Source organism: Rhinoraja longicauda, chromosome 3 (assembly GCF_053455715.1).
Source record: "Rhinoraja longicauda isolate Sanriku21f chromosome 3, sRhiLon1.1, whole genome shotgun sequence".
NCBI lineage: Eukaryota > Metazoa > Chordata > Chondrichthyes > Rajiformes > Arhynchobatidae > Rhinoraja > Rhinoraja longicauda.
Genome location: NC_135955.1, coordinates 21,079,893 through 21,151,497, shown reverse-complemented (window position 1 = coordinate 21,151,497; position 71,605 = coordinate 21,079,893). Strand labels below are relative to the sequence as shown.

The 71,605-nt window shown below is 41.7% G+C and overlaps 3 protein-coding genes across 3 annotated transcripts; all 3 read left to right on the top strand.

The window, feature by feature from the left end:
* Nucleotides 1–23,249: 23,249 nt before the first annotated feature.
* On the top strand, nt 23,250–30,472 carry LOC144590080 (neuronal acetylcholine receptor subunit alpha-3-like). Its single transcript, XM_078394949.1, has 6 exons — nt 23,250–23,534; nt 23,902–24,041; nt 24,148–24,192; nt 25,865–25,974; nt 26,094–27,069; nt 29,507–30,472. The coding sequence occupies exons 1-6, from the start codon at nt 23,474–23,476 to the stop codon at nt 29,627–29,629; spliced, it is 1,455 nt and encodes a 484-aa protein (XP_078251075.1). The 5' UTR covers nt 23,250–23,473; the 3' UTR covers nt 29,630–30,472.
* A 9,329-nt stretch (nt 30,473–39,801) lies between these two features.
* On the top strand, nt 39,802–47,034 carry LOC144590071 (neuronal acetylcholine receptor subunit alpha-3-like). The gene is made up of 6 exons (XM_078394940.1): nt 39,802–40,086; nt 40,474–40,613; nt 40,720–40,764; nt 42,437–42,546; nt 42,666–43,641; nt 46,079–47,034. The coding sequence occupies exons 1-6, from the start codon at nt 40,026–40,028 to the stop codon at nt 46,199–46,201; spliced, it is 1,455 nt and encodes a 484-aa protein (XP_078251066.1). The 5' UTR covers nt 39,802–40,025; the 3' UTR covers nt 46,202–47,034.
* A 9,795-nt stretch (nt 47,035–56,829) lies between these two features.
* Nucleotides 56,830–64,791, top strand: LOC144590063 (neuronal acetylcholine receptor subunit alpha-3-like). Its single transcript, XM_078394930.1, has 6 exons — nt 56,830–57,114; nt 57,449–57,588; nt 57,695–57,739; nt 60,027–60,136; nt 60,256–61,231; nt 63,668–64,791. The coding sequence occupies exons 1-6, from the start codon at nt 57,054–57,056 to the stop codon at nt 63,788–63,790; spliced, it is 1,455 nt and encodes a 484-aa protein (XP_078251056.1). The 5' UTR covers nt 56,830–57,053; the 3' UTR covers nt 63,791–64,791.
* The last annotated feature ends 6,814 nt before the right edge of the window (nt 64,792–71,605 follow it).

Below are 71,605 nucleotides of genomic sequence, written 5' to 3'. Positions count from 1 at the left end.
AGAGTGTTTAGCTCAAGTGACCTATGACCTGCGCATGCAGGTTCGATCCTGACTACGGGTGCTGCACTGTAAGGAGTTTGTACGTTCTCCCCGTGACCTGCGTGGGTTTTCTCCGAGATCTTCGGTTTCCTCCCACACTCCAAAGACGTACAGGTATGTAGGTTAATTGGCTGGGTAAATGTAAAAATTGTCCCTAGTGGGTGTAGGATAGTGTTAATGTACGGGGATCACTGGGCGGCACGGACTTGGAGGGCCGAAAAGGCCTGTTTCCGGCTGTAGATATATGATGATGATGATGATGCGCGGTCGAGATACCAAACTCACTTATTGTGAGGAGTCCTTGATTTGAATGAATGAATAAATGAAAGATACCTTATTGTCACATGGTACTGACAAAGTTACAAAGTGCCGAACAGACCTATCTACCACCTGCAGCCCACCCCCATTCCCCCTTTGTTCTTGATGCCCCAATCACCAGGCCCCCCTTTGTTCTCGGCGACCTCCCCCTCACTGCGAGTCCCCCTTTGTTGTGATATGTTAGTGCAGTGTCTGCATTAGAGCTGCTCTGAACCGCCTGCTACCTCCTACTGCCAACAAACCCTTCCAACCACGTTCCCAGCCCAGTCACAATACTCACCATTCAAACATCTAATTTGTCACAACGAGGCCATTAAGATCTACGGATTGCGCCCAAGCAGAACGAAGAATTCATAGTTGCTTGCAAAAAAACATGAAAACATGACATTTGAAGCTGAGAGCACATAACTGGTATAGAGTAAAGCACTGGAACAAGTTTAATGCTGGCATGGCCTGCTCCTAGGTGCAGCCTTTTATAATTTTGTCTGCACCATAAATTAATAATCTAATTGTGTGCACTTTTTACAGCTTAATGGTTTGGCAAATCCTCAGATAATGTCCTTTAGAGCTTGCTGGATGACAAAGAAATAAATCAGCTAAACTGTTTTCTGTCTTCCGGCAGCAGTATCATTTAAGCGCCATCAGAAGCCTAATTACAGAAACTGTCCTTTTATGCGATTCTGGCTGAGTTTGACAGTAAATCGCAGTACAGGTGCAGAGGTCAAAGCTGGTACCCAGGCAAAGGCCCCGTTTGTACTCAATCTCAGGTTGGGGAACATCCCAAAGTACATCACACACTGTCTACTCACAAAGACGTGCAGGTATGTAAGTTAATTGGCTTGGTGTATGTGTAAATTGTCCCCAGTGTGTGCAGGATAGTGTTAATGTGCGGGGATCGCTTGTCGGTGCGGATCTGATGGGCCGAAGGGCCTGTTTCCACACTATATCTCTAAACTAAATTAAACTAAACTCCCACGTACCAGGACGTTACGTGAGTAAGGCATTCCATCACCTTGCTCACTGCACTCAGGAACAAAGCAGCAGGAATTTCAGGAGCAATGAGGTGGATCTGATCGTGAAGCCTCATGAGGAATAGTTTTCATGATGCATCAATACATATGTAAAGGTTTGCATAGATGTAACCATGCAACCATTCTCTTGGTGGGAAACATTTGAGCATACACAATGCATTCAGAAAGTATTCAGACCCCTTCACTTTTTCCACATTTTGTTACGTTACAGCCTTATTATAAAATGGATTAAATTCTTTTTTTTAATCATCAATCTACACACACTACCCGATAATAAAAAAGTGAAAACAGGTGTTTAGAAATTTTTGCAAAGTAATTAAAAAAGAAGTAACTAAAATATCACATTTACATAAGTATTCAGACCCTTTGCTATGACACTCAAAATTGAGCTTAGGTTCATCCTGTTTCCATTGATTATCATTGAGATGTTTCTACAACTTGGAGTCCACCAGTGGTAAATTAAATTGATTGGACATGATTTGGAAAGGCACATACCTGTCTATATAAGGTCCCACATTTGACAGTGCATGTCAGAGTAAAAACCAAGCCATGAAGATGAAGAAATTGTCCATAGACCTCCGAGACAGGATTATGTCGAGACACAGATCTGGGGAAGGGTATAAAACAATTTCTGCAGCATTGCAGGTCCCGAAGAGCACAGTGGTCCCCATCATTTTTAAATAGAAGAACTTTGGAACCACCAGGACTCTTCATAGAGCTGGCCGCCTGGCCTAACTGAGCAATTGGGGGAGAAGAGCCTTGGTCAGGTAGGTGACCAAGAACCCGATGATCACTGACAGAGCTCCAGAGTTCCTCTGTGAAGATGGGAGCACTATCTGCAGCACTAACCGAATCAGGCCATTATAGACAATAGACAATAGACAATAGGTGCAGGAGTAGGCCATTCAGCCCTTCGAGCCAGCACCGCCATTCAATGCGATCATGGCTGATCACTCTCAATCAGTACCCCGTTCCTGCCTTCTCCCCATACCCCCTCACTCCGCTATCCTTAAGAGCTCTATCCAGCTCTCTCTTGAAAGCATCCAACGAACTGGCCTCCACTGCCTTCTGAGGCAGAGAATTCCACACCTTCACCACTCTCTGACTGAAAAAGTTCTTCCTCATCTCCGTTCTAAATGGCCTACCCCTTATTCTTAAACTGTGGCCCCTTGTTCTGGACTCCCCCAACATTGGGAACATGTTTCCTGCCTCTAATGTGTCCAATCCCCTAATTATCTTATATGTTTCAATAAGATCCCCCCTCATCCTTCTAAATTCCAGTGTATACAAGCCCAATCGCTCCAGCCTTTCAACATATGACAGTCCCGCCATTCCGGGAATTAACCTAGTGAACCTACGCTGCACGCCCTCCATAGCAAGAATATCCTTCCTCAAATTTGGAGACCAAAACTGCACACAGTACTCCAGGTGCGGTCTCACCAGGGCCCGGTACAACTGTAGAAGGACCTCTTTGCTCCTATACTCAACTCCTCTTGTTACGAAGGCCAACATTCCATTGGCTTTCTTCACTGCCTGCTGTACCTGCATGCTTCCTTTCATTGACTGATGCACTAGGACACCCAGATCTCGTTGAACTCCCCCTCCTCCTAACTTGACACCATTCAGATAATAATCTGCCTTTCTATTCTTACTTCCAAAGTGAATAACCTCACACTTATCTACATTAAACTGCATCTGCCATGTATCCGCCCACTCACACAACCTGTCCAAGTCACCCTGCAGCCTTATTGCATCTTCCTCACAATTCACACTACCCCCCAGCTTAGTATCATCTGCAAATTTGCTAATGGTACTTTTAATCCCTTCGTCTAAGTCATTAATGTATATCGTAAATAGCTGGGGTCCCAGCACCGAACCTTGCGGTACCCCACTGGTCACTGCCTCCCATTCCGAAAGGGACCCATTTATCCCCACTCTTTGCTTTCTGTCTGTCAACCAATTTTCTATCCATGTCAGTACCCTACCCCCTATGGTAGATGGAAGCCACTCCTCAGTAAAAGGCACATGACAGCCCGCTTGGAGTTTGCCAAAAGGCACCTAAAGGACTCTCAGACCATGAGAAACAAGATTCTCTGGTCTGATGAAACCAAGATTGACCTCTTTGGCCTGAATGCCAAGCGGCACCGCTCATCACCTGGCCAATACCATACCTACGATGAAGCATGGTGGTGGCAGCATCATGCTGTGGGGATGTTCTTCAGTGGCAGGAACTGGGAGACTAGTCAGGATTGAGGGAAAGATGAACGGAGCAAAGTACAGAGAGATCCTTGATGAAAACCTGCTCCAGAACATTCTGGACCTCAGACAGGGTGGAGGGTCACCTTCCAACAGGACAACAACCTTAAGCACACAGCCAAGACAGCAGGAGTGTCCTTGAGTGGCCCAGCCAGAGCCTGGACTTGAACCCGACCGAACATCTCTGGAGGGACCTGAAAATAGCTGTGCATCGACGCTCCCCATCCAACCTGACAGAGCTTGAGAGGATCTGCAGAGAAGAATGGGAGAAATTACCCAAATACAGGTGTGCCAAGCTTGCAGTGTCATACCCAAGAAGACTTGAGGCTGCAATCGCTGCCAAAGGTGCCTCAACAAAGTAAAGAGTAAAGGGTCTGAATACTTATCTAAATGTGATATTTCAGTTATTTCTTTTTAATTACTTTGCAAAAATTTCTAAACACCTGTTTTTGCTTTTTTATTATGGGGTATTATGTGTAGATTGATGATTTAAATTTTTTTTTAATCTATTTTAAAATAAGGCTGTAACATAGCAAAATGTGAAAAAAGTGAAGGGGTCTGAATACTTTCTGAATGCACTGCACTTCAGCTGCAATACAGATCACATACTGTCAACAAATGGGTTCCTTTATTACTTCCATTATCTCTGTTGTGTTAATTTTACAGCTAGACTTTTGTGGCTAGTGTTAAGCCAATTCTTTCTCAATGATAATGACAGCAAAAAATTCCTGTGTTAATTTCCTTGCTGAATGTTAATGGTAAATTTGGTATTTTTATGTTATTTCTCATATCTTCTTACCACATTGAAGGAAATCATTAGCCTCATCAGTTAATATACATTAATGACTTGGATGAAGGGATTAAAAGTACCATTAGCAAATTTGCAGATGATACAAAGCTGAGTGGTAGTATGAGCTGTGAGGAAGATGCTATGAGGTTGCAGGGTAACTTGGACAGGTTTTGTGAGTGGGCGGATGCATGGAAGATGCAGTTTAATGTGGATAAGTGTGAGGTTATCCACTTTGGTGGTAAGAATAGGAAGGCAGAGTATTATGTGAATGGTGTCAAGTTAGGAAAAGGGGAAGTACAACGAGATCTGGGTGTCCTAGTGCATCAGTCACTGAAAGGAAGCATGCAGGTACAGCAGGCAGTGAAGAAAGCCAATGGAATGTTGGCCTTCATAACAACAGGAGTTGAGTATAGGAGCAAAGAGGTCCTTCTGCTGTTGTATAGGGCCCTAGTGAGACCGCACCTGGAGTACTGCGTGCAGTTTTGGTCTCCAAATTTGAGGAAGGATATTCTTGCTATTGAGAGTGTGCAGCAGAGGTTTACTAGGTTAATTCCCGGAATGGCGGGACTGTCATATGTTGAAAGACTGGAGCGGCTAGGCTTGTATATACTGGAATTTAGAAGGATGAGGGGGGATCTTATTGAAACATATAAGATTATTAAGGGGTTGGACACGTTAGAGGCAGGAAACATGTTCCCAATGTTGGGGGAGTCCAGAACCAGGGGCCACAGTTTAAGAATAAGGGGTAGGCCATTTAGAACGGAGATGAGGAAAAACTTTTTCAGTCAGAGAGTTGTAAATCTGTTGAATTCACTGCCTCAGAAGGCAGTGCAGGCCAATTCTCTGAATGCATTCAAGAGAGAACTAGATAGAGTTCTTAAGGATAGTGGAGTCAGGGGGTATGGGGAGAAGGCAGGAACGGGGTAGTGATTGAGAATGACCAGCCATGATCACATTGAATGGTGGTGCTGGCTCGAAGGGCCGAATGGCCTCCTCCTGCACCTATTGTCTATTGTCTATTGTTCTATACTAGTTCATGGAGTAATCCCATCTGTCTAATTTCCCTGCAATCTATGTACTCGTAAATACCTGTCAATTCCTCCTGACTCTCCTGCTACCCACCAGCACATCTTTAGGCTGGGGCAGGAAACCGGAGCACCCAGAGAACATACAAATTTCATACAGATTGCATTGGAGATCAAGGTTGAAACCAGGTCACTGGAACTGTGAGGCAGAAGCACAGTCTGCTGCACTACAGTGCCCTGATCCAATGCAAGTTTGAAGTTTGAAGAAGTTTAACTAGTTATAATTTGATGACTTTTTAAAAATCTCTTTCCAGATTCCTGCATCAAACCTATTTCGAAAGAGCACCATGTGCTTCGTGTGTTGCATGCTGCTTAAATTTCAACAGCAGTGAACGTTGATTCGGTTTGCACATGGCTGACTATTTCTATAATCGAAAGTCAAGAATTGCAATCAGTCTGTTCCTTGGCCTGGAACAAATGTAGTCTGTTCATATGGAACAACCCATGGGAGATGTTTGGAAGAGTCCAAATGACATGATTTCATCTCGTCTTAAAACATACACTCTATTTCACAAGGATTTGCAGAGTCTAACACATCTGCAGAATTCAATTAAAGAAGCATATTAATGAAGTGCTGAGGAAATATCTGTTTCAACAAAATCTTTGTCTTGCCAGAAATTGATGATCCACGAGGCAAGAAGGAACACACCTGGAGCTTCGGAAATGAATTGAAAATTAGCCAAGCTCCATTGTGAATTAAGTTGCAGCCAAATAAAAAAAGTCTTTTTCGGAACAACATGGGCAGCTGAGCTGGGGAATTGGTGTGCTGGGGCATTGGCATTGCAGTGTTTAGCTTACTTTACAGATACAGCATAGAACAGGCCATTTGGCCCACTGAGTCCATCCCGACCATTGATCACTGTTTCACACTAGCTTGATATAATCTCACTTTCTCATCCACTCCTAATACTAGAAGAAGTTTACAGAAACCAAATAACCTACAAACCCGCACGTCTTTGAGATGTGGGAGGAAACTGGAGCATCCGGAGGAAACCCACATGGTCACAGGGAATTTGGAATAGAGGGTCTATTCCAGCAATTAGGTATGGGCCTAGATGTCAACTTCTTTACATCGGCGAAACCAAACGCAGGCTCGGCGATCGTTTCGCTCAACACCTTTGCTCAGTCCCCCTTAACCAACCTGATCTCCTGGTGGCTGAGCACTTCAACTCCCCCTCCCACTCCCAGTCTGACCTTTCTGTCATGGGCCTCTTCCAGTGCCATAGTGAGGCCCACCGGAAATTGGAAGAACAGCACCTCATATTTCATTTGGGCAGCTTGCAGCCCAGCGGTATGAACATTGACTTCTCCAACTTTAGATTGTTCCTCTGTCCCTCTCTTTCCCCCCCCTTCCCAGTTCTCCCTCTAACTTCCTGTCTCCACCTATATCCTTCCTTTGTCCCGCCCCCTGACATCAGTCTGAAGAAGGGTCTCGACCCGAAATGTCACCCATTCCTTCTCTCCTGAGATGCTGCCTTACCTGCTGACCAAGCATGACAATTTTTACACTTCCCCAATTTCTCCCACCACACAGGTAATGCAAGAACACATAACATGATGGGGTTCAGACAAATTCTACAAAGTGGAGATGTAAATCAGAGGTGGAGAGAGGACACAGATTATTTGAGGCCGGTTTCAGTGTGGCGCATTTTTTATTTATTTTCTACTTGCATCAATATGAAGCTTTCTATTGCAGTGGACAATAACCTAACAAATATTTGCATTAGGCCCATGGTTCCATTCCCTTCACAGAAGCTGCCTGACCCACTGAGTTCCTCCGGCGCTTTTTTTTGCTCAAGATTCCAGCAGCTGCTCTTCCTTGTGTCTCCATTTTATATATCCAGTAAGGATTTACGTGTCGACACCATCTCATGAAAAGCATTATCCTGCAGGAAGCTTATCCAGTGCTTAGCCTGATGATATCTCGATTGTTGGGTTGCTTTACAGTTATTTGCTCACATTATAGACAGGACGGATGTTGAGAAAACAAATACTTAGAAACTGAATAAACATTGTGCATTATCAGCAGCATTACTGCCCTCAGGGAAACAGTTCACAAAATGACCTCAGAATAAGGACAGTCAAGGGAAAATTCAGGAACAGTAGAGAATGAAAATAAAAGGAAACGCAATTCATATCATGGTTTGAATTGGATCCCTTGGAGAACTGCAGGTGATCGGCCAAGAAAAATATGCTGAAGTTGTTATGGTGCAACAGAACATTAGGACATGTCACCAAGCCTATTTTAGCAACACAAACAAACGATATGGTTTGGGAATGCTTGTTGGATTCATCCTGATCTTGTCTATTTTTACTTGGAACAGAGGTTATTGTCATAATCTTGCTTCATCCCATTTCAAAGAGATATGTTTCTCCTTGGCTCCAACTCCCACCCTCATGTAGCTTGGCTTAGAGATACAGTTCAGAAACAGGCCCTTTCGGCCCACCGGGTCCGTGCCGACCAGCGATCCCTGCACATTAGCACATTTACCAAGCCAATTAACCTACAAACCTGTTTTCCACTCTGATTGTGAATGTTCAATAAGATTTTTTTTTTTAAATTATTGTGCTCCACCTAATTTTGCTATATCTAGAGGGACCGAAGACCAGGTTTTAAATATTAGGATTGAAAGGTTACAGTAAATCACAACCATGAAGGAAGAAAGAGCAACTGACTGCAAATTAGGACACAAAGTTCTGGAGTAACTCAGTGGGTCAGGCAGCATCTCTAGAGAACATGAATAGATGGTGTTTCAGGTCAGAGCCCTTGTACTGACTGACAGTCTGAAGAAGAGTCTTGACCCAAAACGCTACCTATCTATTTTCTCCAGAGATGCTGGCTAACCCGCTGAATTACTCCAGCACGTTATGTTATTTTTTGTAAACCAGCATCTGTAGTTCCATTTTAACTGCAAATTAAGTGTGTTATAAGTATGGATAGTACAAATGATAAGGCAAGAGTATTTTATTGTCAAATATACCAAACAGAACAATGAGATTCTTACAGACTGTAGAAGAAGATGCATAACTTAAAATATTCTGGGTTACAATATAACACAAAAAATACTCAAAACATTCAGTAAGTGAGGAGAGAGAATGGAAATGTCAGGGACCTGAAACATTAACTAAGTTCTCATTAATTAAATATTGATCAGTACTGCTGTCATCTTCCTTAATCAATTCCTCAGGGCATTTGTTTTACTTATTAGGAAATTGTACGTATTTAATGACTATGTTCTACCACTAAAAATCATTGTCGGAATGATTACAACATTGAGCATTATAGGAAAATGAAGTACAATCTGAAAAAGATGGCATTAATCTTGGCATTGGAAACTGGGCTTTACATTCACCTCTATTCAATGGCATGTTCATGCCGAAGTGCCAAGATTGTTTCCATGCAAGCTGTTGCCCTGCTGCTGGGAGCTCAGGCATGGTAGAAGCTCGAGCTGGCATGTTGCTGCAGCAACATAAGGGACCTGATGTTATGACTTAAAGAGTAGTACTTGTTTCAAGGTAAGTAACCAAAACAGTGCAGCAAAACCATCTACCCTGAATTAATGACGGGATTCTGTTAGTCATAGATTCATACGATAAACGTAAAGGTCCTTCAATAGACAATAGACAATAGACAATAGGTGCAGGAGGAGGCCATTCAGCCCTTCGAGCCAGCACCGCCATTCAATGTGATCATGGCTGATCATTCTCAATCAGTACCCCGTTCCTGCTTTCTCCCCATACCCCCTGACTCCGCTATCCTTAAGAGCTCTATCTAGCTCTCTCTTGAATGTATTCAGAGAATCGGCCTCCACTGCCCTCTGAGGCAGAGAATTCCACAGATTTACAACTCTCTGACTAAAAAAGTTTTTCCTCATCTCTGTTCTAAATGGCCTACCCCTTATTCTTAAAATGTGGCCCCCGGTTCTGGACTCCCCCAACATTGGGAACATGTTTCCTGCCTCTAACATGTCCAACCCCTTAATAATCTTATACGTTTCGATAAGATCCCCTCTCATCCTTCTAAATTCCAGTGTATACAAACCTAGTCGCTCCATTCTTTCAACATATGACAGTCCCGCCATTCTGGGAATTAACCTAGTAAACCTACGCTGCACGCCCTCAATAGCAAGTGCATGAGTCCACATCAAGCATCCACTTACACTAATTCTATTTTATTCTACGCATTCCAATCTACTCCCCTCAGATTCTACCATGTCCCCACACACTAGAGGCAATTTAGAAAGGCCAATTAACCTACCACCCTGCACATTCTTGGGATGTAGGAGAAAACTGGAGCAGGGAGAAAATGCAAACTTCATACACAGCACAGGAGGTAAAGATGGAACACAGGTCACTGGAACTGTGAGGCAGCTCTCAGCTGCACCAATGTACCATCACTATTCTTTGAGTGAAAAGGGGGAATGGGCAGCTCAGATTAAAACCTACTACATTTCAAGTTGTGACTGGAGCTTTCCACTTGAGCTTTCTATTTGTTGATTGATCCATTTTGTATCTATTTACTTGTTTTTCTGGAAATGATATTTCAGAAAAACTAGTTGCAGGCATGAGGTATCTGAGACTGATATAGGCTAGATTGCAATTGTAATTGTAATTGTAATTAATTTATTATCCAAGTATGTAAAAAGATACAAGGAACTTGATTTGCCATAGTCATACCAAAGAGGCAACAAGACAAACAACTACATAAAAATTAACATAAACATACACCACAGTGCACTGTGATGGAAAGCAATAACTTATTATTTTCTTCCCTCCTTTTCTCCCACGGTCGGGGCAGTCGAACCATCCGCAGTCGAAGCTCTTGCTTTCGGCGATCGAAGCTCCAGCGATCAAAGCTCATGTGGTTGGAGCTCCCGAAGTCGATCCCTGACACCCCCCACATAATAAAAAAACCTAAAGATGCACTAAAACATACATTTAACAACAGACTAAAAACAACAAAAGAAGAAAAGAATGAGACAGACTGTACTAAAAGATGGTCTTTTAAACAACAATATGAAGTTGTGCTGCATCTAGCTCAAATTCACTGCTATTTTCATACATTAGTCTCAATGAAAGACAGAAACTCCGAATATCTAAAATTAAAGCAACATGTGCTTGAAGTACCTAGATGATCGGACAATAAATGTCCAGAGAAAATCAGAGTTAATGTAAAAACGTCGATGGCATTTCAATGGAAACGATGAAAACATGCAATCCTAATTTGCCCAGATTTTCTATTCAAACACATCTTGCCCTTTTTCTTTGCGAGATTTTTCTCAGAAATCTTTATGAAAATCCTTCCAATCCCCTTGCACTATTTTTCTCACTAATACTTGTGACATGAGATGCTGCTGAGCACCAGTAATGCAGATGTATTACTGATATTAAGTTTTATTGAAAAGAATCTTTATTGAAAATATCTGAAGACTTTGATATTATATCTAACAGGTTGAGAGCCTTATCGTTATTCTTTTTATGTGTAATAATGCAAACATTTAAATTGTTTTAGGAATTTCCAAAGAATAGAACTTCTAGAATTATGATGTGGCTATAAAAAAGAACATAAATACATTTAAAGAAGCAGGATCACATCTTATATACATTAAAAATGCATTCATTTGTGCAGAATGCATTCCTCTAGAGAAATGGTAATAACTAGGATAACCCATACTTCTGTTTTTACTTTTGCAATTTTCAATGCCATTCACCCAGTTTTTTTAAAACTATGATTCTCCTATTATCAATTTTATTTCGGAGTCACGTGAGTGACTACGTGAAGACCCCGTCCAGCACGTATGCGCGACATTAACGTTCATGCAGTGCACCCGCGACGAACGGGAGTTCAAGGTGCTCCCGCTACAAATTGAAAAGTCGGGCCGACAGGTAAGTTTTACCGTGGCCGTGAGTATTTTCTCTGTGGTCTGCTTTATGTTCCAGGAAAATGAGCAATACCAGAGGGAAGAAATTTGCAGCTCGCCCCCGTTCGTCTTCCGTTGAGGAACGTTCTTTGGAGGGGGGGCAAGAGGCGGCAGCAATAACTACCGAGCCGAGCCCAGCACCGCTAGTGCAGCCTGAGCAGCGAGCTGTAGGTACCTGCAGCCAGAACCGGGCGGTAGTATCCGACGATTCGGATGAAGATGCCACACCGCTCGAGAGCGGCACTGGCAGCCGCCTAAGCCGAATGGAACGGCTTATGGAGCAAATGCTCCAGCGAGATCTGCTGAGAGAGCAGCAGCAGACTCGCCAAGGGAGCCCAGGCACTCCCGCAGTGCCCTTTACGGCACTGGCCATTGCCTCACCTTCTTTTGAAGGCAGCATTGGCGACCAGGTCTGGGCTGGTCAACAAGAGGGGTTGTTGGCTGAAGATGTCCGGAGTACGCAGAGTGTACAGGATCAGGAAGAGCTGCTGGGTGTGGTCAACCGCTACGTGGTCATTCCACGAGGGGGTCGGCCTTTAGAGCCGAAACTTGCAGCCAGCATTGACCACCTGTCCTCAAAACCCCTACAAGAACGGGTGGTCAATGAGGCTCTTGAACTATATACAGCCCCAGAAAATTGTACATCATTGAATGTACCAGCTGTAAACAGCCAAATTTGGGGACATTTGGGGCAGAACATCAGGAACCTGGAGTTGAAGCTCCAGAAAATCCTTAAACTCCTGACTGCAGGGATGACATCATATGCTCGGTCCATTGATGGTGTGGACATCTCCACAAATCAGCAAGATACATTAGCTCTGCTGTGCACCACTCAATATCAGATAAACAATTTACGGAAGGAAATCATCAAGCCTGCCCTCAACCCTAAGTTTGCGGGACTTTGCAAAACACCGGGTTCAGAACCTCCAATTCTGCTTTTTGGAAAGGACCTTCCAAAAAAGGTGAAAGACCTAGAGGAAGAATCCAAGACCTTTGGTCTCGTGAGGGCAGGTTTGGGACCGAGCAGACCTAACAAACCCAGGCGGCAGTACCCCACGGCGTCCACCAGTCGTAGACCACCATATGGGACTGGTGAAAGCTCGGGGTCCGCAACCATTCCCCGTAAGCCTTTTTTAGGCCCGCGCCCAGAGCGGACCCCATGGAAAATGCGCCACCCCCAACAACATCAACGTCAACATCTACATCAACAGCAGCCCTCTACAGCCCAGCAGACACCTCATCGTCCAGCGAAGAGGCAGAAGTAGCACCAGTAACCATGGAGGTAGGTGGATCTGGTTCCTCTCAGCATATGAGCAGTAGGGGCTCTATACTATCAGGGGGGAGATTGCACTTGTTTTTGGATGCATGGGAAACCATCACTAATGACAAGTACATACTAAGCTGCATTCATGGCTATAAAATTGACTTTGTTCATGAAAACATTCCGCCAGTTCAGCATATACCCCAAAGGGTATTCACCCTCTCAGTCAAAGAGAAACAAGAGGGTCAAGCTGAACTTGTGAGGCTACTAGCAAAAGGTGTCATTGAAAGAACAAAACATGAACCTTTGGAATTTGTGTCTAATATTTTCACTAAAACTAAAAAAGATGGTGGATGTCGCATCATCATTGACTTAACTACGTTAAACGAGTCAGTTAAGTATACACATTTTAAGATGGAAACTTTTCAAACCGCCAGACTTTTGATTTCTAGAGGGTACTTTCTAGCAGGCATTGATTTAAAAGATGCCTACTACTCAGTACCCATACACAAGGAGCATCGTAAATACTTAAAGTTTATCTGGATGAAACAGCTATGGCAATTTAAAGCCTTACCAAATGGACTAACCTCCGCTCCAAGGTTGTTCACTAAAATCTTAAAACCCGCCTTGGCATTATTGAGGAAACAAAAGCATATAGTCATGGCGTACTTAGACGACATTTTAATAGTAGGGAAAACCTTGGAGACAGCTATTTTGGCAGTAGCAGCCACCAAACGTTTGTTTGAAACTTTGGGGTTTGTCATACATCCAGATAAATCCAATTTTACACCGTCCACTACCATGGACTATCTTGGATTTACGATTGATACTGTTCGCATGTTTGTAACTCTGCCGAAGGGAAAAGCATCAGAATTGGCACTATCATGCCACGAACTAATGCATAAACGTCAGCCAACCATACGGCAGGTAGCTAGAGTTATTGGTAAAATGGTAGCAGCTTTTCCAGCTGTACAATTTGGGCCTTTGCACTACCAAAAATTTACAAAGAGCAAAAGTGCACGCACTAAAGCAAAACTCAGGTCACTTTGACCGAGCTATGGATTTAACTGCTGAATCCATTCCAGAGTTACAATGGTGGACAAGGAACATTAGGCTCAGTTCCAGTCCCATAATAATCACCAACCCAGTATTAACCATTCAAACGGATGCCAGTGCTTTGGGCTGGGGAGCAACTAACATGCAATCCAGCACAGGGGGCAGATGGACTAATTCTGAATCATCTTGCCTACAGACACGGGGTATCAACTATTTAGAAATGTTGGGTGCGTTTTATGGTTTAAAAGCATATTCATCTAATACGCATCATGCACATGTCCGGTTGCAATTAGATAATACCACGGTGGTGGCTTATATCAACCACATGGGTGGTGTAAAGTCGATATCGTGTGACAAATTGGTCAACCTAATCTGGCAATGGTGTGTCGAAAGACATACTTGGTTATCAGCAACTTACCTACCAGGTAAGCAAAATACAGTGGCAGACACCAGGTCACGCAAATTTAACGATAACATCGAATGGATGTTAAATCCCAAAGTATTTGCCGAAATTACAAAGCAATATGGCACACCAGATATCGATCTATTTGCATCCAGGCTGAATCACCAGGTACCAACGTATGTCGCTTGGGAACCAGACCCTGAGGCAGCAGCAGTTGATGCATTCACGCTGTATTGGGGGAAAATGTTTGTTTATGCTTTTCCTCCCTTCTGCCTCATCAGTCGGGTATTACGCAAGATTCAATTGGATTCCGCTTCAGGAATCTTGATAACACCCGACTGGCCTACACAGCCATGGTTCCCAGTGGCCCTCGACATGGCTGTCGAAACACCGTTGGAATTCCCCAGCAGTCCGGGATTATTAATCCACCCAGTGTCAGGCATTAGTCACCCGTGCCATGACAGAGTCAATCTCCTCGCTTGCAGATTCTAAAAAGACCTCTACTGGGCCTGGGACTGTCTGAGGACGCCATCAACATGATGACCGCATCCCACCGGGAGTCCACCAGGAGACAATACCTGACCAACATAAGGAAATGGGAACGGTATTGCTCCAAAACAGGAACTACCTACACTACAGCGACACCCACCAGTGTTGTGGAGTTCCTGGTTGGATTACATCGGGAAGGACTCAGCTACAGCGCCATAAATACAGCCAGGAGTGCGTTGTCAGCTTATTTGGTTCCAGCAGCAGGACAACTGGCTTTCGGGTCCCATCCACTAGTAATCAAAATCATGAGGGGCATTTTTAATACTAACTCCCCCAGACCAAGGTACACTCAGATCTGGGATGTCAGCATTGTGCTGACGTACCTTAGGGGATGGCCACCGCCCACGGCACTCACGCTGGAACAACTTACACTGAAATCAGTCATGCTCATGGCACTAGTGTCAGCTCAAAGGGTACAGTCCCTCCACCTTCTGAGGCTGGACAGCATGACAGAGTCATTGGACTGTTTCACATTCCATATTCAGGGACTGGTCAAACAAACTAGACCAGGTACCACGCCTCCAGTCATGGAGTTCTGGGCATATTCATCTGACCCACGGCTGTGTGCCAAGACCCATCTCGCCAATTACATAGACACAACATACAACTTAAGAGGGAGAGAAAAAGCCTTATGGATAAGCCACAAGAAGCCTCATGGTCAGGTGACGAGCCAAACCATCTCAAGGTGGCTCAAGCAGGTGCTTAAGTCCGCGGGAGTCAATACTAATATTTACAAATCTCACTCCACCAGGGCTGCATCTACGTCGGCGGCTAGTCGAATGGACGTGCCTATGGACCATATTCTGGCCAGAGCAGGATGGTCCTCGGAAAGAACTTTCCAAAGGTTTTATAATAAGCCGCTGGCGCAACCTGCTACATTTGCAGACAGAATTTTAGAGTCTGCAGATAATATTTAATTTAAGCCCTGGGGAGCTCTCTGTTTTTTGTTGTCATTAATAAACCTTTTTTGTTCACAAACAGGTTCTTGATTGCGATAACATACTTCCTCCCTCTAAGGTCTTCAGACAGTGAGTGAAGCATGAGCTGGTACACGGTTCGGAATCACAGAGCTTTGAAGTCTTCACGTAGTCACTCACGTGACTCCGAAATAAAATAGTAAGATTAAACGAGAACTTACCAGTTCGAAGTTTGATCTGTATTTTATGAGGAGTTACGATGAGGGATTACGTGCCCTCCGCTCCCACCCTCTATTATACAGATCAACTGGTAATTAAGTTCTTATTTTTTCTTTACTATATTTATTTCAATCGTTGTGTTTTTTCTGTGAATCCACACCGCTGCTTTGAAGAATGTCGCGCATACGTGCTGGACGGGGTCTTCACGTAATCCCTCATCGTAACTCCTCATAAAATACAGATCAAACTTCGAACTGGTAAGTTCTCGTTTAATCTTACTATTCTTGATCACCATTCCCTCTGAAATTCTTTGGTTTGTTCATTATTTCCCAACTAACTCACCTCCTCCCCAGGTACTTCCACTTGTAATGCAGGTGATGTAATACATGTCCCTACATCTCCTCGCTAGATTTTCTGGAAGTCTTTTATTTTGAGTTTCACAGTTTGTTTTTTGCTCTTCTGGAACAGGATGTTTGGAAAATTATCTATTTCTAAGAGAGTAGTAAACCTCTGAAATACATTACCAGTATGTGTGTGGCTGCTCATTCTGAATCCTCTCGGGGACCTGCTGGCCCTGTTTTTGACTGGGCAGGGATGTAGCGTGCTGGAGAAGGTAAGTGGAGTTACACATAAAATATGATGGCACAGTGACACAGCAGTAGAATTGCAATCTTACTGCACCGGAGGCCCAGATTCAATCCTGACTATGGGAGCTGTCTGTGTGGAGTTTGTACATTCTCCCTGTGATCACATGGGTCTTCTCCGGGTGCTCCAGTTTCCTCCCACATTGCAAAAATGTGTACAGTGTACAGGTGATCGCTGGTTGTCGGTTCCAAAGGGCTCGGTTGTCCAAAGGGCCTGTTGCCATGGTGTATCTCTAAACTAAACTAAAATGACCCAAATGTTTTCCTGGACTGTGTTTGATCCCTGCTAGGACTAGCTACAGCCCAGCTGGATATTTCATGCGCACTTTTAAAATATAAAGAATAAAAACACATCACTGAATCTATAAGGTATGAATTTAGATAGATTAAAAATGAATGTTGAAAGGAAACAGGAATATTCACAGCTGATTTCACAAGATCACAGCAAAGAATACCCTGTTTTCTTGTATTTTAAATGGATCCTTCAAATAATCAAGAAGTATATATCAATGTCTGCATTAATTCTATTAAAGATGTTGATTTGTTTTCAAATGCCTTCTGTAGAGTCCTGGCCAGTATTCTTGTAACATCAAAAGATTCTAATTATAATCTGTTGTTGCTGCTCGAGTAAAGAAATCTAATAACAGGATAATGGATATACCGACTCATTGCTTTGATGCTCAAAAGGTGAAGTAATGGGAGGATATACAAGTAATAGAGATACCAGCATGAACAAATTTACATTCACTTTGTGCCATCATTCAAAAGTTCAAAAGGTGAAGTAATGGGAGGATATACAAGTAATAGAGATACAAGCATGTACAAATTTACATTCACTTTATGTCATCATTCAAAAGTTGAAAAGTGTTCCTAGCACTTTTCCACGTTATCCCAACTTTCACTTAATCGATCTTGGACTTATTCTCAATGAATGAAGGTCGTATTCTTTTTTTCTTCACAGTTAACAATCCATGCAAAGCTAACGGCATAACCTGGTTAGTCTGACAGACTGAACTGCTATATTTACAACTGAAAACAAAATGTTACTCAGGGAAAAGGTAACAGATTTTGGGAAGATTGGGACAGATACTGATTCCTAAATGATAAGCTCCATCTGCTATTCCCAGCCCAAAAACTATTTTTGACAACGGAAAGAATTTTACCATTTACGTCTAGCTAGACAACTCACGTGGATTAGCTGACTCACTCACCCTTTGGCACAAGAGACAAATAACGCGTATCCTAAACAGATGCAGACTTTCTCCAGCTAGAAATAATCAAATATAGTTGGACACAAGCTGGCCATCCACCAAGAACACCCAAATAATAAAACTACAGTATTTTGACATTTGAAACAAGACAGATTTCAGACCTGTGACAATATCTCTGTCCTCCAGTCAATGTGATCATCTTGTTAAAACCTGGAGTATGAGCTCAGAGCATGAATCTTTGTCGGAAATGCTCCAAAACAAGAGGCCAAAAGAATTGTGCAATCGTGACCAAATACCAAGGAAGAACTCTTTACATTTAAATTCAAATGAAATAGTATTTAGTAAGGGAACAGTTTCTTGTGCTGTATACTGGCAGAGGTGAGGCGACAATGTAATTGTACATTCCCATGCTTCGCATGATACACTTAAAACTATCATTTTAAGTAGTTGATTTGAAATTCACACAATAGGTTGCAAAATAGATTGAAGCAATTGCATTGAGTCAAATTGTGCAGGCCTATTTCCTCCGCATTCTGTAGATCACTTGTATATTTTGAACACTCAAAAATTGAGCACTTAAGCACCATGATGTTTAATTTTCAGTATATCGCTCTTCCAAGTAATGGAGGTGAAAATTCTTTTTTTTCCAGTTCAGAGCTGAATGTAATTAAACAGAGCAAAAACAGGAGTAAAATTGAATGAATAAATGGGTATCAACTAATTAGAATGCCTCTGTCCACAGGCTACAAGGCTGTATATGAATGTCTGTCGTTTAGAATACAGATATATTCACAATCTACACTTCAGTCAAAAAGCCATTTATTGTTGCTTTAGAGTGATCGTTGAAATGATTGTTAACAATTTGCTCATGGAAAATGGCACTATATTTTATAGTTATTGGAATGTATTTTTATGGCTAGTGGCATCACCAAACTGAACTCTTCACAATTATCTTTGCACAAAAAAAATGTCGTGCGTAATGAGTGAAGATCAAAGATTTATGTTTTTCTTAATGGAGGCCTGGAATTACTTCCCTGTATATATTTTAAAACAAACTGGCTGAGACAAGAGAGGAATTTTGGATCTTAGTGAGTTATTTGCTCATTAGTGAGAACAATAGGCTGAAGGTGTTTATTTCACAAAATGCTGGAGTAACTCAGCAGGTCAGGCAGCATCTCAGGAGAGAAGGAATGGGTGACGTTTCGGGTCGAGACCCTTCTTCAGATTGATGTCAGGGGGGCGGGACAAAGGAAGGATATAGGTGGAGACAGGAAGATAGAGGGAGAACTGGGAAGGGGGAGGGGAAGAGAGGGACAGAGGAACTATCTAAAGTTGGAGAAGCCTATCATACAATAGGCTGAAGCCTCCTCTTTTTCTTCATTGCCAATTGCTCATCCCTCTGTTCATGTCCCTGTTTCTGAGTTGCAGTTTCATGTGTAAAATGTTTGCAAAATATCAGGGTATAAATTTGAACACTTCCTTCACTGAAGTTCGCTTAGGACCCCAGCCTTCCACATATTATTTTTATCCCAGAAAGAGAATTAATTATACAGAAGACAGATACAGAAGATACAAAAAACTGGAGTAACTCAGCGGGACAGGCAGCATCTCTGGAGAGAAGGAATGGGTGATGTTTCGGGTCTGAAGAAGGGTCTTGACCCGAAACATCACCCATTCCTTCTCTCCAGAGATGCTGCCTGTCCCGCTGTGTTACTCCAGCTTTCTGTGACTATCTTTGGTTTAAACCAGCATCTTCAGTTCCTTCTTTCATAATTAATTACACAGAATGTCCAAGCATGAGGTTTCAAAGTACCTACATAAGAATAGAGGCCTATAAATTACACCTGTTCTTTATTAGCTGCTGTGCGTCTCATTTTCCATTTTGCCTGGAGTAGATGAGACTGGAGACTATTTCCAAATGAAAGCGCATCAGTTGTGAAGTGGAACCATACACTCCTCCATACGTTACGTGTCAATTTGCCTAAGTTTCTCCTGGTGGCAGTCATGCTTCTACCATGCTTGATTGATGGGCACTGTATGTTTCAGCCTGTTCCAACATTAACTAAAGACACGGCGATAGTCATTGAATATATGATAGACCCATAGTGAATGCTTGTTACTTTTTCAATCACTTAAAGAGACATGCTGACGAGTTCAGAAGACCTGAACCAGGCACCATCAGAAGTAACTTCAAACTACTCAGGCCCCTTGCAAATTCTGCAGAATATGCTTCAGCTGGCAGTGAGTGGTTTCCTCAGCATTTCTACTGCCAGCTTTCTCTTAATGCAATGTATTTAATTGGCCACTCAGTGTAGGATGGGCTAGAGGCAAGGAAACACGGAGCCTGCAGCATCTCACATCCTACCTGGACCTCTCAGATTGACAACGTATTCACCACCTCATAGTTTCCAAGGCTCTTGTCACTGAGATATGGAGCATTTGGCAGGAAGTCCTTTGACCTTGAACTCAAACGGGGACTGCTCTCTCCATGGAGGTCAAGGTCACTCTGATTTTTTATTTCCTCACCACAGGATCTTTCCAAGTAACTACAGCAAATTTCCACCATTTCACTGCTCCTCGCCACATCAGGCAGGTCAACTGTTCTATGTTGAGGACGAACTCACCACATATTTTGATTCAGGTGTGGAACTTGATTTGTTTTCCAGCTGGCTTTCCAAGACTTCAGGCATTCACTGAATAAGATGTCAATAAGCCCAGTCTTGTTCCTCAAATGGAAGTGTTTCCACTCAGTTGTTATCAGGCAACTGAATCATCCTACCACTTCCAGAGAGCAGTCCTGAACTATTATCTACCTCAGTGGTGACACTCGGACTATCCTTGTTCGGATCATGCTTGCTTTACCTTGCACTAAACGTTATTCCCATATCATGTATCCATACACTGTAAATGGCATGAATGTAATCATGTGCTGTCTTTCCGCTGACTGGATAGCACGCAACCAAAGCTTTTTACTGTACATGTTCAGGACATGTGACAACATACTAAACTAAATTAAATTAAATTAAACTAAACTAAACTCCTTCAATTTGCATTTTACTGTGGATTCCAAGAAGAACTTCCTCATGGTAAAGGTCATATTTCTGGGAAGTACTCATACCTCCTTTCTGAGGAGGTCTGCACTGGTGAATAGATACAATGGCCAGTACAGCCCAGAGGGGTGATCTTGGACATAAGGGTTGCCCTCCATTACTTAAATATATTTCTATTCATAAAACCATGCAAATGAGAGTTTCCAAGTGCTGCAAATGAAAATCAAATAAAGTGCAGATGCTGAAAACCTAAAATAAAAACAGAAAATGGTTGAAAAACTGAGCAGGTCAGGCAGCATCTGTGGAGAAAGACACATAATTAACGTTTCAGGTCAAATAGACATTTTCCAAAACTTCAAACCTTTTGTTTTTGATCTGGAATATTAGCACAGTCTGAGCTGTGAGAATCTTCTGTTTTATTTTAGGCACTCCAATGAAACTAGGCCACAGAGCCAACCTAACTAGTTCACTCCACCTAAAGTCATAGAGTCATAGAGTGATACAATGTGAAAACAGGCCCTTCGGCCCAACTTGCCCACACCGGCCAACATGTTAAAAATACATTGGCAAGATAAAAGGTACAGTTAGAAAATGTCTGGTAAAATATGAAAAAAGCTCTTCTATTATTCAATAAATTTGTGATGGGAAGTAAAATTGGAAAAAAGGGAGTTCAATTATAGATCACAGCAACACCCTGGGTTTGGAGAGTAAATCCGATTGAATCCCGATGCCTTCATCAGCACAAACAGGTCCTTCAACCCATCGTGTCCATGTCAACCATCAAGTGTCTTTTAGACCCCATTTATCAGCTAAAAACCTTTTTGCACAGAGAGTTGTGACTTTGTGGAATTCTCTGCCTCAGAGGGCAGTGGAGGCCGATTCACTGGATGCATTCAAAAGAGAGTTAGATAGAGCTCTTTGGGCTAGCTGAATCAAGGGGTATGGGGAGAAGGCAGGAACGGGGTACTGATTGTGGATGATCAGCCATGATCACATTGAATGGCGGTGCTCGCTTGAAGGGCCAAATGGCCTACTCCTGCACCTAATGTCTATATATCTATATATATCTATATGTCCCAGCTACACTAGTCCCATCTACCTGTGCTTGGTCCATATCCCTCCAAACCTGTCCTAACCATGTACCTGTCCTACTGTTTCTTAAACGATGGATAGTTCCAGCCTCAACTACCTCCTCTGGCAGCTTGTTTCATACACCCACCGCCCTTTGTGTGAAAAAGTTACGCCTCAGATTCCTATTAAATCTTTTCCCCTTCACCTTGAACCTATGTCCTCTGGTCCTCATTTCCCCTACACTGGGCAAGAGACTCTATGCATCTACCCAATCTATTCCTCTCATGATTTTGTCCTCTTTCAAGAATCACTAGGCTTCCCATTTCCTGGCCACCATATCACCATCTTCTCTTCATAGGGTCATGGTGTTATATCACAGGTCATAAAATGGGTCTTCAGCATTCTATGTCCATATTGACTATCATAATTCAATTAATATTAATTAATTTTGCAATACTTGGTCAGTATGCCTATGCCGTCCATTCATGTGCCTGATACATTTGTTCTGAGTCCCTACTTCCACCAACCCCTCGGGCAATAACTTTTAGATTCAAAACAGCCTCAGGATGAAAATCACCCTCTCGTCCCCTCTAAACTCGTTATATCTTCCTCAAAACCTAATGTACAGAAGCCAAATTACCCAACAAACATACGTCTGGAGCACCTGGAGGAAACTCACACAGGCAGAGGCAACTTCACACAAATCAACTCCTCCCGAGATCAGGATCGAACCTGGGAGCAATTGGGAGTAAATTCCATATTCTGTTGCTCTGCCCGTTCTGCTGACTGATCAATGCTATCCTGCAGCATCTGACTATCCTCGGTATCAACAACATCACCAATTTTATGTCACCTCCAAACTTATTATTGGTTGGGGAATAGAGCAAGCACAGTCTCGTGGTTATATGAGGAACAATTGAGAGTAGACTACTCTGCATTTCTCTGAAGGTTTTCTCTAAACAGTCCCTGATCACCTAATACCGTAGATACGTGAAGACAATGAGCATGGTGGATGGGGATGAAGGGCAGGTGGTCTTACCTTTCCTGTTCTAGTTCCCTCATTGAGTTTCAAGAGGCACAGCTCTCTTAGCCTCCCGGATAGGAAGGATGGGGGCCAACATGCATCTGCCTCCTCCATACACACACACACACCACACATCAAGAGATGGTTGAAGAATAATCTCTGCAGCATCCTTTATATGGCCATATTTCGGGTACAACTTTTGGATTCGAACAACGCGGCAGATGATTTCCACTTTCTAAGGAAATGTGCTTTAAACCATAAAAGGAAACTCCACACCACCTTGTCCAAACTTGAGAGTGGGAACCTGCTGGGCCGAAGGGCGGCGGTGTGTGTGAGAGAGAGGGAAGAGCCTATTCCCTTTAGGCGATTGCCCGCGTTGCTCTCAGCCCGCAGTCTGCATACGCTGGGGGAGGAGCGCAGGCGGAGTATCTTGAGCGGATCTGGCACAGGAGAAGAGGAATCGAGCAGCCAGCAGCCTGAGATCAGAAGGAGAGAGCAGAGCCTGGGGCTTGTTTGTCATCAGCCTTGTTTCGACTCCGCTGTCCGGGTGAAAGTCCTATCCAACTAGAACTGCCCTTGGTACCTCAACTCCGACCAAAAGCAGCGAGTCTGCCCTCAAAGCGAACAAATGACAACTCTGAAGAAGACGCATCTATTAATGCTCATAATTTTGCTTTTACTTATGAACGGTAAGGGGATCATTTTAACCTCAATTTTATATACATATTATATATAGATATATATATATATATATGTATATATAATATATATATGTATATATAATATATATATGTATATATACATAGTTTTTATATACAGTTATATATATATAATTGAGGTTAAACTGATATATATATATATATTTATTTATTTATTTATTTCGAGAATAAGGAGTCCATTACAAGTCAAAAGCCGGATTGTTGCAGAGAATGTGATTTCTGGTGTTTGTGGAATGTGATGTTACAATTAAAATTCTGTGCCCTTTATGTGTGACGTTCATATATATATATATATATATATGTGTGTGTGTGTGTGTGTGTGTGTGTGTGTGTACAGATTGCTTTGGCTCCAAATCAGAGGATCGTCTTTTCCGGAGGATATTCCGCCGATATAATCAATACATCAGACCGGTAGAGAATGTGTCTGACCCGGTGACAGTGCAGTTCGAAGTCTCCATGTCCCAGCTGGTCAAAGTGGTAAGTGCGTCTAAATGTGTAGCCAACTTATCTGTACGTGTGTATTTGAATGGACTGTTGCCATTTTAAAGTTTAATTCGTTTAATCTCAATCACCTCTTTGGCAGGATGAAGTTAACCAAATAATGGAGACAAATCTTTGGCTGCGACACGTAAGTTGTATCGGGTACATTGTACAGATGTACTTCCCAGTGCAACAATAACATCCCTCGTGTAACAGCTGTTGCGTTAGGCCGATACATGGTCCACGAATGTATGCGGGAAGCAGAACCGGGCGCAGTTTCTGTTCACTGATTACTTCCAGGCTCTGTGAGCCTGCTGGGCTTATTTTCATCACATTTCATTTCATTATCAATAGCAAGCGGATGCATTGTGAAATATTCGCAGCAGAGGTTCGGTGGAAAGATGTTCTGAACAAAAATGTTTGGGTTGTTCCACAGCAGTATTTATCACCAGAAAAGCAGACTCACGAGTTGTTTCAGTTCACTCTTCCCACATTAGAAGAAATCTAGAACTTCAGCAATGCAGATGTAGCCATTTACTTTTTCTGTTACTGTAACCAGCAAAGTAACCAGTAGGGAACCTAAATAAGTATAAGACTGTGCTACCTCCCAATCGATATGATCAGAAATGCAAGGCAGGAACTGCAGTGAAACTCGGATCATTTTGCTCAACAGCAACTAGTTCTGATTGGAGGTGTAGTTCAAGTGATGTGTTGGCATTGCAATTCTGAGACCCACCGCAATTGTAAAATATCAGGTGTTACATAAAAACCGAGGAAGTCAGTGAATTGTCAGTCCAAATATGACATACTTGAAAATGTTTTGCTTTGTCATTTGAGGAGTAAGTTCTCAATGATATATATCTAAGGGCATTGTTACCATTTTGTAAACTTAAGGAGACCTATACTTTTAATACTGTGTTTGTAGAATACAATACTTTCAGATAAAGATTTTAAAAATTAATAGATGTTCAAATAATAAGAATTTTCCTTAACTTTTAATTGGTTCATTTTCATTTCACTTTCCCGCTCAATCTTTTGTGCAATTTCCTACCATTATTTTATGTTTCACAACCATGTTTAAAACATTAGTCGTAAATTGTGCCATTCAAATGCAGTTTAGTGTTTTCAATATAATTGGCTGGTTAGCAAGCTTCAGGACATCACAGTAGCTGGGGCAACTGCCAGTGAGACTGTGGAACTGATATTTCACTGTGAGTGGCATTAGAAAAGAAGAAACCTATATCGCAGAACTCAAGAGGTTTTCTTGGGCAACTTCATTCTAGAAGAGCAGCAAAGTGACATTACTGAGTAACAGAATCATATATGTTTCCTTGCTCAGTGCTCAGGATCCTGCAGGCTAATATTGATGAATAAATACTTACCAATATCTTTGCAACTACGGCTGACTTCAATGTAATAGAAGACAGACACAAAATGATGGAGTAACTCAGCGGGACAGGCAGCAACTCTGGAGAGAAGGAATGGGTGATGTTTCAGGTCGAGACCCTGCTTAGGTTGTGGGTTGATGGCAGCAATAGGAATTCTGATTCCCTTCCTTATTTTACTAATTATTACCATCACCTCTTTATTAATGTTAAGTTAAAATTGAAATAATCTGCAATGCTAGGTTATGAATTTAATTTTCTTTGTAATATTGTGCCATTTTTGAAGAACAAGATTATTAGTCGAGTGAACAAGTCATAAAACCATATCAATCAACAAATAGTGCATTATAGCTCATAAATAATTACATTGTTGATAAAGCAATACAGATCCTTACACTGAATGCACTTTCGTTCTTTTCTGAGTACTTCTGACAGATTTGGAATGATTACAAATTCCGATGGAATCCAGTTGAGTATGATGGGATCAAGTACATCCGAGTTCCATCGGACAAGATTTGGAAACCGGACATTGTGCTGTATAACAAGTACGTTTCACAAGAACAATAAATGAAAATCAGTGCATCAGCTTGATGGGAGAAATTATAATTGTATCTGCACGTGTTGTAGGTTGAACTGATTACTTTTGGCTTCTTCTCCTTTGCAGCGCATTTGGAGATTTCCAAGTTGAAGATAAAAACAAGGCCCTTCTCAAGTATGATGGAACTGTTACCTGGATGCCTCCTGCTATTTTCAAAAGCTCCTGTCCAATGGACATCACCTATTTTCCTTTTGACTATCAGAATTGCTCCATGAAATTTGGTTCATGGACCTACGATAAAGCTAAGATTGACCTCGCTATCATAGGGTCCAAAGTAAATCTGAAAGACTTCTGGGAGAGTGGCGAATGGGAGATCATAGATGCCCCTGGATATAAACATGAACTTAAGTATAATTGTTGTGAAGAGATTTATCCAGACATTACTTATTCTTTCTACATTCGTAGACTTCCTTTGTTTTACACTATCAACCTGATAATTCCCTGCCTGTTACTCTCTTTCCTCACGATTCTAGTTTTCTATCTGCCCTCTGACTGTGGAGAAAAGATCACTCTCTGTATATCTGTCCTCCTCTCCTTGACAGTGTTTCTGCTGGTTATCACTGAAACCATCCCTTCCACCTCACTAGTAATTCCTCTGATTGGCGAGTACCTCTTATTCACAATGATCTTTGTGACTCTATCGATCATCATAACAGTCTTTGTCCTGAACATCCACTACCGGACGCCAACTACCCACGTCATGCCAGGGTGGGTGCAAAAAGTCTTTTTGGAAGTTCTACCTAAATTAATGTTGATGAAGAGGCCTTTAGAGGAAAAGAAACCCAAGAGTGTAGGAAGCTGCCAAAGGAAGGTTAAGTGCACTTGGAATGAATGCTCCAACCACCTGGAATATGATGACTTCAAGGCAGCCAAAGATCAGGCGAAATCCCACTGCCAATATTGCAAGGAGCCCATGGGCAATGTGACCTCTAACCTGCAAAGCCAGCCAGGTATCTCAGTTCCTTCTTTTGAGATCCAACAGGCAATAGAAAGCATCAAATATATTGCAGAAAACACAAGGAGTCAGAATGAAGCCAAAGAGGTGAGTAAATCTGTTGTGCATGTCTCCATTATTTGAGTAAGATTAAGGCAGTGCACACCAACCACCTCATTGTTTTAATGTTTTGATGTAAATTATATCCTAATTCACAATAAATCAGAATGTTCAGCCCAATTAACTCTACCATGGCTTTGCCATTACTTGTGCCTCCTGCCATTCTACTGCATCAGACCCTGTCACCATCACATTCCACTCCTTTCTCTCTCACATGCCATTCTTGCTTCGCATAAATATATCTATCGTATATGTCTTCATCACTGCATGAGGCAATGATTTCCACAGTCCAGGCACTTACTGGATAAGGCAGTAATCCTGAATTGCCTCTTGAAGTTATTAGTAATTGTCATATGGGCACTAATCATGTTCTTCCGCAAAAGAGGAAGCAGCATCTGTAGATAGATACAAAATGCTGGAGTAGGTGGCTTTTTGGGTCCAGACTCATTTTCACGATAAGAGTCAGGGGGGAGGGAAAATAGAGGTATGAAAAGCTACAGAACAAATCTGAGACGACCCCAATGACCCAGGAAAGGAGGAGCCCACAATGATCCATTGTTGGCTGTGGAAGAGCCACAAAGGGATACAAACAGCGAAACTAGCAGGATGACGAGGTTGGGAAAGGGGCAGAGTCAGAGGGAATGCATGGGTTACTTGAAATTAGAGAAAAATTAGAGTATGAATATTGATTTCTCCAATTTCAAGTAAACCTTGCATTCCCTCTAAAATACATTTTACAGCAAAACCAATACGTTTAAAGATAGTGCAGGAAACTGGGTCCAAGTGAGATTCAATGGAGTGCTGGTAACAAAATTACGTGAGGTTCAAGGGAACTAAGGGCCCTGTGTGTTTAGAGGGGGCATGGGCATTTTGGGCCACCAGAGTCTTAAAGTGAGGGCAGGAATCATCAGCCAGTGAGCCAAATGCTGGACAATTGCATCGTGGATTATCGGAGTTTTATTTACTGGTTTCAGCCTTCATGTGACCCAGATAGGGGTCATTTCCAGAATTACATTCTTCCATTTTTCTAAAGCTCAGAATCTCAGGAATCATGACCCAACCCAGCTGCTACGTTTAGACCACACCATTATCAAAAGATGCTTACAGACTTAAACATAAGATCTAGAAATATTCAGCTTTTGGTAGCATTGTTTGAGTTAAAAACATTCACTGACATTTGTGCTATGCTTGCAGAGATGCTAGTTTAGAGATGACTGATATAATACTTCAACTGCCAGGTAAAGGAGAGATCGCATGGAATTATTCAGGGAAGATCTGCATTGTTCTTGCAGCCATCTAGCCAATAATAATCTCTCAATAGACACAAAATGCTGGAGTAACTCAGCAAGACAGACAGCATCTCTGGAGAGGAATGGGTGACATTTTGGGTCGAGACCCATCCTCAGACTGAAGCTCGATTTGAAACGTCACCCATTTCTTCTCTCCAGAGATGCTGCCTGTCCAGCTGAGTTATTCCAGCATTTTGTGTCCATCTTTGGTTTAAACCAGCATCTGCAGTTCCTTCCTACACAATAATCTCTCAATCATTGTCAACAAAAAAGATCTTTTGTGTGCATTCATCTGATCGCTGCTTCTGACACCTTTGTCCACATCGCAATAATTACAAAATGCAGTATTGATGCTAAACACAAAGTGCTGGAGGAACTCAGCAGGTCAAGCAACATCTGTGAAGGGAATGGTCAAGTGATGTTTCAGTTCAGGACTCTTCTTTAGACTGATTCAGTTCATTCAAACTTATGCATTGCCTCCACAGATGCTGCCTGACCTACTGAGATCCACCAGCACTTTGCGTTTTGCTCAAGATTTCAGCATCTGCAGTTCCTTCGTCGGTAGTATTGATGTTGATTTCCTTGATTTGTTTATAACGTCCGTTTAATAAAGAATATGTGTATTGACAATAGACAATAGATAATAGGTGCAGGAGGAGGCCATTCGGCCCTTCGAGGCCATTCAATGTGATCATGGCTGATCATTCTCAATCAGTACCCTGTTCCTGCCTTCTCCCCATACCCCCTGACTCCGCTATCCTTAAGAGCTCTATCTAGCTCTCCCTTGAATGCATTCAGAGAATTGGCCTCCACTGCCTTCTGAGGCAGAGAATTCCACAGATTCACAACTCTCTGACTGAAAAAGTTTTTCCTCATCTCAGTTCTAAATGGCCTCCCCATTCTAAATGGCCTATCTCAGTTCTAAATGGCCTATTGAGATTACATCACATCTTGGAAAACGTTTTTAGATTACGTATGTGTCAGTTTAAGTGCATCGGACAAATGACATGAAATGTTTTTTTTAGTGTTTCAATTATTTTGCTTGTAATCAATTTTTCCTATCCCATGTTTTTGCTCTACAAATTATGTTTAAGAACTGGGTCGGTAATAGTTTATTCTATTTTTGTGCCTTGCAGGTGGAAGATGATTGGAAATATGTGGCTCTGGTAATCGACAGGATATTCCTATGGATTTTCACATTAGTTTGTGTTCTGGGAACTGCAGGGTTGTTTCTACAGCCATTGATGGCTACAGAATGATTGTGTAGCATTTGATACCTATAAAAGTCATTGGTATTAAAGTCCAGTGTGTGCAATACCAGTCTCATATGTCATACCAAAACCTATATTGCATGACAACATTACAAAAATTTAAAAATTACTTCACTGAAATCTCTATCCTTAATACCGTGGAGAGATTGACTGTTAACAAATCACTGTTCATGTGGCCATTTATGTATGAAACCACAAATCATCTATATTACTGTTCATATTACCATATCTAAAACTCGGAGAACATGTCCAGAATATATTGCGAGAGATGTGATGAATATTTCATGAAAATGCACCCTTTTAACATTGCAAGCTAAATTAACCATGAAATCATCCCATGGATTCTGTCTGTTTTTTTCTTAATATATATTAATGGATTGAACATGGATGTATAGCACATAATTTCCAAATTTGGAAATAACACAAAATGTACAGAAGTAGTGAGCTGTGAGGAGGTTAATAATAGGCTTCGAGATATAGACATGCCAGTGGAATGAAGGATAGGAAGCAGGTAAAATATAATGTTGGGAAATATAAAGTATGCAATAAAAAAAAGAGATAATACGAACTAGAGTGTACAATTATACAAGTGCCACAAGAATAGAGAGACCTGGGGGGCCATGTACATGGTTCATTAGAAACAGGTTGTTCATTGAAATCAGGTTGAGAAAGTGATTAAAAGGCATCTGGAGTCCAGGGATTTTCAATAGAGACATGGGGTATAAGAGCAAGGAAGTTACAATGAACCTTTATTAAAATACTGTTTGGGTCACAAAGAAGGTTGTGTCCATTCTGGGCATTACACTTTAGGAAAAATGTGAGAGAGGATGAAGAAGAGATTTACCACCATGATTTCAGGGATGAGGTGCTTCAGTTATGCAGGTAGACTTGAGAGGCTGGAGTAATTAGAGTCATAGAGCGACACAGGGTGGAAACAGGCCCTTCGGCCCAACTTCCCCACACCGGCCAACAATGTCCCAGCTACCCTAATCCCACTTGCCTGCGCTCGGTCCATAACCCTCCAAGCCTGTCCTATCCATGTACCTGTCCAATTCTTGGAACATTGGCAGTTGTGAGAAAATCTGATGAGCTATTAAAATATAGTAGGTGTAGGCAGAGGAGATAAAGATAAACTCTTTTTATTATTGGAGAGGTGAACAATGGTAATTTGCAAAAGAACGAAAAGTGAGTAGAAAATGAAAAGATTCCCATATAAAAAAGAAATATTATGTCTATTAAAATTTATTAATCTTTAAATTAGTAGGTAGCAATGCCGGTTTCAGTCTTTAAAATGTGCACACTGAACACATTATATATCTGAAATACATTGTGCATCTTATTTTTATAAACAATATTTTGCAATGCTTCCTCCTTTATAATATCACAAGGTCAATGTTGTAAGAGTACCTAAAGCTTTCCTGTTGATTTCCCAAGTAATCGTTCTTTTTCATGCACCTTTCAATCCATCCATGACATGTGGATATCACTGGCACGGCTGGTATTTATTGCCTATGCTTAACTGCCCTAATCAGAAGAAGTATTAGAATGATTTAATTCTTGTATTTACATTTCCCATTTGATTTAAATTTTGGGGTTTATTGATCAACCCCTTTGGATCATTAGTCTGACAGCTTAACCACTGCGCCATCACCAAACCTGGCAATCTGGCAAATACAAACTACTGGAGGAATCCAGCAAGGTCAGGCAGTATCTGCCATCCTTACCTGGTCTGACATATACATGACACCAGAGCTAGAGACATGCTTGACTCATGGTGCAGTAAACCACTCTGTTCAGGGGCTGTAGGTCTTGACTATTAATGCTGGTGTTACCTAAAATCCCCACATCCTGAAAAGTTATGCATTTTTTACACACTATTACAAAGAATAAGATTCTAAGATCATGACATAGGAGCAGAATTAGGCCATTTGGCCAATCAAGTCTGCTACTCCATTCAATCATGGCTGATCTATTTATTCCTCTCAACCCCATTCTCTTGCCTTCTTCCCGTAACCTTTGACGCCTTTACTAATCAAGAACCTATCAATCTCCATGTCAAAAATACTCAATGACCTAGTCTCCATAGCTGTCTGTGGCAATGAATTCCACCCTTTGCTTCAAGAAATTCCTCCTCATCTCCATTTTAAACGTACCTCCTTTTATTCTGATGCTGTGTCCTCTGACTCGCCCACTACTAGAAACATCTTCTCCACATCCACTCTATCCAGACCTTCCATTAAGTTTTAATGAGATCCTCCACTCATCCTTCTAAACCAGTAAATACTGGCATCAAACGCTCCTCATACAATAACCCAATCATCCCGGGGATCATTCTCATAAACCTCCTAAGGACCCTCTCCAACACCTACACATCTTCCTTCCTCAAATATGGAACCCAAAACTCTTCACAATACGCCAAAATGTGGTCTGACCAGCACCTGAAAAAAAAAGCCTCAACATTACATCCTTGCTTTTAAGTCTAGTCATCTCGAAATAAATGCGAACATTTCATTTGCATTCCTTACTACCAAGTCAACCTACAAATTAACATTTTGGGAATCCTATCCAGCACTCCCAAGTCCTCTTGCACCTCCAATTTCTGAATCCTCTCCACATTTTGAAAGTAGTGCACACCTTTATTCCTTCTACCAAAATTCATGACCATGCAATTTGCTACACTATTTGCCTCTTCTTTGCCCACTCTTTCAACCGTCCAAGTCATTCTGCAGACTCCCTGCTAACACAAAACTACCTACCCCTCCACCTATCTTTGCATCATTCGCAAACTTGGCCACAAAGTTATAATTTCCATCATCCAGATGGATAACATACACGTGTCAGTTGGAGTCAATTCTGAAGGGTGTGGAAGACTGAAGAGGAGTCCCGACCCGAAAGGCCACCTATCCATGTTCTCCAGAGTTTCTTCCTGACCCGTTGAGTTACTCCAGCAGTTTATGTCTTGTCTAGGCTGGACATGAAATGGGATCGCAGTGGCACAGCGGGTAGTGCAGTTGCATCACAGCTTTGGCAATGTAAGTTCAATCCAAAGACTTGGTCTCATCTATGTAAAGGATGTCACATCGAGAGCACTGAACACAGTAGACAAGGTTTTAAGATGTGCACATGAACCTCAATTTCATCTGGCTGGGCTGTTGCGGTCATGGATGGAATTCAGAGATGATGTGTAAGGACAGGTGTTACTTCTCCTGTGGTTGCAGGGGGAAGTACCTGGGAAGAGGATGGGTTGTGATGGGAAGGAAAATGTGAACCAAGAAGTGTGGAGGGAGAGGTCTCTATGCAAAACAGAAAGGTGTGCGGTGAGAAAATGTGAAGTGGTGGGATCACAATGAAGGTGACAGAAATCATCATCATCATCATCATATATATACAGCCGGAAACAGGCCTTTTCGGTCCTCCAAGTCCGTGCCGCCCAGCGATCCCCGTACATTAACACTATCCTACACCCACTAGGGACAATTTTTTTTTTTTTAACATTTACCCAGCCAATTAACCTACATACATGTACGTCTTTGGAGTGTGTTTTGGATGTTTTGGATACAGGGGCTGATGGGATGAAAGATGGGGACCAGGGGAACTTTATCCGTATGCCATCTGGGGGTGTGAAAGCAGATCTATGGAATATAGAGGAGACATGGGTGAAGGCTCCATCTACAACTGCAGGGGGGAACCGTGTTTACTGAAGACAGAACATCTCAGATGTCCCGGAGTAGAAAGCCCCATCATGGGAGCAGATGCATTGGAGATAGAGAAATTGAAAGTTAGGGATGGCATCCTTGCCAGAGGCAGGGTGGGAGGAGGTGTCGTCAAGGTAATTGGGAGTCAGTTGGTTTATTGTAGACACCAGTACATAATCTGTGATGGAGATAGAGGGATCAAGAAAGGGAGGGAGGTATCAGAGATAGTCCAAAAGAATTTGTGCTTCTGCTGGATCTCCCAGTTGCTAACCCTTTTAATTCCCCTTCCTATACCCATATTGACCTTTCTGTCCTTGGCCTCCTTCACACAAACTGGAGGAATAGCACCTCATATTCTGCTTGGGTGGTTTACAACCCAATGGTATGAACGTTGAATTCTCCAACTTTAAATAATACCTCGCACTCATCTTTCTATCCCATGCCTCCCACTCCCATCTGGTGTGCCTCAAAAGTTCAAAAGGTGAAGTAATGGGAGGATATACAAGTAATAGAGATACAAGCATGTACAAATTTACATTCACTTTATGTCATCATTCAAAAGTTGAAAAGTGTTCCTAGCACTTTTCCACGTTATCCCAACTTTCACTTAATCGATCTTGGACTTATTCTCAATGAATGAAGGTCGTATTCTTTTTTTCTTCACAGTTAACAATCCATGCAAAGCTAACGGCATAACCTGGTTAGTCTGACAGACTGAACTGCTATATTTACAACTGAAAACAAAATGTTACTCAGGGAAAAGGTAACAGATTTTGGGAAGATTGGGACAGATACTGATTCCTAAATGATAAGCTCCATCTGCTATTCCCAGCCCAAAAACTATTTTTGACAACGGAAAGAATTTTACCATTTACGTCTAGCTAGACAACTCACGTGGATTAGCTGACTCACTCACCCTTTGGCACAAGAGACAAATAACGCGTATCCTAAACAGATGCAGACTTTCTCCAGCTAGAAATAATCAAATATAGTTGGACACAAGCTGGCCATCCACCAAGAACACCCAAATAATAAAACTACAGTATTTTGACATTTGAAACAAGACAGATTTCAGACCTGTGACAATATCTCTGTCCTCCAGTCAATGTGATCATCTTGTTAAAACCTGGAGTATGAGCTCAGAGCATGAATCTTTGTCGGAAATGCTCCAAAACAAGAGGCCAAAAGAATTGTGCAATCGTGACCAAATACCAAGGAAGAACTCTTTACATTTAAATTCAAATGAAATAGTATTTAGTAAGGGAACAGTTTCTTGTGCTGTATACTGGCAGAGGTGAGGCGACAATGTAATTGTACATTCCCATGCTTCGCATGATACACTTAAAACTATCATTTTAAGTAGTTGATTTGAAATTCACACAATAGGTTGCAAAATAGATTGAAGCAATTGCATTGAGTCAAATTGTGCAGGCCTATTTCCTCCGCATTCTGTAGATCACTTGTATATTTTGAACACTCAAAAATTGAGCACTTAAGCACCATGATGTTTAATTTTCAGTATATCGCTCTTCCAAGTAATGGAGGTGAAAATTCTTTTTTTTCCAGTTCAGAGCTGAATGTAATTAAACAGAGCAAAAACAGGAGTAAAATTGAATGAATAAATGGGTATCAACTAATTAGAATGCCTCTGTCCACAGGCTACAAGGCTGTATATGAATGTCTGTCGTTTAGAATACAGATATATTCACAATCTACACTTCAGTCAAAAAGCCATTTATTGTTGCTTTAGAGTGATCGTTGAAATGATTGTTAACAATTTGCTCATGGAAAATGGCACTATATTTTATAGTTATTGGAATGTATTTTTATGGCTAGTGGCATCACCAAACTGAACTCTTCACAATTATCTTTGCACAAAAAAAATGTCGTGCGTAATGAGTGAAGATCAAAGATTTATGTTTTTCTTAATGGAGGCCTGGAATTACTTCCCTGTATATATTTTAAAACAAACTGGCTGAGACAAGAGAGGAATTTTGGATCTTAGTGAGTTATTTGCTCATTAGTGAGAACAATAGGCTGAAGGTGTTTATTTCACAAAATGCTGGAGTAACTCAGCAGGTCAGGCAGCATCTCAGGAGAGAAGGAATGGGTGACGTTTCGGGTCGAGACCCTTCTTCAGATTGATGTCAGGGGGGCGGGACAAAGGAAGGATATAGGTGGAGACAGGAAGATAGAGGGAGAACTGGGAAGGGGGAGGGGAAGAGAGGGACAGAGGAACTATCTAAAGTTGGAGAAGCCTATCATACAATAGGCTGAAGCCTCCTCTTTTTCTTCATTGCCAATTGCTCATCCCTCTGTTCATGTCCCTGTTTCTGAGTTGCAGTTTCATGTGTAAAATGTTTGCAAAATATCAGGGTATAAATTTGAACACTTCCTTCACTGAAGTTCGCTTAGGACCCCAGCCTTCCACATATTATTTTTATCCCAGAAAGAGAATTAATTATACAGAAGACAGATACAGAAGATACAAAAAACTGGAGTAACTCAGCGGGACAGGCAGCATCTCTGGAGAGAAGGAATGGGTGATGTTTCGGGTCTGAAGAAGGGTCTTGACCCGAAACATCACCCATTCCTTCTCTCCAGAGATGCTGCCTGTCCCGCTGTGTTACTCCAGCTTTCTGTGACTATCTTTGGTTTAAACCAGCATCTTCAGTTCCTTCTTTCATAATTAATTACACAGAATGTCCAAGCATGAGGTTTCAAAGTACCTACATAAGAATAGAGGCCTATAAATTACACCTGTTCTTTATTAGCTGCTGTGCGTCTCATTTTCCATTTTGCCTGGAGTAGATGAGACTGGAGACTATTTCCAAATGAAAGCGCATCAGTTGTGAAGTGGAACCATACACTCCTCCATACGTTACGTGTCAATTTGCCTAAGTTTCTCCTGGTGGCAGTCATGCTTCTACCATGCTTGATTGATGGGCACTGTATGTTTCAGCCTGTTCCAACATTAACTAAAGACACGGCGATAGTCATTGAATATATGATAGACCCATAGTGAATGCTTGTTACTTTTTCAATCACTTAAAGAGACATGCTGACGAGTTCAGAAGACCTGAACCAGGCACCATCAGAAGTAACTTCAAACTACTCAGGCCCCTTGCAAATTCTGCAGAATATGCTTCAGCTGGCAGTGAGTGGTTTCCTCAGCATTTCTACTGCCAGCTTTCTCTTAATGCAATGTATTTAATTGGCCACTCAGTGTAGGATGGGCTAGAGGCAAGGAAACACGGAGCCTGCAGCATCTCACATCCTACCTGGACCTCTCAGATTGACAACGTATTCACCACCTCATAGTTTCCAAGGCTCTTGTCACTGAGATATGGAGCATTTGGCAGGAAGTCCTTTGACCTTGAACTCAAACGGGGACTGCTCTCTCCATGGAGGTCAAGGTCACTCTGATTTTTTATTTCCTCACCACAGGATCTTTCCAAGTAACTACAGCAAATTTCCACCATTTCACTGCTCCTCGCCACATCAGGCAGGTCAACTGTTCTATGTTGAGGACGAACTCACCACATATTTTGATTCAGGTGTGGAACTTGATTTGTTTTCCAGCTGGCTTTCCAAGACTTCAGGCATTCACTGAATAAGATGTCAATAAGCCCAGTCTTGTTCCTCAAATGGAAGTGTTTCCACTCAGTTGTTATCAGGCAACTGAATCATCCTACCACTTCCAGAGAGCAGTCCTGAACTATTATCTACCTCAGTGGTGACACTCGGACTATCCTTGTTCGGATCATGCTTGCTTTACCTTGCACTAAACGTTATTCCCATATCATGTATCCATACACTGTAAATGGCATGAATGTAATCATGTGCTGTCTTTCCGCTGACTGGATAGCACGCAACCAAAGCTTTTTACTGTACATGTTCAGGACATGTGACAACATACTAAACTAAATTAAATTAAATTAAACTAAACTAAACTCCTTCAATTTGCATTTTACTGTGGATTCCAAGAAGAACTTCCTCATGGTAAAGGTCATATTTCTGGGAAGTACTCATACCTCCTTTCTGAGGAGGTCTGCACTGGTGAATAGATACAATGGCCAGTACAGCCCAGAGGGGTGATCTTGGACATAAGGGTTGCCCTCCATTACTTAAATATATTTCTATTCATAAAACCATGCAAATGAGAGTTTCCAAGTGCTGCAAATGAAAATCAAATAAAGTGCAGATGCTGAAAACCTAAAATAAAAACAGAAAATGGTTGAAAAACTGAGCAGGTCAGGCAGCATCTGTGGAGAAAGACACATAATTAACGTTTCAGGTCAAATAGACATTTTCCAAAACTTCAAACCTTTTGTTTTTGATCTGGAATATTAGCACAGTCTGAGCTGTGAGAATCTTCTGTTTTATTTTAGGCACTCCAATGAAACTAGGCCACAGAGCCAACCTAACTAGTTCACTCCACCTAAAGTCATAGAGTCATAGAGTGATACAATGTGAAAACAGGCCCTTCGGCCCAACTTGCCCACACCGGCCAACATGTTAAAAATACATTGGCAAGATAAAAGGTACAGTTAGAAAATGTCTGGTAAAATATGAAAAAAGCTCTTCTATTATTCAATAAATTTGTGATGGGAAGTAAAATTGGAAAAAAGGGAGTTCAATTATAGATCACAGCAACACCCTGGGTTTGGAGAGTAAATCCGATTGAATCCCGATGCCTTCATCAGCACAAACAGGTCCTTCAACCCATCGTGTCCATGTCAACCATCAAGTGTCTTTTAGACCCCATTTATCAGCTAAAAACTTTTTTGCACAGAGAGTTGTGACTTTGTGGAATTCTCTGCCTCAGAGGGCAGTGGAGGCCGATTCACTGGATGCATTCAAAAGAGAGTTAGATAGAGCTCTTTGGGCTAGCTGAATCAAGGGGTATGGGGAGAAGGCAGGAACGGGGTACTGATTGTGGATGATCAGCCATGATCACATTGAATGGCGGTGCTCGCTTGAAGGGCCAAATGGCCTACTCCTGCACCTAATGTCTATATATCTATATATATCTATATGTCCCAGCTACATTAGTCCCATCTACCTGTGCTTGGTCCATATCCCTCCAAACCTGTCCTAACCATGTACCTGTCCTACTGTTTCTTAAACGATGGATAGTTCCAGCCTCAACTACCTCCTCTGGCAGCTTGTTTCATACACCCACCGCCCTTTGTGTGAAAAAGTTACGCCTCAGATTCCTATTAAATCTTTTCCCCTTCACCTTGAACCTATGTCCTCTGGTCCTCATTTCCCCTACACTGGGCAAGAGACTCTATGCATCTACCCAATCTATTCCTCTCATGATTTTGTCCTCTTTCAAGAATCACTAGGCTTCCCATTTCCTGGCCACCATATCACCATCTTCTCTTCATAGGGTCATGGTGTTATATCACAGGTCATAAAATGGGTCTTCAGCATTCTATGTCCATATTGACTATCATAATTCAATTAATATTAATTAATTTTGCAATACTTGGTCAGTATGCCTATGCCGTCCATTCATGTGCCTGATACATTTGTTCTGAGTCCCTACTTCCACCAACCCCTCGGGCAATAACTTTTAGATTCAAAACAGCCTCAGGATGAAAATCACCCTCTCGTCCCCTCTAAACTCGTTATATCTTCCTCAAAACCTAATGTACAGAAGCCAAATTACCCAACAAACATACGTCTGGAGCACCTGGAGGAAACTCACACAGGCAGAGGCAACTTCACACAAACCAACTCCTCCCGAGATCAGGATCGAACCTGGGAGCAATTGGGAGTAAATTCCATATTCTGTTGCTCTGCCCGTTCTGCTGACTGATCAATGCTATCCTGCAGCATCTGACTATCCTCGGTATCAACAACATCACCAATTTTATGTCACCTCCAAACTTATTATTGGTTGGGGAATAGAGCAAGCACAGTCTCGTGGTTATATGAGGAACAATTGAGAGTAGACTACTCTGCATTTCTCTGAAGGTTTTCTCTAAACAGTCCCTGATCACCTAATACCGTAGATACGTGAAGACAATGAGCATGGCGGATGGGGATGAAGGGCAGGTGGTCTTAGCTTTCCTGTTCTAGTTCCCTCATTGAGTTTCAAGAGGCACAGCTCTCTTAGCCTCCCGGATAGGAAGGATGGGGGCCAACATGCATCTGCCTCCTCCATACACACACACACACCACACATCAAGAGATGGTTGAAGAATAATCTCTGCAGCATCCTTTATATGGCCATATTTCGGGTACAACTTTTGGATTCGAACAACGCGGCAGATGATTTCCACTTTCTAAGGAAATGTGCTTTAAACCATAAAAGGAAACTCCACACCACCTTGTCCAAACTTGAGAGTGGGAACCTGCTGGGCCGAAGGGCGGCGGTGTGTGTGAGAGAGAGGGAAGAGCCTATTCCCTTTAGGCGATTGCCCGCGTTGCTCTCAGCCCGCAGTCTGCATACGCTGGGGGAGGAGCGCAGGCGGAGTATCTTGAGCGGATCTGGCACAGGAGAAGAGGAATCGAGCAGCCAGCAGCCTGAGATCAGAAGGAGAGAGCAGAGCCTGGGGCTTGTTTGTCATCAGCCTTGTTTCGACTCCGCTGTCCGGGTGAAAGTCCTATCCAACTAGAACTGCCCTTGGTACCTCAACTCCGACCAAAAGCAGCGAGTCTGCCCTCAAAGCGAACAAATGACAACTCTGAAGAAGACGCATCTATTAATGCTCATAATTTTGCTTTTACTTATGAACGGTAAGGGGATCATTTTAACCTCAATTTTATATACATATTATATATAGATATATATATATATATATGTATATATAATATATATATGTATATATAATATATATATGTATATATACATAGTTTTTATATACAGTTATATATATATAATTGAGGTTAAACTGATATATATATATATATTTATTTATTTATTTATTTCGAGAATAAGGAGTCCATTACAAGTCAAAAGCCGGATTGTTGCAGAGAATGTGATTTCTGGTGTTTGTGGAATGTGATGTTACAATTAAAATTCTGTGCCCTTTATGTGTGACGTTCATATATATATATATATATATATATATATATATGTGTGTGTGTGTGTGTGTGTGTGTGTGTGTGTGTGTGTGTGTACAGATTGCTTTGGCTCCAAATCAGAGGATCGTCTTTTCCGGAGGATATTCCGCCGATATAATCAATACATCAGACCGGTAGAGAATGTGTCTGACCCGGTGACAGTGCAGTTCGAAGTCTCCATGTCCCAGCTGGTCAAAGTGGTAAGTGCGTCTAAATGTGTAGCCAACTTATCTGTACGTGTGTATTTGAATGGACTGTTGCCATTTTAAAGTTTAATTCGTTTAATCTCAATCACCTCTTTGGCAGGATGAAGTTAACCAAATAATGGAGACAAATCTTTGGCTGCGACACGTAAGTTGTATCGGGTACATTGTACAGATGTACTTCCCAGTGCAACAATAACATCCCTCGTGTAACAGCTGTTGCGTTAGGCCGATACATGGTCCACGAATGTATGCGGGAAGCAGAACCGGGCGCAGTTTCTGTTCACTGATTACTTCCAGGCTCTGTGAGCCTGCTGGGCTTATTTTCATCACATTTCATTTCATTATCAATAGCAAGCGGATGCATTGTGAAATATTCGCAGCAGAGGTTCGGTGGAAAGATGTTCTGAACAAAAATGTTTGGGTTGTTCCACAGCAGTATTTATCACCAGAAAAGCAGACTCACGAGTTGTTTCAGTTCACTCTTCCCACATTAGAAGAAATCTAGAACTTCAGCAATGCAGATGTAGCCATTTACTTTTTCTGTTACTGTAACCAGCAAAGTAACCAGTAGGGAACCTAAATAAGTATAAGACTGTGCTACCTCCCAATCGATATGATCAGAAATGCAAGGCAGGAACTGCAGTGAAACTCGGATCATTTTGCTCAACAGCAACTAGTTCTGATTGGAGGTGTAGTTCAAGTGATGTGTTGGCATTGCAATTCTGAGACCCACCGCAATTGTAAAATATCAGGTGTTACATAAAAACCGAGGAAGTCAGTGAATTGTCAGTCCAAATATGACATACTTGAAAATGTTTTGCTTTGTCATTTGAGGAGTAAGTTCTCAATGATATATATCTAAGGGCATTGTTACCATTTTGTAAACTTAAGGAGACCTATACTTTTAATACTGTGTTTGTAGAATACAATACTTTCAGATAAAGATTTTAAAAATTAATAGATGTTCAAATAATAAGAATTTTCCTTAACTTTTAATTGGTTCATTTTCATTTCACTTTCCCGCTCAATCTTTTGTGCAATTTCCTACCATTATTTTATGTTTCACAACCATGTTTAAAACATTAGTCGTAAATTGTGCCATTCAAATGCAGTTTAGTGTTTTCAATATAATTGGCTGGTTAGCAAGCTTCAGGACATCACAGTAGCTGGGGCAACTGCCAGTGAGACTGTGGAACTGATATTTCACTGTGAGTGGCATTAGAAAAGAAGAAACCTATATCGCAGAACTCAAGAGGTTTTCTTGGGCAACTTCATTCTAGAAGAGCAGCAAAGTGACATTACTGAGTAACAGAATCATATATGTTTCCTTGCTCAGTGCTCAGGATCCTGCAGGCTAATATTGATGAATAAATACTTACCAATATCTTTGCAACTACGGCTGACTTCAATGTAATAGAAGACAGACACAAAATGATGGAGTAACTCAGCGGGACAGGCAGCAACTCTGGAGAGAAGGAATGGGTGATGTTTCAGGTCGAGACCCTGCTTAGGTTGTGGGTTGATGGCAGCAATAGGAATTCTGATTCCCTTCCTTATTTTACTAATTATTACCATCACCTCTTTATTAATGTTAAGTTAAAATTGAAATAATCTGCAATGCTAGGTTATGAATTTAATTTTCTTTGTAATATTGTGCCATTTTTGAAGAACAAGATTATTAGTCGAGTGAACAAGTCATAAAACCATATCAATCAACAAATAGTGCATTATAGCTCATAAATAATTACATTGTTGATAAAGCAATACAGATCCTTACACTGAATGCACTTTCGTTCTTTTCTGAGTACTTCTGACAGATTTGGAATGATTACAAATTCCGATGGAATCCAGTTGAGTATGATGGGATCAAGTACATCCGAGTTCCATCGGACAAGATTTGGAAACCGGACATTGTGCTGTATAACAAGTACGTTTCACAAGAACAATAAATGAAAATCAGTGCATCAGCTTGATGGGAGAAATTATAATTGTATCTGCACGTGTTGTAGGTTGAACTGATTACTTTTGGCTTCTTCTCCTTTGCAGCGCATTTGGAGATTTCCAAGTTGAAGATAAAAACAAGGCCCTTCTCAAGTATGATGGAACTGTTACCTGGATGCCTCCTGCTATTTTCAAAAGCTCCTGTCCAATGGACATCACCTATTTTCCTTTTGACTATCAGAATTGCTCCATGAAATTTGGTTCATGGACCTACGATAAAGCTAAGATTGACCTCGCTATCATAGGGTCCAAAGTAAATCTGAAAGACTTCTGGGAGAGTGGCGAATGGGAGATCATAGATGCCCCTGGATATAAACATGAACTTAAGTATAATTGTTGTGAAGAGATTTATCCAGACATTACTTATTCTTTCTACATTCGTAGACTTCCTTTGTTTTACACTATCAACCTGATAATTCCCTGCCTGTTACTCTCTTTCCTCACGATTCTAGTTTTCTATCTGCCCTCTGACTGTGGAGAAAAGATCACTCTCTGTATATCTGTCCTCCTCTCCTTGACAGTGTTTCTGCTGGTTATCACTGAAACCATCCCTTCCACCTCACTAGTAATTCCTCTGATTGGCGAGTACCTCTTATTCACAATGATCTTTGTGACTCTATCGATCATCATAACAGTCTTTGTCCTGAACATCCACTACCGGACGCCAACTACCCACGTCATGCCAGGGTGGGTGCAAAAAGTCTTTTTGGAAGTTCTACCTAAATTAATGTTGATGAAGAGGCCTTTAGAGGAAAAGAAACCCAAGAGTGTAGGAAGCTGCCAAAGGAAGGTTAAGTGCACTTGGAATGAATGCTCCAACCACCTGGAATATGATGACTTCAAGGCAGCCAAAGATCAGGCGAAATCCCACTGCCAATATTGCAAGGAGCCCATGGGCAATGTGACCTCTAACCTGCAAAGCCAGCCAGGTATCTCAGTTCCTTCTTTTGAGATCCAACAGGCAATAGAAAGCATCAAATATATTGCAGAAAACACAAGGAGTCAGAATGAAGCCAAAGAGGTGAGTAAATCTGTTGTGCATGTCTCCATTATTTGAGTAAGATTAAGGCAGTGCACACCAACCACCTCATTGTTTTAATGTTTTGATGTAAATTATATCCTAATTCACAATAAATCAGAATGTTCAGCCCAATTAACTCTACCATGGCTTTGCCATTACTTGTGCCTCCTGCCATTCTACTGCATCAGACCCTGTCACCATCACATTCCACTCCTTTCTCTCTCACATGCCATTCTTGCTTCGCATAAATATATCTATCGTATATGTCTTCATCACTGCATGAGGCAATGATTTCCACAGTCCAGGCACTTACTGGATAAGGCAGTAATCCTGAATTGCCTCTTGAAGTTATTAGTAATTGTCATATGGGCACTAATCATGTTCTTCCGCAAAAGAGGAAGCAGCATCTGTAGATAGATACAAAATGCTGGAGTAGGTGGCTTTTTGGGTCCAGACTCATTTTCACGATAAGAGTCAGGGGGGAGGGAAAATAGAGGTATGAAAAGCTACAGAACAAATCTGAGACGACCCCAATGACCCAGGAAAGGAGGAGCCCACAATGATCCATTGTTGGCTGTGGAAGAGCCACAAAGGGATACAAACAGCGAAACTAGCAGGATGACGAGGTTGGGAAAGGGGCAGAGTCAGAGGGAATGCATGGGTTACTTGAAATTAGAGAAAAATTAGAGTATGAATATTGATTTCTCCAATTTCAAGTAAACCTTGCATTCCCTCTAAAATACATTTTACAGCAAAACCAATACGTTTAAAGATAGTGCAGGAAACTGGGTCCAAGTGAGATTCAATGGAGTGCTGGTAACAAAATTACGTGAGGTTCAAGGGAACTAAGGGCCCTGTGTGTTTAGAGGGGGCATGGGCATTTTGGGCCACCAGAGTCTTAAAGTGAGGGCAGGAATCATCAGCCAGTGAGCCAAATGCTGGACAATTGCATCGTGGATTATCGGAGTTTTATTTACTGGTTTCAGCCTTCATGTGACCCAGATAGGGGTCATTTCCAGAATTACATTCTTCCATTTTTCTAAAGCTCAGAATCTCAGGAATCATGACCCAACCCAGCTGCTACGTTTAGACCACACCATTATCAAAAGATGCTTACAGACTTAAACATAAGATCTAGAAATATTCAGCTTTTGGTAGCATTGTTTGAGTTAAAAACATTCACTGACATTTGTGCTATGCTTGCAGAGATGCTAGTTTAGAGATGACTGATATAATACTTCAACTGCCAGGTAAAGGAGAGATCGCATGGAATTATTCAGGGAAGATCTGCATTGTTCTTGCAGCCATCTAGCCAATAATAATCTCTCAATAGACACAAAATGCTGGAGTAACTCAGCAAGACAGACAGCATCTCTGGAGAGGAATGGGTGACATTTTGGGTCGAGACCCATCCTCAGACTGAAGCTCGATTTGAAACGTCACCCATTTCTTCTCTCCAGAGATGCTCCCTGTCCAGCTGAGTTATTCCAGCATTTTGTGTCCATCTTTGGTTTAAACCAGCATCTGCAGTTCCTTCCTACACAATAATCTCTCAATCATTGTCAACAAAAAAGATCTTTTGTGTGCATTCATCTGATCGCTGCTTCTGACACCTTTGTCCACATCGCAATAATTACAAAATGCAGTATTGATGCTAAACACAAAGTGCTGGAGGAACTCAGCAGGTCAAGCAACATCTGTGAAGGGAATGGTCAAGTGATGTTTCAGTTCAGGACTCTTCTTTAGACTGATTCAGTTCATTCAAACTTATGCATTGCCTCCACAGATGCTGCCTGACCTACTGAGATCCACCAGCACTTTGCGTTTTGTTCAAGATTTCAGCATCTGCAGTTCCTTCGTCGGTAGTATTGATGTTGATTTCCTTGATTTGTTTATAACGTCCGTTTAATAAAGAATATGTGTATTGACAATAGACAATAGATAATAGGTGCAGGAGGAGGCCATTCGGCCCTTCGAGGCCATTCAATGTGATCATGGCTGATCATTCTCAATCAGTACCCTGTTCCTGCCTTCTCCCCATACCCCCTGACTCCGCTATCCTTAAGAGCTCTATCTAGCTCTCCCTTGAATGCATTCAGAGAATTGGCCTCCACTGCCTTCTGAGGCAGAGAATTCCACAGATTCACAACTCTCTGACTGAAAAAGTTTTTCCTCATCTCAGTTCTAAATGGCCTACCCATTCTAAATGGCCTATCTCAGTTCTAAATGGCCTATTGAGATTACATCACATCTTGGAAAACGTTTTTAGATTACGTATGTGTCAGTTTAAGTGCATCGGACAAATGACATGAAATGTTTTTTTTAGTGTTTCAATTATTTTGCTTGTAATCAATTTTTCCTATCCCATGTTTTTGCTCTACAAATTATGTTTAAGAACTGGGTCGGTAATAGTTTATTCTATTTTTGTGCCTTGCAGGTGGAAGATGATTGGAAATATGTGGCTCTGGTAATCGACAGGATATTCCTATGGATTTTCACATTAGTTTGTGTTCTGGGAACTGCAGGGTTGTTTCTACAGCCATTGATGGCTACAGAATGATTGTGTAGCATTTGATACCTATAAAAGTCATTGGTATTAAAGTCCAGTGTGTGCAATACCAGTCTCATATGTCATACCAAAACCTATATTGCATGACAACATTACAAAAATTTAAAAATTACTTCACTGAAATCTCTATCCTTAATACCGTGGAGAGATTGACTGTTAACAAATCACTGTTCATGTGGCCATTTATGTATGAAACCACAAATCATCTATATTACTGTTCATATTACCATATCTAAAACTCGGAGAACATGTCCAGAATATATTGCGAGAGATGTGATGAATATTTCATGAAAATGCACCCTTTTAACATTGCAAGCTAAATTAACCATGAAATCATCCCATGGATTCTGTCTGTTTTTTTCTTAATATATATTAATGGATTGAACATGGATGTATAGCACATAATTTCCAAATTTGGAAATAACACAAAATGTACAGAAGTAGTGAGCTGTGAGGAGGTTAATAATAGGCTTCGAGATATAGACATGCCAGTGGAATGAAGGATAGGAAGCAGGTAAAATATAATGTTGGGAAATATAAAGTATGCAATAAAAAAAAGAGATAATACGAACTAGAGTGTACAATTATACAAGTGCCACAAGAATAGAGAGACCTGGGGGGCCATGTACATGGTTCATTAGAAACAGGTTGTTCATTGAAATCAGGTTGAGAAAGTGATTAAAAGGCATCTGGAGTCCAGGGATTTTCAATAGAGACATGGGGTATAAGAGCAAGGAAGTTACAATGAACCTTTATTAAAATACTGTTTGGGTCACAAAGAAGGTTGTGTCCATTCTGGGCATTACACTTTAGGAAAAATGTGAGAGAGGATGAAGAAGAGATTTACCACCATGATTTCAGGGATGAGGTGCTTCAGTTATGCAGGTAGACTTGAGAGGCTGGAGTAATTAGAGTCATAGAGCGGCACAGGGTGGAAACAGGCCCTTCGGCCCAACTTCCCCACACCGGCCAACAATGTCCCAGCTACCCTAATCCCACTTGCCTGCGCTCGGTCCATAACCCTCCAAGCCTGTCCTATCCATGTACCTGTCCAATTCTTGGAACATTGGCAGTTGTGAGAAAATCTGATGAGCTATTAAAATATAGTAGGTGTAGGCAGAGGAGATAAAGATAAACTCTTTTTATTATTGGAGAGGTGAACAATGGTAATTTGCAAAAGAACGAAAAGTGAGTAGAAAATGAAAAGATTCCCATATAAAAAAGAAATATTATGTCTATTAAAATTTATTAATCTTTAAATTAGTAGGTAGCAATGCCGGTTTCAGTCTTTAAAATGTGCACACTGAACACATTATATATCTGAAATACATTGTGCATCTTATTTTTATAAACAATATTTTGCAATGCTTCCTCCTTTATAATATCACAAGGTCAATGTTGTAAGAGTACCTAAAGCTTTCCTGTTGATTTCCCAAGTAATCGTTCTTTTTCATGCACCTTTCAATCCATCCATGACATGTGGATATCACTGGCACGGCTGGTATTTATTGCCTATGCTTAACTGCCCTAATCAGAAGAAGTATTAGAATGATTTAATTCTTGTATTTACATTTCCCATTTGATTTAAATTTTGGGGTTTATTGATCAACCCCTTTGGATCATTAGTCTGACAGCTTAACCACTGCGCCATCACCAAACCTGGCAATCTGGCAAATACAAACTACTGGAGGAATCCAGCAAGGTCAGGCAGTATCTGCCATCCTTACCTGGTCTGACATATACATGACACCAGAGCTAGAGACATGCTTGACTCATGGTGCAGTAAACCACTCTGTTCAGGGGCTGTAGGTCTTGACTATTAATGCTGGTGTTACCTAAAATCCCCACATCCTGAAAAGTTATGCATTTTTTACACACTATTACAAAGAATAAGATTCTAAGATCATGACATAGGAGCAGAATTAGGCCATTTGGCCAATCAAGTCTGCTACTCCATTCAATCATGGCTGATCTATTTATTCCTCTCAACCCCATTCTCTTGCCTTCTTCCCGTAACCTTTGACGCCTTTACTAATCAAGAACCTATCAATCTCCATGTCAAAAATACTCAATGACCTAGTCTCCATAGCTGTCTGTGGCAATGAATTCCACCCTTTGCTTCAAGAAATTCCTCCTCATCTCCATTTTAAACGTACCTCCTTTTATTCTGATGCTGTGTCCTCTGACTCGCCCACTACTAGAAACATCTTCTCCACATCCACTCTATCCAGACCTTCCATTAAGTTTTAATGAGATCCTCCACTCATCCTTCTAAACCAGTAAATACTGGCATCAAACGCTCCTCATACAATAACCCAATCATCCCGGGGATCATTCTCATAAACCTCCTAAGGACCCTCTCCAACACCTACACATCTTCCTTCCTCAAATATGGAACCCAAAACTCTTCACAATACGCCAAAATGTGGTCTGACCAGCACCTGAAAAAAAAAGCCTCAACATTACATCCTTGCTTTTAAGTCTAGTCATCTCGAAATAAATGCGAACATTTCATTTGCATTCCTTACTACCAAGTCAACCTACAAATTAACATTTTGGGAATCCTATCCAGCACTCCCAAGTCCTCTTGCACCTCCAATTTCTGAATCCTCTCCACATTTTGAAAGTAGTGCACACCTTTATTCCTTCTACCAAAATTCATGACCATGCAATTTGCTACACTATTTGCCTCTTCTTTGCCCACTCTTTCAACCGTCCAAGTCATTCTGCAGACTCCCTGCTAACACAAAACTACCTACCCCTCCACCTATCTTTGCATCATTCGCAAACTTGGCCACAAAGTTATAATTTCCATCATCCAGATGGATAACATACACGTGTCAGTTGGAGTCAATTCTGAAGGGTGTGGAAGACTGAAGAGGAGTCCCGACCCGAAAGGCCACCTATCCATGTTCTCCAGAGTTTCTTCCTGACCCGTTGAGTTACTCCAGCAGTTTATGTCTTGTCTAGGCTGGACATGAAATGGGATCGCAGTGGCACAGCGGGTAGTGCAGTTGCATCACAGCTTTGGCAATGTAAGTTCAATCCAAAGACTTGGTCTCATCTATGTAAAGGATGTCACATCGAGAGCACTGAACACAGTAGACAAGGTTTTAAGATGTGCACATGAACCTCAATTTCATCTGGCTGGGCTGTTGCGGTCATGGATGGAATTCAGAGATGATGTGTAAGGACAGGTGTTACTTCTCCTGTGGTTGCAGGGGGAAGTACCTGGGAAGAGGATGGGTTGTGATGGGAAGGAAAATGTGAACCAAGAAGTGTGGAGGGAGAGGTCTCTATGCAAAACAGAAAGGTGTGCGGTGAGAAAATGTGAAGTGGTGGGATCACAATGAAGGTGACAGAAATCATCATCATCATCATCATATATATACAGCCGGAAACAGGCCTTTTCGGTCCTCCAAGTCCGTGCCGCCCAGCGATCCCCGTACATTAACACTATCCTACACCCACTAGGGACAATTTTTTTTTTTTTAACATTTACCCAGCCAATTAACCTACATACATGTACGTCTTTGGAGTGTGTTTTGGATGTTTTGGATACAGGGGCTGATGGGATGAAAGATGGGGACCAGGGGAACTTTATCCGTATGCCATCTGGGGGTGTGAAAGCAGATCTATGGAATATAGAGGAGACATGGGTGAAGGCTCCATCTACAACTGCAGGGGGGAACCGTGTTTACTGAAGACAGAACATCTCAGATGTCCCGGAGTAGAAAGCCCCATCATGGGAGCAGATGCATTGGAGATAGAGAAATTGAAAGTTAGGGATGGCATCCTTGCCAGAGGCAGGGTGGGAGGAGGTGTCGTCAAGGTAATTGGGAGTCAGTTGGTTTATTGTAGACACCAGTACATAATCTGTGATGGAGATAGAGGGATCAAGAAAGGGAGGGAGGTATCAGAGATAGTCCAAAAGAATTTGTGCTTCTGCTGGATCTCCCAGTTGCTAACCCTTTTAATTCCCCTTCCTATACCCATATTGACCTTTCTGTCCTTGGCCTCCTTCACACAAACTGGAGGAATAGCACCTCATATTCTGCTTGGGTGGTTTACAACCCAATGGTATGAACGTTGAATTCTCCAACTTTAAATAATACCTCGCACTCATCTTTCTATCCCATGCCTCCCACTCCCATCTGGTGTGCCTCAAAAGTTCAAAAGGTGAAGTAATGGGAGGATATACAAGTAATAGAGATACAAGCATGTACAAATTTACATTCACTTTATGTCATCATTCAAAAGTTGAAAAGTGTTCCTAGCACTTTTCCACGTTATCCCAACTTTCACTTAATCGATCTTGGACTTATTCTCAATGAATGAAGGTCGTATTCTTTTTTTCTTCACAGTTAACAATCCATGCAAAGCTAACGGCATAACCTGGTTAGTCTGACAGACTGAACTGCTATATTTACAACTGAAAACAAAATGTTACTCAGGGAAAAGGTAACAGATTTTGGGAAGATTGGGACAGATACTGATTCCTAAATGATAAGCTCCATCTGCTATTCCCAGCCCAAAAACTATTTTTGACAACGGAAAGAATTTTACCATTTACGTCTAGCTAGACAACTCACGTGGATTAGCTGACTCACTCACCCTTTGGCACAAGAGACAAATAACGCGTATCCTAAACAGATGCAGACTTTCTCCAGCTAGAAATAATCAAATATAGTTGGACACAAGCTGGCCATCCACCAAGAACACCCAAATAATAAAACTACAGTATTTTGACATTTGAAACAAGACAGATTTCAGACCTGTGACAATATCTCTGTCCTCCAGTCAATGTGATCATCTTGTTAAAACCTGGAGTATGAGCTCAGAGCATGAATCTTTGTCGGAAATGCTCCAAAACAAGAGGCCAAAAGAATTGTGCAATCGTGACCAAATACCAAGGAAGAACTCTTTACATTTAAATTCAAATGAAATAGTATTTAGTAAGGGAACAGTTTCTTGTGCTGTATACTGGCAGAGGTGAGGCGACAATGTAATTGTACATTCCCATGCTTCGCATGATACACTTAAAACTATCATTTTAAGTAGTTGATTTGAAATTCACACAATAGGTTGCAAAATAGATTGAAGCAATTGCATTGAGTCAAATTGTGCAGGCCTATTTCCTCCGCATTCTGTAGATCACTTGCATATTTTGAACACTCAAAAATTGAGCACTTAAGCACCATGATGTTTAATTTTCAGTATATCGCTCTTCCAAGTAATGGAGGTGAAAATTCTTTTTTTTCCAGTTCAGAGCTGAATGTAATTAAACAGAGCAAAAACAGGAGTAAAATTGAATGAATAAATGGGTATCAACTAATTAGAATGCCTCTGTCCACAGGCTACAAGGCTGTATATGAATGTCTGTCGTTTAGAATACAGATATATTCACAATCTACACTTCAGTCAAAAAGCCATTTATTGTTGCTTTAGAGTGATCGTTGAAATGATTGTTAACAATTTGCTCATGGAAAATGGCACTATATTTTATAGTTATTGGAATGTATTTTTATGGCTAGTGGCATCACCAAACTGAACTCTTCACAATTATCTTTGCACAAAAAAAATGTCGTGCGTAATGAGTGAAGATCAAAGATTTATGTTTTTCTTAATGGAGGCCTGGAATTACTTCCCTGTATATATTTTAAAACAAACTGGCTGAGACAAGAGAGGAATTTTGGATCTTAGTGAGTTATTTGCTCATTAGTGAGAACAATAGGCTGAAGGTGTTTATTTCACAAAATGCTGGAGTAACTCAGCAGGTCAGGCAGCATCTCAGGAGAGAAGGAATGGGTGACGTTTCGGGTCGAGACCCTTCTTCAGATTGATGTCAGGGGGGCGGGACAAAGGAAGGATATAGGAGGAGACAGGAAGATAGAGGGAGAACTGGGAAGGGGGAGGGGAAGAGAGGGACAGAGGAACTATCTAAAGTTGGAGAAGCCTATCATACAATAGGCTGAAGCCTCCTCTTTTTCTTCATTGCCAATTGCTCATCCCTCTGTTCATGTCCCTGTTTCTGAGTTGCAGTTTCATGTGTAAAATGTTTGCAAAATATCAGGGTATAAATTTGAACACTTCCTTCACTGAAGTTCGCTTAGGACCCCAGCCTTCCACATATTATTTTTATCCCAGAAAGAGAATTAATTATACAGAAGACAGATACAGAAGATACAAAAAACTGGAGTAACTCAGCGGGACAGGCAGCATCTCTGGAGAGAAGGAATGGGTGATGTTTCGGGTCTGAAGAAGGGTCTTGACCCGAAACATCACCCATTCCTTCTCTCCAGAGATGCTGCCTGTCCCGCTGTGTTACTCCAGCTTTCTGTGACTATCTTTGGTTTAAACCAGCATCTTCAGTTCCTTCTTTCATAATTAATTACACAGAATGTCCAAGCATGAGGTTTCAAAGTACCCACATAAGAATAGAGGCCTATAAATTACACCTGTTCTTTATTAGCTGCTGTGCGTCTCATTTTCCATTTTGCCTGGAGTAGATGAGACTGGAGACTATTTCCAAATGAAAGCGCATCAGTTGTGAAGTGGAACCATACACTCCTCCATACGTTACGTGTCAATTTGCCTAAGTTTCTCCTGGTGGCAGTCATGCTTCTACCATGCTTGATTGATGGGCACTGTATGTTTCAGCCTGTTCCAACATTAACTAAAGACACGGCGATAGTCATTGAATATATGATAGACCCATAGTGAATGCTTGTTACTTTTTCAATCACTTAAAGAGACATGCTGACGAGTTCAGAAGACCTGAACCAGGCACCATCAGAAGTAACTTCAAACTACTCAGGCCCCTTGCAAATTCTGCAGAATATGCTTCAGCTGGCAGTGAGTGGTTTCCTCAGCATTTCTACTGCCAGCTTTCTCTTAATGCAATGTATTTAATTGGCCACTCAGTGTAGGATGGGCTAGAGGCAAGGAAACACGGAGCCTGCAGCATCTCACATCCTACCTGGACCTCTCAGATTGACAACGTATTCACCACCTCATAGTTTCCAAGGCTCTTGTCACTGAGATATGGAGCATTTGGCAGGAAGTCCTTTGACCTTGAACTCAAACGGGGACTGCTCTCTCCATGGAGGTCAAGGTCACTCTGATTTTTTATTTCCTCACCACAGGATCTTTCCAAGTAACTACAGCAAATTTCCACCATTTCACTGCTCCTCGCCACATCAGGCAGGTCAACTGTTCTATGTTGAGGACGAACTCACCACATATTTTGATTCAGGTGTGGAACTTGATTTTTTTTTCCAGCTGGCTTTCCAAGACTTCAGGCATTCACTGAATAAGATGTCAATAAGCCCAGTCTTGTTCCTCAAATGGAAGTGTTTCCACTCAGTTGTTATCAGGCAACTGAATCATCCTACCACTTCCAGAGAGCAGTCCTGAACTATTATCTACCTCAGTGGTGACACTCGGACTATCCTTGTTCGGATCATGCTTGCTTTACCTTGCACTAAACGTTATTCCCATATCATGTATCCATACACTGTAAATGGCATGAATGTAATCATGTGCTGTCTTTCCGCTGACTGGATAGCACGCAACCAAAGCTTTTTACTGTACATGTTCAGGACATGTGACAACATACTAAACTAAATTAAATTAAATTAAACTAAACTAAACTCCTTCAATTTGCATTTTACTGTGGATTCCAAGAAGAACTTCCTCATGGTAAAGGTCATATTTCTGGGAAGTACTCATACCTCCTTTCTGAGGAGGTCCGCACTGGTGAATAGATACAATGGCCAGTACAGCCCAGAGGGGTGATCTTGGACATAAGGGTTGCCCTCCATTACTTAAATATATTTCTATTCATAAAACCATGCAAATGAGAGTTTCCAAGTGCTGCAAATGAAAATCAAATAAAGTGCAGATGCTGAAAACCTAAAATAAAAACAGAAAATGGTTGTAAAACTGAGCAGGTCAGGCAGCATCTGTGGAGAAAGACACATAATTAACGTTTCAGGTCAAATAGACATTTTCCAAAACTTCAAACCTTTTGTTTTTGATCTGGAATATTAGCATAGTCTGAGCTGTGAGAATCTTCTGTTTTATTTTAGGCACTCCAATGAAACTAGGCCACAGAGCCAACCTAACTAGTTCACTCCACCTAAAGTCATAGAGTCATAGAGTGATACAATGTGAAAACAGGCCCTTCGGCCCAACTTGCCCACACCGGCCAACATGTTAAAAATACATTGGCAAGATAAAATGTGCAGTTAGAAAATGTCTGGTAAAATATGAAAAAAAGCTCTTCTATTATTCAATAAATTTGTGATGGGAAGTAAAATTGGAAAAAAGGGAGTTCAATTATAGATCACAGCAACACCCTGGGTTTGGAGAGTAAATCCGATTGAATCCCGATGCCTTCATCAGCACAAACAGGTCCTTCAACCCATCGTGTCCATGTCAACCATCAAGTGTCTTTTAGACCCCATTTATCAGCTAAAAACTTTTTTGCACAGAGAGTTGTGACTTTGTGGAATTCTCTGCCTCAGAGGGCAGTGGAGGCCATTTCACTGGATGCATTCAAAAGAGAGTTAGATAGAGCTCTTTGGGCTAGCTGAATCAAGGGGTATGGGGAGAAGGCAGGAACGGGGTACTGATTGTGGATGATCAGCCATGATCACATTGAATGGCGGTGCTCGCTTGAAGGGCCGAATGGCCTACTCCTGCACCTAATGTCTATATATCTATATATAGCTATATGTCCCAGCTACACTAGTCCCATCTACCTGTGCTTGGTCCATATCCCTCCAAACCTGTCCTAACCATGTACCTGTCTTACTGTTTCTTAAACGATGGATAGACAATAGACAATAGACAATAGACAATAGGTGCAGGAGTAGGCCATTCAGCCCTTCGAGCCAGCACCGCCATTCAATGCGATCATGGCTGATCACTATCAATCAGTACCCCGTTCCTGCCTTCTCCCCATACCCCCTCACTCAGCCATCCCTAAGAGCTCCATCCAGCTCTCTCTTGAAAGCATCCAACGAACTGGCCTCCACTGCCTTCTGAGGCAGAGAATTCCACACCTTCACCACCCTCTGACTGAAAAAGTTCTTCCTCATCTCCGTTCTAAATGGCCTACCCCTTATTCTCAAACTGTGGCCCCTTGTTCTGGACTCCCCCAACATTGGGAACATGTTATCTGCCTCTAATGTGTCCAATCCCCTAATTATCTTATATGTTTCAATAAGATCCCCCCTCATCCTTCTAAATTCCAGTGTATACAGATAGTTCCAGCCTCAACTACCTCCTCTGGCAGCTTGTTTCATACACCCACCGCCCTTTGTGTGAAAAAGTTACGCCTCAGATTCCTGTTAAATCTTTTCCCCTTCACCTTGAACCTATGTCCTCTGGTCCTCATTTCCCCTACACTGGGCAAGAGACTCTATGCATCTACCCAATCTATTCCTCTCATGATTTTGTCCTCTTTCAAGAATCACTAGGCTTCCCATTTCCTGGCCACCATATCACCATCTTCTCTTCTTAGAGTCATGGTGTTATATCACAGGTCATAAAATTGGTCTTCAGCATTCTATGTCCATATTGACTATCATAATTCAATTAATATTAATTAATTTTGCAATACTTGGTCAGTATGCCTATGCCGTCCATTCGTGTGCCTGATACATTTGTTCTGAGTCCCTACTTCCACCAACCCCTCGGGCAATAACGTTTAGATTCAAAACAGCCTCAGGATGAAAATCACCCTCTCATCCCCTCTAAACTCGTAATGTCTTCCTCAAAACCTAATGTACAGAAGCCAAATTACCCAACAAACATACGTTTGGAGCACCTGGAGGAAACTCACACAGGCATAGGCAACTTCACACAAATCAACTCCTCCCGAGATCAGGGTCGAGTCTGGGAGCAATTGGGAGTAAATTCCATATTCTGTTGCTCTGCCCGTTCTGCTGACTGATCAATGCTATCCTGCAGCATCTGACTATCCTCGGTATCAACAACATCACCAATTTTATGTCGCCTCCAAACTTATTATTGGTTGGGGAATAGAGCAAGCACAGTCTCGTGGTTATATGAGGAACAATTGAGGGTAGACTACTCTGCATTTCTCTGAAGGTTTTCTCTAAACAGTCCCTGATCACCTAATACCGTAGATATGTGAAGGCAGTGAGCATGGTGGATGGGGATGAAGGGCAGGTGGTCTTAGCTTTCCTGTTCTAGTTCCCTCATTGAGTTTCAAGAGGCACAGCTCTCTTAGCCTCCCGGATAGGAAGGATGGGGGCCAACATGCATCTGCCTCCTCCATACACACACCACACATCAAGAGATGGTTGAAGAATAATCTCTGCAGCATCCTTTATATGGCCATATTTCGGGTACAACTTTTGGATTCGAACAACGCGGCAGATGATTTCCACTTTCTAAGGAAATGTGCTTTAAACCATAAAAGGAAACTCCACACCACCTTGTCCAAACTTGAGAGTGGGAACCTGCTGGGCCGAAGGGCGGCGGTGTGTGTGTGTGTGTGTGTGTGTGTGAGAGAGAGAGAGAGAGGGAAGAGCCTATTCCCTTTAGGCGATTGCCCGCGTTGCTCTCAGCCCGCAGTCTGCATACGCTGGGGGAGGAGCGCAGGCGGAGTATCTTGAGCGGATCTGGCACAGGAGAAGAGGAATCGAGCAGCCAGCAGCCTGAGATCAGAAGGAGAGAGCAGAGCCTGGGGCTTGTTTGTCATCAGCCTTGTTTCGACTCCGCTGTCCGGGTGAAAGTCCTATCCAACTAGAACTGCCCTTGGTACCTCAACTCCGACCAAAAGCAGCGAGTCTGCCCTCAAAGCGAACAAATGACAACTCTGAAGAAGACGCATCTATTAATGCTCATAATTTTGCTTTTACTTATGAACGGTAAGGGGATCATTTTAACCTCAATTTTATATACATATTATATATAGATATATATATATATATATATGTATATATAATATATATATGTATATATACATAGTTTTTATATACAGTTATATATATATAATTGAGGTTAAACTGATATATATATATATTTATTTATTTATTTATTTCGAGAATAAGGAGTTCATTACAAGTCAAAAGCCGGATTGTTGCAGAGAATGTGATTTCTGGTGTTTGTGGAATGTAATGTTACAATTAAAATTCTGTGCCCTTTATGTGTGACGTTCATATATATATATATATATATATATGTGTGTGTGTGTGTGTACAGATTGCTTTGGCTCCAAATCAGAGGATCGTCTTTTCCGGAGGATATTCTGCCGATATAATCAATACATCAGACCGGTAGAGAATGTGTCTGACCCGGTGACAGTGCAGTTCGAAGTCTCCATGTCCCAGCTGGTCAAAGTGGTAAGTGCGTCTAAATGTGTAGCCAACTTATCTGTACGTGTGTATTTGAATGGACTGTTGCCATTTTAAAGTTTAATTCGTTTAATCTCAATCACCTCTTTGGCAGGATGAAGTCAACCAAATAATGGAGACAAATCTTTGGCTGCGACACGTAAGTTGTATCGGGTACATTGTACAGATGTACTTCCCAGTGCAACAATAACATCCCTTGTGTAACAGCTGTTGCGTTAGGCCGATACATGGTCCACGAATGTATGCGGGAAGCAGAACCGGGCGCAGTTTCTGTTCACTAATTACTTCCAGGCTCTGTGAGCCTGCTGGGCTTATTTTCATCACATTTCATTTCATTATCAATAGCAAGCGGATGCATTGTGAAATATTCGCAGCAGAGGTTTGGTGGAAAGATGTTCTGAACAAAAATGTTTGGGTTGTTCCACAGCAGTATTTATCACCAGAAAAGCAGACTCACGAGTTGTTTCAGTTCACTCTTCCCACATTAGAAGAAATCTAGAACTTCAGCAATGCAGATGTAGCCATTTACTTTTTCTGTTACTGTAACCAGCAAAGTAACCAGTAGGGAACCTAAAGAGCAAAGAGGTCCTTCTACAGTTGTACCGGGCCCTGGTGAGACCGCACCTGGAGTACTGTGTGCAGTTTTGGTCTCCAAATTTGAGGAAGGATGTTCTTGCTATGGAGGGCGTGCAGCGTAGGTTCACTAGGTTAATTCCCGGAATGGCGGGACTGTCGTATGTTGAAAGGCTGGAGCGATTGGGCTTGTATACACTGGAATTTAGAAGGATGAGGGGGGATCTTATTGAAACATATAAGATAATTAGGGGATTGGACACATTAGAGGCAGATAACATGTTCCCAATGTTGGGGGAGTCCAGAACAAGGGGCCACAGTTTGAGAATAAGGGGTAGGCCATTTAGAACGGAGACGAGGAAGAACTTTTTCAGTCAGAGGGTGGTGAAGGTGTGGAATTCTCTGCCTCAGAAGGCAGTGGAGGCCAGTTCGTTGGATGCTTTCAAGAGAGAGCTGGATAGAGCTCTTAAGGATAGCGGAGTAAGGGGGTATGGGGAGAAGGCAGGAACGGGGTACTGATTGAGAGTGATCAGCCATGATCGCATTGAATGGCGGTGCTGGCTCGAAGGGCTGAATGGCCTACTCCTGCACCTATTGTCTATTGTCTATTGTCTAAATAAGTATAAGACTGTGCTACCTCCCAATCGATATGATCAGAAATGCAAGGCAGGAACTGCAGTGAAACTCGGATCATTTTGCTCAACAGCAACTAGTTCTGATTGGAGGTGTAGTTCAAGTGATGTGTTGGCATTGCAATTCTGAGACCCACCGCAATTGTAAAATATCAGGTGTTACATAAAAACCGAGGAAGTCAGTGAATTGTCAGTCCAAATATGACATACTTGAAAATGTTTTGCTTTGTCATTTGAGGAGTAAGTTCTCAATGATATATATCTAAGGGCATTGTTACCATTTTGTAAACTTAAGGAGACCTATACTTTTAATACTGTGTTTGTAGAATACAATACTTTCAGATAAAGATTTTAAAAATTAATAGATGTTCAAATAATAAGAATTTTCCTTAACTTTTAATTGGTTCATTTTCATTTCACTTTCCCGCTCAATCTTTTGTGCAATTTCCTACCATTATTTTATGTTTCACAACCATGTTTAAAACATTAGTCGTAAATTGTGCCATTCAAATGCAGTTTAGTGTTTTCAATATAATTGGCTGGTTAGCAAGCTTCAGGACATCACAGTAGCTGGGGCAACTGCCAGTGAGACTGTGGAACTGATATTTCACTGTGAGTGGCATTAGAAAAGAAGAAACCTATATCGCAGAACTCAAGAGGTTTTCTTGGGCAACTTCATTCTAGAAGAGCAGCAAAGTGACATTACTGAGTAACAGAATCATATATGTTTCCTTGCTCAGTGCTCAGGATCCTGCAGGCTAATATTGATGAATAAATACTTACCAATATCTTTGCAACCACGGCTGACTTCAATGTAATAGAAGACAGACACAAAATGATGGAGTAACTCAGCGGGACAGGCAGCAACTCTGGAGAGAAGGAATGGGTGATGTTTCAGGTCGAGACCCTGCTTAGGTTGTGGGTTGATGGCAGCAATAGGAATTCTGATTCCCTTCCTTATTTTACTAATTATTACCATCACCTCTTTATTAATGTTAAGTTAAAATTGAAATAATCTGCAATGCTAGGTTATGAATTTAATTTTCTTTGTAATATTGTGCCATTTTTGAAGAACAAGATTATTAGTCGAGTGAACAAGTCATAAAACCATATCAATCAACAAATAGTGCATTATAGCTCATAAATAATTACATTGTTGATAAAGCAATACAGATCCTTACACTGAATGCACTTTCGTTCTTTTCTGAGTACTTCTGACAGATTTGGAATGATTACAAATTCCGATGGAATCCAGTTGAGTATGATGGGATCAAGTACATCCGAGTTCCATCGGACAAGATTTGGAAACCGGACATTGTGCTGTATAACAAGTACGTTTCACAAGAACAATAAATGAAAATCAGTGCATCAGCTTGATGGGAGAAATTATAATTGTATCTGCACGTGTTGTAGGTTGAACTGATTACTTTTGGCTTCTTCTCCTTTGCAGCGCATTTGGAGATTTCCAAGTTGAAGATAAAAACAAGGCCCTTCTCAAGTATGATGGAACTGTTACCTGGATGCCTCCTGCTATTTTCAAAAGCTCCTGTCCAATGGACATCACCTATTTTCCTTTTGACTATCAGAATTGCTCCATGAAATTTGGTTCATGGACCTACGATAAAGCTAAGATTGACCTCGCTATCATAGGGTCCAAAGTAAATCTGAAAGACTTCTGGGAGAGTGGCGAATGGGAGATCATAGATGCCCCTGGATATAAACATGAACTTAAGTATAATTGTTGTGAAGAGATTTATCCAGACATTACTTATTCTTTCTACATTCGTAGACTTCCTTTGTTTTACACTATCAACCTGATAATTCCCTGCCTGTTACTCTCTTTCCTCACGATTCTAGTTTTCTATCTGCCCTCTGACTGTGGAGCAAAGATCACTCTCTGTATATCTGTCCTCCTCTCCTTGACAGTGTTTCTGCTGGTTATCACTGAAACCATCCCTTCCACCTCACTAGTAATTCCTCTGATTGGCGAGTACCTCTTATTCACAATGATCTTTGTGACTCTATCGATCATCATAACAGTCTTTGTCCTGAACATCCACTACCGGACGCCAACTACCCACGTCATGCCAGGGTGGGTGCAAAAAGTCTTTTTGGAAGTTCTACCTAAATTAATGTTGATGAAGAGGCCTTTAGAGGAAAAGAAACCCAAGAGTGTAGGAAGCTGCCAAAGGAAGGTTAAGTGCACTTGGAATGAATGCTCCAACCACCTGGAATATGATGACTTCAAGGCAGCCAAAGATCAGGCGAAATCCCACTGCCAATATTGCAAGGAGCCCATGGGCAATGTGACCTCTAACCTGCAAAGCCAGCCAGGTATCTCAGTTCCTTCTTTTGAGATCCAACAGGCAATAGAAAGCATCAAATATATTGCAGAAAACACAAGGAGTCAGAATGAAGCCAAAGAGGTGAGTAAATCTGTTGTGCATGTCTCCATTATTTGAGTAAGATTAAGGCAGTGCACACCAACTACCTCATTGTTTTAATGTTTTGATGTAAATTATATCCTAATTCACAATAAATCAGAATGTTCAGCCCAATTAACTCTACCATGGCTTTGCCATTACTTGTGCCTCCTGCCATTCTACTGCATCAGACCCTGTCACCATCACATTCCACTCCTTTCTCTCTCACATGCCATTCTTGCTTCGCATAAATATATCTATCGTATATGTCTTCATCACTGCATGAGGCAATGATTTCCACAGTCCAGGCACTTACTGGATAAGGCAGTAATCCTGAATTGCCTCTTGAAGTTATTAGTAATTGTCATATGGGCACTAATCATGTTCTTCCGCAAAAGAGGAAGCAGCATCTGTAGATAGATACAAAATGCTGGAGTAGGTGGCTTTTTGGGTCCAGACTCATTTTCACGATAAGAGTCAGGGGGGAGGGAAAATAGAGGTATGAAAAGCTACAGAACAAATCTGAGACGACCCCAATGACCCAGGAAAGGAGGAGCCCACAATGATCCATTGTTGGCTGTGGAAGAGCCACAAAGGGATACAAACAGCGAAACTAGCAGGATGACGAGGTTGGGAAAGGGGCAGAGTCAGAGGGAATGCATGGGTTACTTGAAATTAGAGAAAAATTAGAGTATGAATATTGATTTCTCCAATTTCAAGTAAACCTTGCATTCCCTCTAAAATACATTTTACAGCAAAACCAATACTTTTAAAGATAGTGCAGGAAACTGGGTCCAAGTGAGATTCAATGGAGTGCTGGTAACAAAATTACGTGAGGTTCAAGGGAACTAAGGGCCCTGTGTGTTTAGAGGGGGCATGGGCATTTTGGGCCACCAGAGTCTTAAAGTGAGGGCAGGAATCATCAGCCAGTGAGCCAAATGCTGGACAATTGCATCGTGGATTATCGGAGTTTTATTTACTGGTTTCAGCCTTCATGTGACCCAGATAGGGGTCATTTCCAGAATTACATTCTTCCATTTTTCTAAAGCTCAGAATCTCAGGAATCATGACCCAACCCAGCTGCTACGTTTAGACCACACCATTATCAAAAGATGCTTACAGACTTAAACATAAGATCTAGAAATATTCAGCTTTTGGTAGCATTGTTTGAGTTAAAAACATTCACTGACATTTGTGCTATGCTTGCAGAGATGCTAGTTTAGAGATGACTGATATAATACTTCAACTGCCAGGTAAAGGAGAGATCGCATGGAATTATTCAGGGAAGATCTGCATTGTTCTTGCAGCCATCTAGCCAATAATAATCTCTCAATAGACACAAAATGCTGGAGTAACTCAGCAAGACAGACAGCATCTATGGAGAGGAATGGGTGACATTTTGGGTCGAGACCCATCCTCAGACTGAAGCTCGATTTGAAACGTCACCCATTTCTTCTCTCCAGAGATGCTGCCTGTCCAGCTGAGTTATTCCAGCATTTTGTGTCCATCTTCGGTTTAAACCAGCATCTGCAGTTCCTTCCTACACAATAATCTCTCAATCATTGTCAACAAAAAAGATCTTTTGTGTGCATTCATCTGATCGCTGCTTCTGACACCTTTGTCCACATCGCAATAATTACAAAATGCAGTATTGATGCTAAACACAAAGTGCTGGAGGAACTCAGCAGGTCAAGCAATATCTGTGAAGGGAATGGACAAGTGATGTTTCAGTTCAGGACTCTTCTTTAGACTGATTCAGTTCATTCAAACTTATGCATTGCCTCCACAGATGCTGCCTGACCTACTGAGATCCACCAGCACTTTGCGTTTTGCTCAAGATTTCAGCATCTGCAGTTCCTTCGTCGGTAGTATTGATGTTGATTTCCTTGATTTGTTTATAACGTCCGTTTAATAAAGAATATGTGTATTGACAATAGACAATAGATAATAGGTGCAGGAGGAGGCCATTCGGCCCTTCGAGGCCATTCAATGTGATCATGGCTGATCATTCTCAATCAGTACCCTGTTCCTGCCTTCTCCCCATACCCCCTGACTCCGCTATCCTTAAGAGCTCTATCTAGCTCTCCTTGAATGCATTCAGAGAATTGGCCTCCACTGCCTTCTGAGGCAGAGAATTCCACAGATTCACAACTCTCTGACTGAAAAAGTTTTTCCTCATCTCAGTTCTAAATGGCCTACCCATTCTAAATGGCCTATCTCAGTTCTAAATGGCCTATTGAGATTACATCACATCTTGGAAAACGTTTTTAGATTACGTATGTGTCAGTTTAAGTGCATCGGACAAATGACATGAAATGTTTTTTTTAGTGTTTCAATTATTTTGCTTGTAATCAATTTTTCCTATCCCATGTTTTTGCTCTACAAATTATGTTTAAGAACTGGGTCGGTAATAGTTTATTCTATTTTTGTGCCTTGCAGGTGGAAGATGATTGGAAATATGTGGCTCTGGTAATCGACAGGATATTCCTATGGATTTTCACATTAGTTTGTGTTCTGGGAACTGCAGGGTTGTTTCTACAGCCATTGATGGCTACAGAATGATTGTGTAGCATTTGATACCTATAAAAGTCATTGGTATTAAAGTCCAGTGTGTGCAATACCAGTCTCATATGTCATACCAAAACCTATATTGCATGACAACATTACAAAAATTTAAAAATTACTTCACTGAAATCTCTATCCTTAATACCGTAGAGAGATTGACTGTTAACAAATCACTGTTCATGTGGCCATTTATGTATGAAACCACAAATCATCTATATTACTGTTCATATTACCATATCTAAAACTCGGAGAACATGTCCAAAATATATTGCGAGAGATGTGATGAATATTTCATGAAAATGCACCCTTTTAACATTGCAAGCTAAATTAACCATGAAATCATCCCATGGATTCTGTCTGTTTTTTTCTTAATATATATTAATGGATTGAACATGGATGTATAGCACATAATTTCCAAATTTGGAAATAACACAAAATGTACAGCAGTAGTGAGCTGTGAGGAGGTTAATAATAGGCTTCGAGATATAGACATGCCAGTGGAATGAAGGATAGGAAGCAGGTAAAATATAATGTTGGGAAATATAAAGTATGCAATAAAAAAAGAGATAATACGAACTAGAGTGTACAATTATACAAGTGCCACAAGAATAGAGAGACCTGGGGGGCCATGTACATGGTTCATTAGAAACAGGTTGTTCATTGAAATCAGGTTGAGAAAGTGATTAAAAGGCATCTGGAGTCCAGGGATTTTCAATAGAGACATGGGGTATAAGAGCAAGGAAGTTACAATGAACCTTTATTAAAATACTGTTTGGGTCACAAAGAAGGTTGTGTCCATTCTGGGCATTACACTTTAGGAAAAATGTGAGAGAGGATGAAGAAGAGATTTACCACCATGATTTCAGGGATGAGGTGCTTCAGTTATGCAGATAGACTTGAGAGGCTGGAGTAATTAGAGTCATAGAGTGACACAGGGTGGAAACAGGCCCTTCGGCCCAACTTCCCCACACCGGCCAACAATGTCCCAGCTACCCTAATCCCACTTGCCTGCGCTCGGTCCATAACCCTCCAAGCCTGTCCTATCCATGTACCTGTCCAATTCTTGGAACATTGGCAGTTGTGAGAAAATCTGATGAGCTATTAAAATATAGTAGGTGTAGGCAGAGGAGATAAAGATAAACTCTTTTTATTATTGGAGAGGTGAACAATGGTAATTTGCAAAAGAACGAAAAGTGAGTAGAAAATGAAAAGATTCCCATATAAAAAAGAAATATTATGTCTATTAAAGTTTATTAATCTTTAAATTAGTAGGTAGCAATGCCGGTTTCAGTCTTTAAAATGTGCACACTGAACACATTATATATCTGAAATACATTGTGCATCTTATTTTTATAAACAATATTTTGCAATGCTTCCTCCTTTATAACATCACAAGGTCAATGTTGTAAGAGTACCTAAAGCTTTCCTGTTGATTTCCCAAGTAATCGTTCTTTTTCATGCACCTTTCAATCCATCCATGACATGTGGATATCACTGGCACGGCTGGTATTTATTGCCTATGCTTAACTGCCCTAATCAGAAGAAGTATTAGAATGATTTAATTCTTGTATTTACATTTCCCATTTGATTTAAATTTTGGGGTTTATTGATCAACCCCTTTGGATCATTAGTCTGACAGCTTAACCACTGCGCCATCACCAAACCTGGCAATCTGGCAAATACAAACTACTGGAGGAATCCAGCAAGGTCAGGCAGTATCTGCCATCCTTACCTGGTCTGACATATACATGACACCAGAGCTAGAGACATGCTTGACTCATGGTGCAGTAAACCACTCTGTTCAGGGGCTGTAGGTCTTGACTATTAATGCTGGTGTTACCTAAAATCCCCACATCCTGAAAAGTTATGCATTTTTTACACACTATTACAAAGAATAAGATTCTAAGATCATGACATAGGAGCAGAATTAGGCCATTTGGCCAATCAAGTCTGCTACTCCATTCAATCATGGCTGATCTATTCCTCTCAACCCCATTCTCTTGCCTTCTTCCCGTAACCTTTGACGCCTTTACTAATCAAGAACCTATCAATCTCCATGTCAAAAATACTCAATGACCTAGTCTCCATAGCTGTCTGTGGCAATGAATTCCACCCTTTGCTTCAAGAAATTCCTCCTCATCTCCATTTTAAACGTACCTCCTTTTATTCTGATGCTGTGTCCTCTGACTCGCCCACTACTAGAAACATCTTCTCCACATCCACTCTATCCAGACCTTCCATTAAGTTTTAATGAGATCCTCCACTCATCCTTCTAAACCAGTAAATACTGGCATCAAACGCTCCTCATACAATAACCCAATCATCCCGGGGATCATTCTCATAAACCTCCTAAGGACCCTCTCCAACACCTACACATCTTCCTTCCTCAAATATGGAACCCAAAACTCTTCACAATACGCCAAAATGTGGTCTGACCAGCACCTGAAAAAAAAAGCCTCAACATTACATCCTTGCTTTTAAGTCTAGTCATCTCGAAATAAATGCGAACATTTCATTTGCATTCCTTACTACCAAGTCAACCTACAAATTAACATTTTGGGAATCCTATCCAGCACTCCCAAGTCCCCTTGCACCTCCAATTTCTGAATCCTCTCCACATTTTGAAAGTAGTGCACACCTTTATTCCTTCTTCCAAAATTCATGACCATGCAATTTGCTACACTATTTGCCTCTTCTTTGCCCACTCTTTCAACCGTCCAAGTCATGCTGCAGACTCCCTGCTAACACAAAACTACCTACCTCTCCACCTATCTTTGCATCATTCGCAAACTTGGCCACAAAGTTATAATTTCCATCATCCAGATGGATAACATACACGTGTCAGTTGGAGTCAATTCTGAAGGGTGTGGAAGACTGAAGAGGAGTCCCGACCCGAAAGGCCACCTATCCATGTTCTCCAGAGTTGCTTCCTGACCCGTTGAGTTACTCCAGCAGTTTATGTCTTGTCTAGGCTGGACATGAAATGGGATCGCAGTGGCACAGCGGGTAGTGCAGTTGCATCACAGCTTTGGCAATGTAAGTTCAATCCAAAGACTTGGTCTCATCTATGTAAAGGATGTCACATCGAGAGCACTGAACACAGTAGACAAGGTTTTAAGATGTGCACATGAACCTCAATTTCATCTGGCTGGGCTGTTGCGGTCATGGATGGAATTCAGAGATGATGTGTAAGGACAGGTGTTACTTCTCCTGTGGTTGCAGGGGAAAGTACCTGGGAAGAGGATGGGTTGTGATGGGAAGGAAAATGTGAACCGAGAAGTGTGGAGGGAGAGGTCTCTATGCAAAACAGAAAGGTGTGCGGTGAGAAAATGTGAAGTGGTGGGATCACAATGAAGGTGACAGAAATCATCATCATCATCATCATATATATACAGCCGGAAACAGGCCTTTTCGGCCCTCCAAGTCCGTGCCGCCCAGCGATCCCCGTACATTAACACTATCCTACACCCACTAGGGACAATTTTTTTTTTTTAACATTTACCCAGCCAATTAACCTACATACCTGTACGTCTTTGGAGTGTGTTTTGGATGTTTTGGATACAGGGGCTGATGGGATGAAAGATGGGGACCAGGGGAACTTTATCCGTATGCCATCTGGGGGTGTGAAAGCAGATCTATGGAATATAGAGGAGACATGGGTGAAGGCTCCATCTACAACTGCAGGGGGGAACCGTGTTTACTGAAGACAGAACATCTCAGATGTCCCGGAGTAGAAAGCCCCATCATGGGAGCAGATGCATTGGAGATAGAGAAATTGAAAGTTAGGGATGGCATCCTTGCCAGAGGCAGGGTGGGAGGAGGTGTCGTCAAGGTAATTGGGAGTCAGTTGGTTTATTGTAGACACCAGTACATAATCTGTGATGGAGATAGAGGGATCAAGAAAGGGAGGGAGGTATCAGAGATAGTCCAAAAGAATTTGTGCTTCTGCTGGATCTCCCAGTTGCTAACCCTTTTAATTCCCCTTCCTATACCCATATTGACCTTTTTGTCCTTGGCCTCCTTCACACAAACTGGAGGAATAGCACCTCATATTCTGCTTGGGTGGTTTACAACCCAATGGTATGAACGTTGAATTCTCCAACTTTAAATAATACCTCGCACTCATCTTTCTATCCCATGCCTCCCACTCCCATCTGGTGTGCCTCCCTGCCCAGTCACCCTGCCCCTTTCCTCTCCTTCATTCGCTTACTTGCCATTCCTCTGTCCCCAATTTTCCTTGTAACCCCCATCTTTCCATCTTGCTCTATCCCCTTCCACCCATCTCCATTTTAATCCCCTTCTTTATTCCTGCTTTAAAATTCACTCATCCTCTTATTTACCGACATACTTTTGTCCCCTTTTCACCTCTAACCTTTGTTACTTATCCCATCCATCTGCCAATCAAACCCCCCTCACCTGTAATCACCTATTACTCGCCAGGCTTTTTCCTAAACCAATCTCATCTCCCACCATTTCTATCAACCTGAACAAGTGTCCTGACTTGAAACCTCACCTGTCCATTCCTTCTGAATCGTTGAGTTCCTCCAGCACTGTGCATTTTGATTAGGTCTCCAGCATTTGCCATTTCTTGTACCTCTGTAGTCCAGCCAAGCTGTTGCAGTAAAGTTACAACAATGGCATATCATATCATATATATACAGCCGGAAACAGGCCTTTTCGGCCCTCCAAGTCTGTGCCGCCCAGCGATCCCCGTACATTAACACTATCCTACACCCACTAGGGACAATTTTTACATTTACCCAGCCCATTAACCTACATACCTGTACGTCTTTGGAGTGTGGGAGGAAACCGAAGATCTCGGAGAAAACCCACGCAGGTCACGGGGAGAACGTACAAACTCCTTACAGTACAGCACCCGTAGTCAGGATCGAACCTGAGTCTCCGGCGCTGCATTCGCTGTAAAGCAGCAACTCTACCGCTGCGCTACCGTGCCGCCCATGTGACCTGTCCATAAAAAGCAGGCTAGTTAATTACCGCACATTCCGTCTACTTTCATCATCTAATTAAACTGATAGAAGATGTTGACTATTGTGTTTTCAAGTGGCACTAACCTGCCCATAATTTCGCTTGGGCAGCTTACAACCTAACGGTGTAAACCTTGATTTCTCTAACTTCAAATAACTCTTGCATTCCCTCTCTCTCCGTCCCACCCCTACCCAAGTCATTGTACTAGTTTCAAAGTCATCTTGTTGAGTCTCATTGTCTGTAATTTTTTTTCACCGAGCTCACAGCTGACAATGGCCTGTTTCCTTTATCATCGTTACTTTTTTGCATAACTTTCATTCATTTGTTCTATATCTCTCTATATCACCATCTATATCTCTCATTTCTCTTTCCCTTAACTCTCAGTCTGAAGAAGGCTCTCGACCAGAAACGTCATCTATTCCTATTCTCCAGAGATGCTGTCTGACCCGCTGAGTTACTTCAGCTTTTTGTATCTATCCTTGGTTTAAACCAGCATCTGCAGTTTCTTCCTACACAATAATCTACTCACCCAGGCCTAATTGTCCATATCTTCAGCACCACTGAGTTCTACATCTAATCACATCCTTGGATAAAACATGGACCATACAGCTGATTTTAAGAGATGAGATGAGTTACTGGCCTTAATACCCAGCCAGCATTCATCAGGAGTTGTCATCATAGACACTTGGTCAAACTGAAATCAAGGGCACCTAACACATAGATGGCTTGACAAATAGGAAGATGGATGTGGCTGTCAAAGGTCGAATGTCCCAGTACTTAGGCATCACTGCAGGGGTTGTTCAGGATAGTGTCTTAGGCCCAACTATCTCCACCTGCATTATCAATGACCTCTTTTTCTGTCATAAGATCAGAAGTGGGATGTTTGCTGTTCAATTCCATTTACAACCGGACAATATTCAGGCATGGGTTGACAAGTGGCGAAAACAGGCCATTGGCACAAATTCCCCAGGCCAACCTAGATGCCGCATCTTCTCTGTTTCCATCTGCCTGTGTTTGGCCCATAACCCTCTAAACGTTAGACTTCACTTTAGATTTTAGAGATACAGTGCGGAAACAGACCCTTTTGCCCACCAAGTCCGTTCATCCCGTTCACTAGCACTGTCCTACACACGAGGAACAATGTACAAATTTTTTACTAAAGCCAATTAACCTACAAACCTGTATGTCTTTGGAGTGTGGGAAGAAACCGAGCACTCAGAGAAAACCTACGTAGTCACAAGGAGAATGTACAACCTCCGTACAGACAGCACCCATAGTCAGGATCAAACCTGGGTCTTTGGCACTGTAAGGCTGCAATTCTACCCCAGCGTTATTGTGCCACCCCTAACCTTTACTATCTACCCAAATGTCTTTTAAATGTTGTCTTTGTACCTGCCTCAACTACCTCGTCGGGCAGCTCGTTCCCTATACCCACCACTCTCTGTATGAAATAACTGAAGCAGCTACCCCTCAGGTTCCTATTAAATCTTTCCCCTCTCACCTCTATATACTCTCCATTTGCCTGAATGTGCATTTCCAAGTCTCTGCAAACTATTGACCAAAGCAGCCCACTTGATTGGCGCCTCGTGTATCACACTAAGCATCCCTTCTCCTCTCATGCAGAATGGCTCCAATGTATGCCATTTGTAAAATACATTTCAATTACTCACAACATCTCCCTACAACTCCTACAACATCTCCCAATCCCATGAAATACCCTAGGAGGGGCAAGAAGAATAGGCCAATAGAACCATTAGGTTTCACACAAAGTTGTTCACCATCGTGGCATGGAAATTTATTACTTTTGGAATACACACAGGTTTTTCATTGTCTCCATCTGGGAGCTCCCTCCCCACCAGAATTACAATAACAATATAACTTCATGACAAGGAATGCAATGATTCAAGGCACCTGCTCACCACCGCTCTCTCGGGGTAATTAACAATAGCTTTGCCAGGAGTTCCCAGATATTGAAAAGTGAGTAAATAAAACAAACGTGCAGTGGAGAGAATAGGGTTAAAGACTAAAGGGAGGGGAGAGGGTTGGTCAGATTAATACATGCGTGAAGATAAAAGCAAACATGCCACTGTGGTCATGCGTCCTGATCCAATGAGGGCATTGAATGTCTTACAGCTTCAGATCCAGGAGGGAGAGATCACTACTCTCCAACGGTTGCCATCTGAGGGTTTCCCCAGTAACGTGGATTTAGTGTCAGCTGCAGGTACCTTCCCCCTTCATCAGGCAAAGACGATCATGACTTTATCCCCCATTACAGTCCCCAGATAATATCTAGCATAGGGTCAGTGAATCTAGGATCAGGTGTGAGCTATCCATAGGTTCACTTTGCTTTCATGTTGCTCCTCCCATCAGGAAGAAGGTACAGGAGCCTGAAAACCATGACTACCAGGTTCAAGAATATCAGTAACCATCAGACTCCTGAACACTACACAACACTAACCTTAGCAACTATGAACTAGCATGATAAGAAAATAACTGCAGATGCTGGTACAAATCGATTTATTCACAAAATGCTGGAGTAACTCAGCAGGTCAGGCAGCATCTCGGGAGAGAAGGAATGGGTGACGTTTCGGGTCGAGACCCTTCTTCAGACTGATGTCAGGGAGTGGGACATAGGAAGGATATAGGTGGAGACAGGAAGATAGAGGGAGATCTGGGAAGGAGGAGGGGAAGGGAGGGACAGAGGAACTATTTAAAGTTGGAGAAGTCGATGTTCATACTACTGAGCTGCAAACTACCCAGGCGAAATATGAGGTGCTGTTCCTCCAATTTCCGGTGGGCCTCACTATGGCACTGGAGGAGGCCCAT

What these genes read in the sequence shown, in the direction of transcription:
- LOC144590080 (XM_078394949.1), top strand. Translation starts at nt 23,474, where the DNA reads ATGACAACTCTGAAGAAGACGCATCTATTAATGCTCATAATTTTGCTT. An exon ending in GACATTGTGCTGTATAACAA is followed by an intron (nt 25,975 to 26,093) that starts GTACGTTTCACA and finishes TCTCCTTTGCAG; the next exon opens with CGCATTTGGAGATTTCCAAG. An exon ending in GTCAGAATGAAGCCAAAGAG is followed by an intron (nt 27,070 to 29,506) that starts GTGAGTAAATCT and finishes TGTGCCTTGCAG; the next exon opens with GTGGAAGATGATTGGAAATA.
- LOC144590071 (XM_078394940.1), top strand. Translation starts at nt 40,026, where the DNA reads ATGACAACTCTGAAGAAGACGCATCTATTAATGCTCATAATTTTGCTT. An exon ending in TTTGCTTTTACTTATGAACG is followed by an intron (nt 40,087 to 40,473) that starts GTAAGGGGATCA and finishes GTGTGTGTACAG; the next exon opens with ATTGCTTTGGCTCCAAATCA. An exon ending in GTCAGAATGAAGCCAAAGAG is followed by an intron (nt 43,642 to 46,078) that starts GTGAGTAAATCT and finishes TGTGCCTTGCAG; the next exon opens with GTGGAAGATGATTGGAAATA.
- LOC144590063 (XM_078394930.1), top strand. Translation starts at nt 57,054, where the DNA reads ATGACAACTCTGAAGAAGACGCATCTATTAATGCTCATAATTTTGCTT. An exon ending in TTTGCTTTTACTTATGAACG is followed by an intron (nt 57,115 to 57,448) that starts GTAAGGGGATCA and finishes GTGTGTGTACAG; the next exon opens with ATTGCTTTGGCTCCAAATCA. An exon ending in CAAATCTTTGGCTGCGACAC is followed by an intron (nt 57,740 to 60,026) that starts GTAAGTTGTATC and finishes TACTTCTGACAG; the next exon opens with ATTTGGAATGATTACAAATT.